At 38.4% G+C, this 72,089-nt stretch overlaps 2 protein-coding genes across 2 annotated transcripts; both read left to right on the top strand.

Annotated features, from left to right (window-relative positions):
- The first annotated feature begins 1,071 nt into the window (after positions 1-1,071).
- On the top strand, positions 1,072-9,984 carry LOC103698452 (protein argonaute 4B-like). Its single transcript, XM_008780467.4, has 23 exons — positions 1,072-1,317; positions 2,503-2,776; positions 2,877-3,082; positions 3,196-3,420; positions 3,526-3,662; positions 3,791-3,888; positions 4,033-4,130; positions 4,455-4,623; positions 4,734-4,850; positions 4,940-5,047; positions 5,173-5,235; positions 5,317-5,430; positions 5,521-5,686; positions 5,774-5,886; positions 5,981-6,118; positions 6,328-6,458; positions 6,700-6,765; positions 8,429-8,492; positions 8,601-8,715; positions 8,869-8,942; positions 9,171-9,265; positions 9,355-9,386; positions 9,649-9,984. Exons 2-23 carry the CDS (start codon positions 2,519-2,521, stop codon positions 9,822-9,824), a joined length of 2,763 nt encoding a protein of 920 aa, XP_008778689.1. The 5' UTR covers positions 1,072-1,317; positions 2,503-2,518; the 3' UTR covers positions 9,825-9,984.
- Positions 9,985-40,122: 30,138 nt separating this feature from the next.
- On the top strand, positions 40,123-69,658 carry LOC108510708 (putative disease resistance protein RGA3). The gene is made up of 2 exons (XM_039117429.1): positions 40,123-43,062; positions 68,898-69,658. The coding sequence occupies exons 1-2, from the start codon at positions 40,294-40,296 to the stop codon at positions 69,477-69,479; spliced, it is 3,351 nt and encodes a 1,116-aa protein (XP_038973357.1). The 5' UTR covers positions 40,123-40,293; the 3' UTR covers positions 69,480-69,658.
- The last annotated feature ends 2,431 nt before the right edge of the window (positions 69,659-72,089 follow it).

Raw genomic sequence — 72,089 nt, 5'->3', positions numbered from 1 at the left:
CATTATTGATTTAAGCTCAACGCAACCTAGTTCCGCCAACGTGACTAGGTTACTCTCTTTTTTTTTTTTTTTTTTTTTTTTTTTTTTTTTTTTTTTTTTTTTTTTTTTTTTTTTTTTTTTTTTTTTTTTTTTTTTGCTAAAGCGGGCGGGCGGATCCCTGACGATTATGGATGCACCCAATAAAATCAAAAAACAAAATACTTCTGAATGCTCGGGGCAACTCTCTATCTCCAGCCCAGAGGGTACTATCGGAGTGACTAGCTATATAAACAGCCATCTAGTCCGCAGCCCTGTTAGCTTCATGGAAAACATGCTTGGCCTGGAAGGTTCCTCCATCCCTCACAATCCTAGATATCTCGGAGCAATGGGTGGACACAACCATTACCCCTAGGGGCTCCCCTCGGATCCAACTAATGGCTGTGGCCGAATCTCCTTCCAGGACAATGAAACTGGCCTGTAACATACACCGAACGTGACGAAGGCCCACTCATGCGGTCCTCAGCTCCACACTCGGAACCGATATATCGAAAAGTTGACTTCCCCTGCAGCCACAACCCTAGCAGATGGATCCCGAATAACAAAACCCGCATCATCCCTCGAACCTCCGTCCAATACAAACCATCGAAGTTGATTTTGAGGAAAGTCGGGGGTCAGAGCTCCTAGGTAAAAAACAGCCGAAGCAAGATGGGAACCCAACTAAGTTATCTTCAATTGTGATGTTCGGACTGTTATTAATGCTGGCCAAATTTCCATAAAACCTCTAATATTTAAAAGCTCCTAGGTTTAATCATCACCGCCGAACAGAAATCCAAAGGTCCCTTTTCTTCCACCCTATTGTTTTGGTTGCAAATTCTTCCATCCTATCTGAATACTTCTTCCACCGTATTTAATGACCACTTGTTATCAAAATGTAAACCAATGATTAGAAACAAATCTTATTTAATTCCTTTCCTATTATTTACCAAAAAAAAATCCCCTCTTATTTAGGAACGGCAGGGGCATTATGAGAATAAAATTTTATATGCCCATATCCGGAACGATACCCGCCCGTGTTGCTTGCGAATTAAAAGCGATTGCCTGATGGCGGAGAAAACGGGCGGAGCCCCTATTCGCATCCGAGGAGGAGACGAACTCCTCTTCCTCTCCGGTCTCCCACGGGAACTAGGAAATCTAGCCTTCGACGGCTATTTAACAACCCTACCACCCTCTTATATGGCCACATTCTGGGTTTCTCTCTTCGTTTTCTTGTGTTCTTCGGGTTTTCGCCGTCGTCCGCCCCCATCTCCTTGGCCGCCTTCCAACATCGCCGGAGACGAGGTATGAAGCACCAAAATTCTGTCGATCTTTCTTCTCCGATCTTCCCTCTTCTCTATTGAGCCATTTTTGGTCGGATTCCGTCGAGAAATCGCCGAAAATTGAGCGAAGAACACCGCCCCTGTTTTCTTCCTCTTTTTCTTTCCGACCATTCTTGCCACCGGTGCTCGTCACCGAAGCTTCTTTCTGGGCCCCTGCCCGAGCCAAAGGACGTCCGTGTTCGGCCTGTTTTCTTATATCTTCCTTTTCTCGGCCAACCACTTGTCGTCGGTGCTTGCTGCCGGACATCCAACTGCGCCTGCGCCGCCTATCCCCCTTCTGAGACCTCCTTCTCTTCCCTTGTTCTGATAAGTGAGGGGGCACGGCATGCTCCCTCCCCTGTTTTCCCAAAGGCAAAAAAAAAAAAAAAATCAAGAAGAAGAAATGGAAAAAAGGGGAAAGAGAGAGTCCCGTTTCTCTCTCTTCTCTTGTTCTCTCTTTTTCTCTCTTCTACTCTCACCATTGATGAAGGGTGGACCCCATAGAGTCTCTTCCCTGTAACCTGTGATGACCTCTGTGACCCCTGAGATTCATCTCTTCTTTGAATCTACTGCATATATTTCATCTGTTACTATCTTTATAGTTTGTACTCTGCATAATTTCTGTTTTTCCCTGTTTTAAAAAAATAGTTCACATCAGTTATAGAGGAGTTTGCTGTGTGTCAGAACAGAGTTTTGGCACTGCTTTTGGTTATTTCCCCGTATCATAAATTTCATGTTGTCAAGCTTCAGTAGTTCTGATGTTGATGGTGGTGGAGCCAAGAAGTTTGGACAATGCTATCCAGTCCATGTTCAACAACTGCCCAATTCTTACTGTAAATTTTGAGAAGATGTTGGAATGTTTTCTTGTTGCAGCATGTTTGATTAAAATCTAGCTTCATATTATTGTGGTTTGGGATGATCAATACCTTTGTCAACTGTGTGTGATTTTCAGTTAGAGATTCTCGTTGATGCAGGAGCTTGTCACTTATCATGCTCTTGGATCGTTTTTGGTCTGATCATTGCCATTTGGTCATCTTGTCAAATTTCTTATGATCCTCTAGGATTGTTGTTTAATTTTCGATTTTGTAGTTATGGATATCAGATTTCAAATACCTGAATATTTTGAAGTTCATCTTGTAGATATTAAACTTTTCTCCCACTTGGATAGGTATTTGATCTAGGAGATGGAGTCCCATGATGGGGTAGACCCTCAATCTGAGACAAATGCTGTTCTGCCTCCGCCGCCCCCCACAATACATCCAAATGTTGTTCCAGTTGAAGCAGACCATGAACAATGTTCTCCTCCAAAAAAGGCATCAAAGCCTAAGAGGGTGCCGATGGCAAGACCTGGCCTTGCAAGCAGAGGGCAGCCGATCACCCTCTTAACTAATCATTTCAGAGTTTCTGTTCAGAATTTGGATGGCTATTTCTATCATTACAGTGTACACATGCTCTTTCCCTATTTCGTCTCTTTATATCTATATTTATATTTCATATCTTGGCTGCCTAGTGATATTCTATCTTTATATATTTTGTGAATAGGTTTCCTTGAAATATGAAGATAATCATCCTGTTGATGGGAATGGTGTCGGTAGAAGGGTGATGGACAAATTACAGCAGACTTATGATACTGAGCTGGGAAATAAGGATTTTGCATATGATGGAGAAAAAAATCTGTTCACCATGGGTGCTCTTCCTCAAGTGAACAATGAATTTACTGTTGTGCTTGAGGACATATCCTCAAGCAGGTAATTATCTGTTTTTCCCTCCTTTTTTTCTGCTTGTGTTGTCTGTATGCTTGCCTTAATTGTATTCCTTTGGGCAAACCTATATGCATCTTCTGCTTTCTTCTGCACTATAGAACTGCTGGCGATGGAAGTCTGGGAGGAAATGACGGCCCTAGTGAAAGTGTCCGCAAACGATTAAGGCGTCCTTATCAGACGAAGACTTTTAAAGTTGAACTTAGTTTTGCTGCTAGGATACCTATGCAGTCCATTGCCATGGCTCTAAAGGGTCAAGAGAAAGAAAACTCACAAGAAGCTTTGCGAGTTCTTGATATCATTCTAAGGCAGCATTCAGCAAAGCAGTAAGTTGCTTGGTTTATTTGCTGACCTTTCGAAGTTGAGAATCATCTAATAAGTAAACAAGCTACTTCTCATGATTTTGTCCTGAAGCTGCTTCTGTTTTGTAGGGGTTGCCTTCTTGTGTGCCAGTCCTTTTTCCAGAACAATCCTTCAAATCTTACTGAAATTGGTGGTGGTGTCCTGGGATGTCGGGGTTTCCATTCTAGCTTTAAGACCATACAAGGCGGGCTGTCATTAAATGTTGGTATGCCTCTATTCTTTTATAAATGCAATAATTACTGGCTGTTATTGACTTTTGCATGAACATACTTGCACTGGCTGGGCTGAAGCCCTCTAGCCATATCGTCACAATCGTTCTCTCCTTTTGTGCAGATGTCTCGACTACCCTGATTCTCAAACCAGGGCCGGTTGTTGATTTTCTTGTTGCAAACCAAAATGTTAGGGATCCCTGTCACATAGACTGGGCAAAAGTAAGCTATAGCTGATGATAATAGTGATGCCTTTCTCCCTTTTATAATTAATGAACATATGTTAAGAATTTAGAAGATTAAGAGAGAGATGTGGCAAAAAAGATATTTCCTGGCGCGCAGATCTAATTTCTGGTATATTGACAGGCTAAGCGGATGCTTAAAAATTTGAGGATAAAGGCAAGTCCATCAAATACAGAATTTAAGATTGTTGGTCTGAGTGACCTACCTTGCAGCCAGCAAAAGTAATTGTTTCCTTTTTGTTGAATGTTCAAATCAATATTTTGTTCAGCAGCAATACAATTACGTGTTATCTGTCATTTTTGAACGCCTTATTGCATATGTTCTCTTACTTGGTTAAGAATAATTCTGAGCCGCTGGTTTAAATTTCTGGCACAGTTGTTGTCTCATATGACTGTGCTCTGGTGCACTTTGCTGTTAAAATCAACTTATCTTTTTCTTGTTTTTCTGTAGCCCGTAGGTTTTTCAATTTGGTGATCAGTAAATTGCTATTTTATCATGTTTGATTCTATATAGTTTCCATCAATTTTTATGATTTGCCTGTACAGGTTTGCACTGAAGCAGAAAAGTAGTGGGAATGGAGATGATATTCATACAACAGAAATAACAGTCTATGAGTATTTTGTCAAGTATCGTAACATAGAGCCAAGGTATTCTGCTGATCTGCCGTGCATCAATGTTGGTAAGCCAAAGCGCCCCACATATTTTCCGATGGAGGTTTGTGGAACTAGCCATCATAATTACTGTTCAATGGTTATTCTTGAACGATTTATCTTTTTATCTCCACGATTCTTATGGAATTTTTGCTTGCTTATTTAAATTCCTAGCTCTGCACTTTAGTATCATTGCAACGATATACAAAAGCATTGACGAATCTTCAAAGAGCTTCACTAGTGGAAAAATCAAGGCAAAAACCTAAAGAGAGAATGGATGTTTTAGCAAGGGTAGTTTTTCTATCCCTTGCGACAATTTGTTTTTCAAAGCTACGTAAACAACTTGCAGGTGACTCATGTTTAATTCTTTCTTCATGTAGGCTTTAAACTACAACAATTATAATGCTGATCCAATGTTGCGGGCATGTGGTATTTCTATAAATACACATTTCACTCAAGTGAATGGCCGTGTTTTACCTGCACCTAAGGTTCATGTGCCTTGCAGTATTCAGAGATGAATGTTTCAGTTTTTTCTTTCTTTTTTTGTCTTGTTTAGCTTGGCTGCTAGTTCTGGATTGTCATGGCTAAAGTTTCCCCAAAATTGTTGATGCAGTTGAAAGTTGGAAATGGTGAATACTTTACTCCAATGAAAGGGAGATGGAATTTCAACAACAAGGTGTTGTTTGCCACAATCATGTGCTTACTTTTCTTCTGTCTTGGTTTGGTAAATCTAATCATGACTCCACATCTTGTGCAGAAACTGATTGAGCCCACCACATTGAATGAATGGGCTGTTGTGAATTTTTCAGCTCGCTGCGACATACGGAATCTCATAAGGGGCCTGACCAAATGTGGAAGCATAAAGGGAATTGTAGGTCAATTTTTTCATTGTCATATGCTGTATTTAAATTGGATATGCTTTTGTGACTCAATTGATGTTGCAAATAACTTGCTTTTGTAGAACATAGATCGACCCTCTGATGTCTTTGAAGAAAATCCTTCCATGAGGAGGGCTCCTCCTGCTACTAGAGTGGAGGATATGTTCGAAAGGATGAAAAGAAAGTTTCGTGATGCCCCTCAGTTTCTTCTATGCCTCTTGCCAGAGAGGAAAAACTCTGATGTTTATGGTTGGTTTCATGCTTTCTGTTTCTGCCGTACTTTTTAAATTTATTTTTGTCCTTGCATTTATGTGGATGAACTAATAAACATGTTAGGTCCTTGGAAGCGAAGGTGTCTTTCAGAATATGGAATTGTCACGCAATGCATTGCTCCAACTAGAGTGAATGATCAGTACCTGACCAATGTTCTGCTGAAGATCAATGCCAAGGTGGATTTGTGGCTGCTCTCTAACATGTTTAGACTTGTTCTTCTCATTTTACTAATGTTTCATCTTTTCTGATTGTTGTATCTTGCTGTGACAGCTTGGTGGAGTAAACTCTTTACTGCAAGTTGAAGATTCTCAAATTATTCCCCTTGTTTCAACCATTCCTACAATTATCTTTGGTATGGATGTTTCGCATGGCTCACCTGGCCGATCTGATGTGCCATCAGTTGCTGCGGTATGATGCATGTACACTGAACTTTGTTTACTATTTTTTTTTTCAGGTTTTGTGAGCGGTAGCCTGTTATTTGAATTGTGCAATACACAAAATCTTTGACTGGTTTTTCTGCCTGTTTTAGCAGTCTTATCTGAATGCCTGGTTCTTGATCTTTCTAGTCCTTGTTTTTTTACTAATTGGTAATTTATTTTTGTTGTTGTTCTTGTTAGGTGGTAAGTTCCAGACAATGGCCATGCATTTCTAGATATAGAGCTTCTGTGCGAACTCAGTTGCCAAAAGTTGAAATGATAGACAACTTGTTTAAGCCGACCCAAAGTGGTGCTGATGACGGCATTATTCGGTAGTTATAGTGATTGCTTACGTGCTTTCTATTAAGTCATTGAGTTCCAATTCTCTTTGATTTCTAAATTATGCTATCTAGCTTGCTGTCCTGACATTAAATATTATCCAATTCGAGGCATGATGTCCATTATTTGTCATATGATTTTTTCCCTTATTTCCTAAATTAGTGTTTGAAATTTTGAATAGTCTGTTGACATAATTTGTTCGGTTGCTCACTTGCTTCCATGTGATAACTCAAGGGAACTGCTGATTGAGTTTTACATCAGTTCTGCACAAAGAAAGCCTGATCATATTATTATTTTCAGGTATGCTGGATTCCATCCCAAAGTTCTGCATTTGTTTGGTAGAACGCAATTAAGTTTCTGATTATTGAATTTTACAGTTGGTATATGGATTTTATTTGTTTGTCTCTGTCCATTGATGCCTTTTATGAACCGTTCTTGGCTTGTTATACTTGATCTATCATGTCTGAGACTTGCCACTCTTATCTTTTCACTGATATGCAAGAGCTTGTAGTTTAATTTTAACTCGTAAAATCTTGGCCTGGTGACATTTAGTGTAAAATGACAGCATTGTGTTTAGGTTTTCTTGCATAATTACATTGGCAGATTTTTGCCAGAATATTTTGACTGATATTTCCAAGTCTTGTTGTTTTTTATTGGTTGTGTTTGTTATATTGATATATACAATTGTATCTCTCTACATACATATTGTCACGCCCCAGATCCAGAGCATGACATGGTTGTGCTACTGTAAGATATTGCCCACAATAACACAAAGCCCACAATAAAAAAAAATCATATAGGATGATAAAATTAGTCCAATTTCATTTGCTAAACAAAGAGAAGCGGGTATAGGGCATCTAAATCCAATATTTGAGTATTCTGAACCACATAACCCAAATTTTATAGACATAACTGCACTTATTAATAGCTTGCAATTATACTTCAAGCTTTATTCTTTCATCATTCATTCATTTATTCTTCCCCGCTCCTAGCAATCTTAATTATCTGGAAAAAAAAACATAAAGAGACAAATGATCTTTGTGGCTCAGTAAGTAACTATGCACCACCTTACCGGATGAAGAATAAAATTTTTATATAATTCAATGCATCATTTGGAAAGTAAAAGTATATGCTAAAATAAAATATTTCATAAACATAATAACAAACTGTGTCGTAGCCAACTAATCATGTATGCACAAATCATGCAAATTTGTAAAACTAAAAGTGCAATTTAAAATATTCATGATTGTCAAATGTTTGCCATTTATCCATACTTTTATTTAAAACTGTGCTCAGATTTTTCACACTACGGTCACTCTAACCCGTGACAGGGCTATCTTCGTAATCAACAAGATATTATAGTTCATATTTATTACCAACTTTAATCCGTTGGCAGAGGGCCGTTTTCATTGGATGCTAGCTCTAGAATGTCGATTGGTCTCCATTTTTAGATGGAGGAGGAAGAAGGGCTCAGTGATCTTGGCAAATGGGGAGGGGAAGACATAGAGGGAGGAAACCGCGGATTCCGCAATATCCTTGCACTATCCTTCCAAAATTGAAGCTCGCCAGTGAGGAGATTTGCCGGAAAGGAAAGAAGAGGGGCAGGGCTCTGGCGATGTCGCACGGCCCTGCCCTCCCTTGCTGCGAGGATCATGGCCAGCTGGGTTGATTTCCACCCAGCTGGCCATGCCAAAACAGGGTGTCACACATATGCTTGTTTTCCTTATTGTAACCTGTTCCATTTGATACTGCCTAAAATGGTAGCACTTGTTTCTCTTGCATAATTATAATGCCCAATTTGCAGAAAAATGTTGCTGATATTTCCATTTATTTTCGTTTCTTGTTTACATGTGATCATGATTGTGATCTATGCAATTATATCTTTGTTGTCATAAATGTACTTGTTTTCCTTGTTGTAGTCTGTATCTCTTCATACTGCCTAATGTGAGTTGTTGGATTTTAGGGATGGAGTTAGTGAGCCGCAGTTTAATCAGGTCTTAAACATTGAGCTGGATCAAATTATTAAGGTACCTAGCTGTAGAACTTCTTGTTTTCTGACGGAATGCACAATATGTCAGATGTACCTTGATTTTCCAAAGGTCCTTGGGTTGCCATTTTTTTTCTTATTGTTGCAGGCTTGCAAATTTCTTGATGAGCAGTGGTCTCCTAAATTCACTGTGATAATTGCCCAGAAAAATCATCATACAAGGTTCTTCCGAGCTAATAACACGCAAGAGAATGTTCCACCTGGTAGGCCTTTTTAAACTCGAATTGTCATTTAAATTTCACAATCCTCTTCCCAGCTTTCAGTGGCTGAAATCTCCGAGTCAAAGTCAGCATATATTTCTGTTAAAATACTCGAAAATGGGATGGTTCTATATTATTTTCTTTTCCAATGTACAGGCACAGTAGTCGACAACAAAGTATGTCATCCACGAAACTATGACTTTTACATGTGTTCGCATGCTGGGATGATTGTAAGATTTTTTTCACACTGCATAATGTTTGGTTTTTCTGTTATTTTTATGTTTGTATGGGAAAGCTTAATTTTGGTGATTTGCGCTTTGTTGGCCTTTTGTAATTCAAATAATATGTTGGGGATATATGACTATTTGCTCTTATCAGGTATATTTGTCCTTTCATATTGTTTTATCTGTGTCGGTAATGTATCTTTTCTTTTCTTTTTTTTAAAAATTGCCATACAGGGCACCACTAGGCCAACTCATTACCATGTTCTGCATGATGAGATTGGGTTCTCAGCTGATGATCTGCAGGAACTTGTTCACTCGCTTTCCTATGTGTATGTGATTGTTAGAAAATTTGCTTATTGAGTGATCTACTGTACCAAATTGATGTTTGTCACTGATACAAATTTTGGCAACTTTTCAGTTACCAGAGGAGCGCATCTGCCATTTCTGGAGGTAAGCCTTCACTCTAGTAGTAGTTCTTGGTGAACTTTGAGTTTGAAACCTAATTTTCCATATATTCAAGACTTGTAAATTTTTTCCATGATATTGATCTTCACGATATCCTCTGATTTGTGGGTTTTCCATATTCTTTCTGTTGGATCTGTGTGGCTTACACGGTTTGTTGTACATTGTGCTATTTTTATGACTGTCTTAATAATATGGATATTTAATTGGTTCCAAAATTTTCTCACCTGATGGGTTGCATTTCTCCCAGTTGCACCCATTAGCTATGCCCACCTGGCGGCGGCACAGATGGGTCAGTTTATCAAGTTTGATGATATGTCCAACTCTTCTTCAAACCATGGAGCATGCACATCAGCTGGGAGTTCCTCGGTTCCAGAGTTGCCAAGACTGCATAAAAAAGTGTGCAGTTCCATGTTTTTTTGTTAAGTGCCGCGTATCAGAGCTATTTTTTGTTTATCAGGATATAGAAAACAAGATGCAAGTTTTGCAGATTTTTTTTCTTGAGTAGTAGTTGATGTCTACAGAATATTATGTATGAACATAAGTCACTATTTGAATAGAAGTTTGTCAAATTCTCTTTTGCATCTATTATGTTAAATTCTTAGATGCAGCATTGGCTCGCTATTTTTCAAGGCAAGTTATGGTTTTAGATGGTACACTGGTGAGACCATCTGTGAAACGTTTAAAGCTGGAAGATTGTTAAGCTCTAGCTTTGTTGACCCCATGTTTCTGTTGGGAATATACTGTCCCAGAAAATTTTAAATCTATAATACTCTACTTCAATAAATAATAGGCAGAAATAGGCTTAGAGAAAATAAATAGAGAAAGTGGAAAAATGGAACCCGAGATGCTGAGGCGTGGTATGTTGGTCACTTTCCTTGAAGTAGATTTCGCCGCCTTACAGTGCACTAGGCTTAGATGGCGTTCTACTTCTGAGATACAACAGCCTCTCGCACTGTTCCTTCTGCCTCAATGATTTGCACGGATCAAAGAAGCCTTCGAACCCAGAATCAGTATGCAGCAAGCCCGTTGATTGAAAGAAAAACAGCAAAAACGGGAGAATAGAAGTTCTCAGTTTTCAATTTTATATATATTCTGTCTAATCCGAAGAGGTCTATTTATAGACTTCTTCGGGACAGACGCGACCCAAAACCGATCCAACGGTCAAAACCGGTAAGAAAGTTTGAAAAAACACTGGGAGTATGGCCAGCGGATGCGAGGTTGGTTGCGAAGAGGTGCTAACGAGGAAGCGACGTGGCTCCTCGTGCTATGAGTGCGAGGCACGGCCCACGCACCTCTTGGCTCATCGTACCCGTTGTCCGACCTCGGCTCCTCTGGGCTCATCACACCTGTGGTCCGACCTCGGTCTCGGCTCTTCGCGCTTCAGTTGAGGTGGGTCGGACGAGCACAGGCACACAGAACCTCGGACGAGCAGGGGCAGGGCCCAGCGAGCACAAGCACATGCGCAAAGAACCTTCGCTCGGACAAGCACAGGCACAGCTCGGCTGCAGAGAACCTCGGCTCGGACAAGCTCGGCTGCAGAGAACCTCGGCTCGGACAAGCACAGGCCCAACGAGCACAAGAGAACCGAGCTCGGCTCGGACAAGGAGGGAACATCCCAACGAGCACAAGAAAACCAAGCTTTACGTAATAGAAATAAAAAGGAGGGAATGGGAATCGAACCTGTTATCTCATCCCCACCCAAACAACACACCAACCACCAAGCCAAACTCCCTTATTAACATATATATATAATATATATATTTTAAGTATGAAAACTTTTAATCATTATTTAATAAAAATCTAACATTCCCCCACCTGATTAAAATGTTTTCAAAAATAAAAAATAGTCAAATCGGGCTTGTTTATGTCACGACTTCAATAAAGGTAGCTTGCGGCTTTGAACCTTTACCTAGTGAAAGTATATTTTCATCTGAAAGGTATAGTGGTAGCTAAAAAGCTTTGAACCAAATCCTTTGGTTCAGATTTCTATATACTTCACCCATGACAAATGCAAATACTGGGTTCATTATAGGTGGTGCTTTTTCTGGCCTTATGCACCAATATCTCAGTTTCATGAGTGCTCTAGGGGTTAAACCCTTATCCCCATAGACTGCGGCCACACAGTCACACTCACATAGGTGAGTCCTCCAAGGGTGCTCGCAGCACAGCACCTTGCCATAAACTCGGACTCATTCAGAGTTTTAAACTCTTCCGTATACCTCTGCTGTATTTAGCACTCACATCACAGGGAGAGACCAAATGACATAAAGTCATTTTATTATAGTGCTAACTAATCATTAAACAACTTGTTTTTCCCGTTGAACCTTTCATCTTGGGATCTCCAGTCAGAATAGGTTGGGTTGCTATTGTCAATTATTCCTTATGGGTTTCAGTCCCATCCCCTTTGATGTTTCTATGACTTTGCTTCTAGCCAGTCCTTTAGTTAAAGGATCTGCTAGGTTATCTTTAGATCCAACAAATTCCAAAGTTATGATACCATTTTTAATTAGGTATCTAATAGTCTTATGTCTCACACTAATGTGTCTTCTGTTTCTCTTGTTATACTCAGTATTTCTACAAGTATTAATTGCAGCTTCATTATCACATAACAAAGAGATAGCAGGTATAGGCTTTTCCATAATAGGTATTTCAGACATAAGATTCTTAAACCATTCTGCTTCTTGACTTGCAGAATCTAAGGCTACAATCTCAGCCTCCATAGTGGATCTTGTGATCACAGTTTGTTTGGATGATCTCCAAGCAACAGCTGCACCACCCAACATGAATATGTATCCACTAGTTCCTTTTCGGTTCACTGAATCAGTGATCCAACTAGCATCACTGTATCCTTCAAGTACAGTGGGAAATCTTGAGTAATGTAAACCATAATACATGGTACCTCTCAAGTATTTAAGTACTCTATCCAGTGCTTCCCAGTGACTAAGACTAGGGCAACTATTAAACCTACTGAGCTTTCCTATAGCATAAGAAATGTCAGGTCTACTTGTATTTGCAACATACATCAGTGTCCCAATAATTTGAGCAAATTTCTCTTGGGCCACTGGATCACCTTTATTACACTTCAAGTTCAAACCATGCTCATAAGGTGTACTCACTGGTTTACAGTTGTACTTATCAAATTTCTTCAATATTTTCTCAATATATTGTGATTGATCAAAGATTATACCATCAGGTATTCTGGTAATCCTGTTACCAAGAATTACCTCTGCCTGACCTAAATCTTTCATATCAAAATTATTAGATAAGAAAGTTTTGATATTAGTCACCATATTCATATCAGTACCAAAAATTAAAATATCATCAACATATAAACACAAGATAATACATGAATCATTTTCTAACTTTGAATATAAGCACTTATCTGATTCATTTGCTTTAAAGCCATAAGAAACAATTATTTTATCAAATTTCCTATGCCATTGCTTAGGAGCTTGTTTTAAACCATAGAGGGATTTGACTAACCTACAAACTTTTCTTTCCTGTCCTTGAGCCACATATCCCTCTGGCTGATCCATATAGATCTCTTCCTCTAAATCACTATGAAGGAAGGCAGTCTTGACATCCATTTGATGAATTATCAAATTATGGGTTGAAGCCAGTGCAATTAAAGTACGAATTGTGGTTATCCTAGTCACAGGAGAATATGTATCAAAGTAGTCAATACCCTCTTTCTGAGAAAAGCCCTTAGCAACTAATCCTCTTTATATTTTTCAATAGAACCATCAGGTCTTAATTTCTTCTTAAATATCCATTTACAACCTATAGCCTTACTACCAGGTGGTAAGTCAGTTAAAAACCATGTTTTATTAGTCATAAGTGAATTCATTTCACTATTAATAGCTTCCTTCCAAAACATAGAATCTAATGAGTTCATAGCATCTTTATAAGTTTTAGGATCATCTTCAACCATAAAAGTATAGAAATCAGATCCAAAATCTTTCTTTTTCCTAATTCTTTTTCCTTTACCAAGTTCATTAATATCATTAAGTTCATTTTCATTTTCATTATTAGGAATAATTAGAGAATTAGATGGCGAACTACAAGATGCATCATTAGATCTATCTATTACATGCTTTTCTATTTTATCCTTAAATTGAAAAATGTCTTCAAAGAAAGAAGCATCTTTAGATTCAATTATAGTATTCTTTTCTATGCCATTAATATCAGAACTAATGACTAAGAACCTATAAGTAACACTATTAAGAGAATAACCAAGAAACACAGCATCAAAAGTATTAGGTCCTAATTTTCTTTTCTTGATTAAAGGAATATTAACCTTAGCCAAACAACCCCAAACTTTTACAAAATTTAGGTTAGGTTTTCTTCCTTTCCAAAGTTCATAAGGAGATTTATTAGAACCTTTAAATAGAACCCTATTAAGCAGAAAACATGCAGTAAGCATTGCTTCCCCCCACCAAACCTCAGGTAAACCTGAGTTGGCAAGCAAAGATCTTACCATATCTTGCAGAGTCCTATTTTTCCTTTCAGCCACTCCATTAGACTGAGGTGAATAGGGAGGTGTAACTTCATGTAGAATTCCATTAACTCTACAGAATTCATTCAAGTCATTAGAGGTGTATTCTCCTCCTCTATCTGACCTGAGAATCTTTATTCTCTTGTCAAGTTGATTTTCTACTAAATATTTGTAAGTCTTGAACATCTCAAATGCTTCATCTTTAGATTTCATTAAATAAACTTGACAATACTTAGAATAATCATCTATGAAGGTAATGAAATATCTTCTACCCCCTTTAGTCAAAGTTCCATTTAGATCACATACATCTGAATGTATTAATTCTAATAAAGTTGAATTTCTATTTACTATTTTAAATGGTTTTCTAGGTTGTTTAGATTGAACACAAATTTGGCACCTTTCCTTTTCATTTAATGAAACATTAGGTAATAAACCAGAGCTAATCATTCTTTTAATAGTATTATTATTCACATGTCCTAATCTAGCATGCCAAAGAGATGAAGAACATATTGAAAGCACAATTTTATTATTGTTATCAGAAGAAAAATCCAAAGATACATTATTTATTACATACAAGCCATCACACTCATAGCCTTTGCCTACAAATGTTCCATTCTTTGTTATAATCACTTTCTTAGATTGAAATAACAAAGAATAACCACTCCTATTTAGAAGAGATCCACTGATCAGATTCCTCCTTCCATCGGGCACATGGTACACATTAAATAGTGTAAGCACATTTCCAGACGTAAGCCTTAGAAGTACTTTTCCAGTTCCAAGCACTCGTGCCGAGGTGGAGTTCCCCATAGTTACTGTTAGGCCACTCCGGACCTGATAAGTAGTAAAAAGGATATGATCAGTACACATATGAACATTCGCACCTGTATCCACTAACCAATCGGTAGAGCAAATTGCCAAATTTAATTCTGGACTTAAAGTTACATACCGATCATCAGTACTAGTAGGACCAATACTGGATAGCACCATGTTGGTTTGTGGATTTGCAGGTTGAGAAGGCGCATGTTCATAGTTCTGATACTTCTTCTTCTTCATCCGGCATACTCGAGCCATATGACCGAGTTTCCCACAATTGTAGCAAATCGGCTTCCGATCATTCTTATTGATATGATGTTTTGGCTTCATAGGTTTTCTTTTGTTTCTAGGTCCACCCTTTTCAAATTTGGAGTTCTTGAACTTATGGGTCTTATTCTAGCCTTCTACAAAGTTCACCTTGGTTAGAAGCTCAGGATTCATGAGTTGCTCATTATCTTTCTTAAGGTGTTGCTCTTGGATCCTAATGGCAGACAATAGAGTTTTCATTGTCATATCCTCGGTTTTATGTTTCAGGGATAACCCAAAGTCTTTCCAAGAAGGTGGGAGCTTGTCAATGGTACAAGCAACTTGAAGGCTCTCAGTTATTCCCATTCCCCTTAAGCCTAATTCATGATAAATCACTGTTAACTCATGGGCTTGATCAACTACGGGCTTGGTGTCAACCATCTTATAAGACAGGAATTGACTAGCAGCATATTTGTCCATTCCGGCATCTTGGATACCATATTTCTTATTAAGATCATTCCAAATCTCCTTGGAGGTTTTAAAAGTGCAGTAGACATCAAAAAGGGGATCAGTAAGATAGGACAGAATCCTTCCCCTACACAGGTAGTCTTTCTTCTTAAATTCCTCCAAATTACAAGTTCTAGCTGGTTCATTCTCTTCCTCATTTGGAGGAGAGTCAAAGATTATGGAAAATAACCCAAGTGTGGTTAAGAAGATTTCCATCTTCTGTCTCCAACGCTTAAAGTTATTTCCATTAAATTTTTCAGGAGGAACCGGGTCACTTGCATTGGCCATTGGGGTAACTCTAAGTACTAGCCTATTATATGTAGGAGAATATCTACTTCAAGAATGTTGGGAATATACTGTCCCAGAAAATTTTAAATCTATAATACTCTACTTCAATAAATAATAGGCAGAAATAGGCTTAGAGAAAATAAATAGAGAAAGTGGAAAAATGGAACCCGAGATGCTGAGGCGTGGTATGTTGGTCACTTTCCTTGAAGTAGATTTCGCCGCCTTACAGTGCACTAGGCTTAGATGGCGTTCTACTCCTGAGATACAACAGCCTCTCGCACTGTTCCTTCTGCCTCAATGATTTGCACGGATCAAAGAAGCCTTCGAACCCAGAATCAGTATGCAGCAAGCCCGTTGATTGAAAGAAAAACAGCAAAAACGGGAGAATAGAAGTTCTCTGTTTTCAATTTTATATATATCCTGTCTAATCCGAAGAGGTCTATTTATAGACTTCTTCGGGACAGACGCGACCCAAAACCGATCCAACGGTCAAAATCGGTAAGAAAGTTTGAAAAAACACTGGGAGTATGGCCAGCGGATGCGAGGTTGGTTGCGAAGAGGTGCTAACGAGGAAGCGACGTGGCTCCTCGTGCTATGGGTGCGAGGCACGGCCCACGCACCTCTTGGCTCATCGTACCCGTTGTCCGACCTCGGCTCCTCTGGGCTCATCACACCTGTGGTCCGACCTCGGCCTCGGCTCTTCGCGCTTTAGTTGAGGTGGATCGGACGAGCACAGGCACACAGAACCTCGGACGAGCAGGGGCAGGGCCCAGCGAGCACAAGCACATGCGCAAAGAACCTTCGCTCGGACAAGCACAGGCACAGCTCGGCTGCAGAGAACCTCGGCTCGGACAAGCTCGGCTGCAGAGAACCTCGGCTCGGACAAGCACAGGCCCAACGAGCACAAGAGAACCGAGCTCGGCTCGGACAAGGAGGGAACATCCCAACGAGCACAAGAAAACCAAGCTTTACGTAATAGAAATAAAAAGGAGGGAATGGGAATCGAAATAAAAAGGAGGGAATGGGAATCGAACCTGTTATCTCATCCCCACCCAAACAACACACCAACCACCAAGCCAAACTCCCTTATTAACATATATATATATAATATATATATTTTAAGTATGAAAACTTTTAATCATTATTTAATAAAAATCTAACAGTTTCCATAGTTTTATGGTGTCATATCTCCAGTATGTGAAGTGAGATTTGTACAGGTAAAGCCTTCAAATTTGTTTTGAAGATATTGGTGTTATAGTTTTTGTGGCAGTGTGTTCATGTTGGGCCAAAATAAAAGGAAGAATCTTACAAGCTAAGTGCAGCGAGCTTCAATATTTGCCCCCCCATTTCCCATAATTTTATGGTGTCATATCATTAGTATGTGAAAATGAGATGGTCCCAGTCCTATATTGTTGCGAAATTATTCTGTTTGAGATATCTGGTTTTGATTGAGGGCAATGGCTGGCCGTCTGAGGGCCATGGGCTCAGCTTTCTATCATCTATTGTGATAGAATGCTAGAGCTATGTTTGGTTTGTATTAGCATGGAGCTGGACCAATCTTGAACGAGTTTTAAACATCAACATAGTCGTATCTCGTATACTGATATATTGATATTTCTATCTATATTTTTCAACAAATACAGACATAAATATGGATACTAAATAAATACCAAAGTTAGTATCCATATTTGTTCTAAAGCAATACAAATCGGATATTAAGCATATTGATCTGATTGGGGAGGGAAGAATTCTTTCAACCTGCTCAAACCGAATCTCTCAAAAAAAATTTAAAAGATAGAAGAGTTGCAAAAATATTGCTTAAGTCCTTTTTTCTTTCTTTGATCATCCACATCATAAATTGAGGTACTTAGCTCCTATTTATAATAGTAGTGAGGATCTTTCTTACATAATTCAGATCAAATTTATCTCCTAGTTCAAATAGGACTAGATCTCGAAAAATAAATGTGACGAATAGAAATAATTAAAAAAATAAAATTTTATAGGAGGTAGATCTTGGCTTCTACATCAACTTTACCTTTTATCACTTGCCTAATTCTTCTCAAATTGGAAGAAACATCTGATCAAAATTTTTCTCAAAAGAGACATTTGGTTTGACTAGCCAATTTTGGGGTTTGAACAATGGAATTTACATCCATTTTAACCCCTTAGAAGGTTGATTCGAAGTTATAGATCTTGAAAAGTTATCCAACATCAAAAAAATAGATTATTTTAATCGGGTGCCGTATGACCAAGTTATGACTTCCAAAAATTTGGTACATGATTCGACCCTATCCAACCCTGCCCATAGCAGCCAAATAAGCCTACAACAAATTTGGTGATCTTTTTGAATACTCATAATGACCAAAATGATCTATATGGAATCCTACTCATAATGGCCAAAGTGGTCCATATCGAGTCGAGCGATCCACCTGGATCAGGGTTTTGCTTGTTTAGGAGATTTAATTTCTACAAAATCAGAACTGAAGGCGAGGAAATTATTGTTTCTCCACCTCATAACTGAACCGCTTGGCTTTGCTTAAAGATGGTTTCCAGCCTTGGTCTTCTTTGCTAGATAGTAGTTCTTCATCTCTAGATATGTAAGATAGTTTTGTTACAGGAGTTGTTGGTGCTTATGATGAAGGCATCGCCAATTAAGACATGGCCTCAGTGAGTTCGGCAATCTTTTTCTCTAATTGTGTGACATGTTCTTCATCTCACCATCCATCTCGATAAAATTAGTAGGCATACCCATCTTTGTACTTCAATGTACTTTAAGCATGGATAACCCTTCTCCTGTTTGCTTGTATTGCTCGCACGTCTATTCATAAACTAAGGCTCTTATAAATATAGAGGATCGAAGCTCTGATAACAAGTTACTTTCATAAATATAGAGAATAAAAGATCTGATACCAACTTAATCTGACCAAATCAAGTCGGAATTGCATTAAGTAAGAGCATGGCTCTGATACTAATTTAGCTCTGACACGAATTTCATCCGATCTAAGAGAGGGAAGAATTTTCTCAACCCGTTCAACTTAAACTCGCAAAAAAATTAGAAGAAGATGGAAGAGTTGCGAAAGTAGGGTTTAAGTTCTCTTTTCTTTCATTGACGATTCACACCATACACTCAGGCACCCCCATTTATAATAATGGTGAGGTCCTCCCTTTCACAATTTAGGTCAGATTTCTCTCTTACTTTTATTGATGATTCACACCATAAACTAAGATACATAGCCCTTATTTATAATAATAGTGAGGCCCTACCTTTCACAATTTAGGTAAGATTCCTCTCCTACTTCGAATATGACTAGACCTCTAAAAATAAATATGACTAATAGATATAATTAAAAAAAATAATATTCTATTGGGAAGCTTCTACATCAACTTTGCCATCTGTTGCTCTGTTTAATTCTTCTCGAATTCAAAAATAACATCTGACCAAAGTCTTTTCTAAAAAAGAAACTTTTGATTTGACCGGTCAATTTGGGATCCAAATGATGGAATATAGGTTCGTTCTAACCCCTAGAGGGTTGGCTCCAAGTTGTATATATCGAAAAGTTATCCAAATTCAGAAAAAGATCGTCTTAATCGAGTATCACATGACCAAGTTATGGTCTACAGAAGTTTGGCATATAATTCGGCTTTCTAATATGGTGAATCTCACTCTTGGATCCTGTCCAGCCCTAGCCGTAGTAGACAAAGTGGTCTACACCAAGTTTGATGATCCTCTGAGATATTTGCAGTAGACAAAGTAATCCATATCGAGCCTGATAATCTTTCTGAATACTCGTAGTATCTAAAATGGTCTATATCTAGTATGGTGATCTTCCTAAATACTTGTAGTCGCCAAAGTCATCAACATCAAATTCTACTTGTAGTAGCTAAAATGGTCCACATTTTATATTTATTCCAAAAGGATACTAATGTAAGTTGGATATTATTTATATCACATTTTTCGATCCTAATATAGATATAAGTCGGATATTATAATCGTAAAGGATGTGAATAGAATTCACTATGCAGTTCACATACAGCTGTTGTCAACCTTTCGGGCGAGCCAGAGAACTCAGGATCCTTCGAGAAATCAATTGGTTAGGGTAGAGAGCATGCTTCCAAGCTTGTTTGCATGAGGCTTCGCGCATGCGTGGGCATCCTACTATCATTGGACTAGCAGAAAAGATGTGAGTCGAAGAAAGGATAGAATATAGAATTCGAGTACCAGTTCCCTGCTGCTGAAGTAGACCTAAAAGCTCACCACAAAAGAATATACAACATCCAACAGTCTTAACCAACCTATTTAATGATGAGAGCACAAAAGTACAATCTTCATACCATTTTAATTAGTATTATAGCTAATCTTTATTAACAAAATTAATTAATGTTTTATTTGTGTTTGAGTACAAGTAATCCAAGAGATTCAATAATGCTGGTTTCAGCCCAATGCCCAGCAGCCGAGCTCAACAAATTCCCCAGTATCCGTGATGAGGCGACCCAACAGTTTCTAACCTAAAATTCCCATGCATCCATGTCAACAGGCTGAAGCAAGTGATTTCCCAACATCTTCAAGCGTCCCCGAGCCGTCTCGAGAGTCCCAAAGCAATTCAATTGCTTCTCAAACCAAGTATCCATTTCCAAGCAACTTCCCAACATCAATGTCTTCCCATCTCCTCTGTTTTGGAACAAACCCAAGAGTCCGTGAAGTCTCCCAAGCGTCGTGGCATCTCATCCGCGTCTAGGTCTTTCGAAGCTCCCTCGTTCTTCTTCTTCAACGGTTTCGGCTGTGTTTCAACATCCAAACGGCAGTGTTTCGTTTATCCAAAGTTCCCAGCTGATCGTTTGCCCAAATCTTCAACTTTCCAACATCCAGCAATGTTCCCAGCGAATAAATCCCAGCCGAGAAGTCTTCTCAACATCCCAACGGTTCACATTTTCTTCCCATTCAGCCGATTCAACTCCCTCCAATCTCATCAACGTCTCATACGCTCCCAGCAGGCATTGCTTCCGGATCTCCCAGCCTCACCGCTGAAGGTGTCTATAAAAGGAACCGGGGAGAGACGAGAGAGGGGCATCCGGTGGAGGCAGGAGGAGGACACGGAACGAAGAGGGGAGGAGACCAAGGGAAGCAGCGAAGCATCTGCATCTCCTCTTCCAATCTTCCCATCCAGGCAAGAAAAAGGAGGGAGGAGGAGGACACGGAGCCGGGGACGGAACAAGGAGGCATCCAGGGAGGCCATTTGGGAAGAGGAAGGAAGCCAACCGGGCGAGGGAGGGGAAAAGGGAAGGATGGAGACCAACCATCTGCATCTCCTCTTCCGATCTTCCCATCCGGTGGAGGAAAAGGAGGAGGGAGGCCATTCGGAAAGGAGAGGAAGCCAGGGAACTTAAGAGAAGAAAGAAAAAAAAAGGATTTATGCTTTATTTTATTTATTCTATGCTAATCCTTTTTATAAAAATGCTTGTATCTCATATGGATAGCTAAATCTCTTTTAGCTAAGGCTAGGAAAAAGCCTAGCATTTTCTTCATGTATTTCATTTAATCATCAATGAGATTTTAATCTTTTTGATTTGATGTAGTAGATTTATAGAAATTATTTCAAACTTATATATTTTTTTTGATTTGTTATTTAACTAATTCACACTTTAACTTGGATAGTTCAAATTTGAACCCACACGGTGAATCAACTTAGTGCTAACCCTCAAAGTTGGAAACTTAAGATTGCCCAAGATTCAAATGGGTCGAGTCGAATCAGATCGGGTCTGAATTCAATAAACCCAGACCCAACCCAAAAAATAGATTGTGTCCAATTTTAGAACCCGACCCGGCCCTACAGGTCCTCCAAAATGGGTCGGGTTATGGGTACACATAACCCATTTGCAGCCTTAACTAAAAGAAGATGGAGAAATCTCAAAAGTAGGGCTTTAAGTCCTTTTTCTTATTAATTCTTCAAAAAATGAGCTATATAGCCTCTATTTATAATGTGAGGTCCACCCTAATACAATTTGGGTCAGATTTCGCTTACTAATCCTAGTAGAACTCTTTTTTCTAAAATAGACATCTCTAGGTAAAAAAAAAGCTAAAAATCTTAAGGAGGTAGATCTCAACTTTTATATCAAATTTGTCTTCTGTCGTTCTGCCGAATTCTTATCAAATAGAGAGAAACACCCGGTTAAAGTCTTATCCAAGAAGCAAATTTTCGGTTTGACCAGCCTGTTTTGGGTAGTAATGGTAGAATTTTATCCCAATTCAACCTCCCAATTGTAGATCTTGAAAAGATACCCAATAAAAAAATAGATCATCTCAATCGAGCATCATATGACTAAATTAGGGTGTCCGAAAGTTTGACATGCGACTCAGCTTCCTAATGTGATGAATCTTGCTCTTGGACCCCTGTCCAGCCCTGCTCATAGTGGCCAAAGTGATTGTGGTACGTGTAGTTCATTTTGAATGATCAAGTTGTTTTGGAAATTTTGCTTTAGCCTGAAAACACATGTTGGCATGTTTCTTCCCATGGGTGGCAGAATTTTGCAAAATTTTAACAAGCCCCTGAAACAACATTTGAATCGATACAATTTGGAGGTGTATATACACCTACCATTAACTACTTTATTCATGATAGTTAGACCAACAAAATCTATCACCCAAGTCCATAAGATGTTGAGACTTGATATAGTTTTTATTAGTCCGGCAAGGCGGCCAAACTTGGGTCTTGCGGCTTAATCAAACTTGACCCAAGATTGACTCATGATGATTTTTCTTTTTTCTTTTTTATTTTTTTTGCATGTGTACCCTCCTAAATATGCAAAATTACATGAAGACCATCGTAAAGTTGCTATTTGAATATATATTCTCATAAAATACATATTTTGTATATATATCCTTCTTTTTTATTTTTTATATAGGTACTCATACCATCTAACATTATTAAAAAATAAATGGTTTAAATTTATAATAACTAAAATACCCTTGTAGGTAGACATGCAAAAAAAAAACTTTATAAGGATATATACACAAGAAACATCTTTGTGAGGATATTCATACAATTTCACATATTTAGGAATCATACACTTAAAAAATTTAATAAAAATTGATCAAAATCCAATAAAGATAATTTAGTTGTTCTTAATAAAAAAAGATAATAAAAAAATTAATATTATTATGTCACATGATCTTATGTTAGTATTCTCTTAGAATAAATCATGTTGCTTTTACAAAATTTTTGTCTCAACAAACAAACTAACACTCAACATTTACAAATCACTAAAAATATTTACTAATCTAAGCATTTATAATTAATTTAAATTCAATATTCTTAAATCTTTTAAAAATAATAAAGAATCTATAGATGTCATAGATTCAATAATGATAACTATATCAAATCAAATGGAGAATAGCATTACCAAAATGATCACCTAATATTCCAACCTGATCGAGTTAAGATCTTAAATAAAGAAAATTGACAATGTGACTTCGCCTTTTTCTGATTTGTCTATCTAACTGAAACATGAAAGACTTGGCAAGTTTCAGGTGACTTTTGATCAATTTTTTAATAGATCTTTTTAATGTATACCCTTCTAAATATGAAAAATTATATGAATATCCTCACAAAGTTATTATTTACATATATACCCTTATAATTCTTTTGCATGTCCAACCATAAAGATATTTCAGTTATTTTAATTTTAAGTCATTTATTTTTTAACGGTGTTATATAGTATAGGTACATATATATAAAAAAAGAAAAAGAAAGGTATACATGCAAAATAAGCATTTAATGATGGTATATATGCAAATAGCAATTTTATGAGGGTATTTATATAATTTTATATATTTAGAAGGGTATACATGCAAAAAAACCTCTTCTTTTTTTTCCATTGAAGGGGGGGGGGGGGTAGGAGAGGTCAAATCTTTGCAAAAAATTAATAGATTTACTACTGATAATTAAAGGACCAACTAGGAAAAGATTATGAGGCTTTTCTGGTATTTCTAGGGGTGACAATTTACTCTACCCCATTGGGACCTAGTTTGACAAGATTCTAGTGGGGAAGATTTTGTCCAACTACAAGAGCTCCGCAATAGTTGCGGATAATGATAAAACCTGTCCAGTACTCGACTTGCATATGTGTGTGTGTGTGTTCACAAACCTTCTCGTCGAGGAGAAAAATGATTTATATGAAGAAAAAAAATTGTAGCTTTATTCGACCCAATCCATCCAACCCAACCGGTCTAACTCTACCTACCCTACTCTGCCTCGCTTTGAGGCAGGTATGGAGTGGGTACAGATAATGGCCTATTTGACCCATTGCCATCCCTATTCTCTTCCATTTGTACTTTTTTCTTATATTTGAGATGTTGGGAATTGTATCCTAAATGTCAATCGTCAGCATATTGATGATTGAATTTTGTAAATAAATTGACAAATTAATAAAGTATTATTTGGCATTATTCATCATTTCATCTTCAAATGAACTCTTATATGATGAAGTCCTTAGGACTTATGTTATGATAAAGGGGGATTTATCTTTGAGTTCTTAAACTTGTTCGCGACCAAATGATATGTTGTTACTAGGACGACAACATTATCGAGATTAGGTCGTTGTGTGACATATACGTTAGTTGTCCTCTTAACCAAGGACTGTGGAGACACTGGTATGCCATATAGGTGAAGTGTAGGAGTACATTTCACTGAACGTGACCAATTCCGGAACGCTCTACTGTCAAGAGATGTTCCGAGTGGATATGGTATAAGTTTGGCCCTCTGACCTGAGATCGCAACCTGTGACTAGCAAGCAACTCACTGTACTTTGGTACCGGACTACCTGAATTTCTAATTCAGTGACGGAAGGTCACTGGGTGCAGTCAAGTACTTGCGTAGTCAGTTGTGAGTCGAGATGGAATTGACGCCTTCTGAAAACAGAAGATAATGTCTTGTGATTAATTTAGCAAAACCTTGGCCAGGGTAATCCCAGTGAGGAGTCACGGGATATCTAAAGTTAATTACATAATGGATGTACTAATTATAAGGTTGACAGTGAGCTCTAAGTCATCCTGGCATTAGGAGTCAAAGGGATTGAATTATACAGTAACCATAGTCCAGGGTTCCAGAATATTTGCTTCGCATATATTCGGCCTATCCGGACGTCGGGTACCATTGCTAGATGGTCACATCGATTAGTATAGGAAGACGTTCCTATACTACCGGCTTAGGTTCGAACCTATGAGGTCACAGCATAGAAGTTTCTAGGTTGATCAAATGGCTGATTGATGATTAAGAATCATTCAGGAATAATTTGGTCAATTCGATTGACAAATTATCCTAAGCAAAAGTTGCATTAAAATAATTATTAAATTATTTGAGGATTAATTAGCAATTAGATTGCTAATGAACTCAATTTGATTGAGTAAATTGGGCTTAGGTTGAGCCAAATTGAATAGGATTCAATTTGGGCTGCATCAGGGTTTGACCTAATTGGATTGGGTTCAACCCAAGTAGATTGAGCTTGACCCATTGATGGGACTTGACCCAATTGGATTGGTCTTGATCCAAATCAATTAGAAGACCTTATTTGATGAGGATTATGAGTCCAAATAATCAGAATTGGATAAGGAGAAGAATCCCTAAATTTTAGGAACCCATCCTTATCTTATTGGAGAAGAATGACACCTTAATTTTTCTCAATATTTTCTATGCCTATCCTCTTTATTTTTGGCCAAAAATTGGCGTGAAAGAGAGGAGGCGTGGGGCTATAATTTCTATAAAAATGGCGCCTTAAATCTTTCTAGAAAGATTTAGATGAATTTCCTAATTTGTAGGGATTGCATGGTGCATGAAATAGGGTGGTCTGCGGCTAAACTTTGGACGCATGAATTTTTATCTTTTAGGGATCCAAAATGCACAAAATTTGGATATGTTTATCTCCTCTTAGCTGCCAAACCACCAAAATTTTTTGGAAATTTTATCAGCCAAATTAGTTGGCTAAATTAGGTGTGATACGTGGGGGGATCTTTTGGCTATACAAGACCCCCATGCCTTGGGTTCAATATATACCATATTTAGAGGTTTCAAAAAATTCTGAAAAAATTCTCTGAGGGCCTCCATCCCTTCTTCTCCTTCTTCCTCACGTCCATCCTCCATCTCCTTGAAGAACAATCAAAGGTTGAGTGTTTAGAAGGAGAAAGCTTCAGCCATTGCTGCGTTCCTGCGCGAGCTAGCACTCCCGCGGAAGACGATCTACCTAGGGCTTCACGTGTACTTCTCATAGAGGCCATTCGTGTGCGTGGCTGCGAAGTCAAGGATCAGATCCATAAGTTTCTTCCATCATAAAAGGTATTAATCCCACATCAATATTTTATTTTGGAGTCAGGGTCTAGGTCTGATTCCCCGAGGTTTTACCCTCCTTTGGGGCTCCTCACGGAGTTATCTCCAGAATCCATTCGATGAATATTCGGAGATTAATCGGAATAGAGTTCTTAAGTTTCAGATCTGATAGTTAATCATGTATGAAAGTTTTAGCATAATTGTTTAAACGATTCCGGCATAATCCTACGTGTTCTTAAGGTGCTGAATTCTAGATTTGATCTTGTAAGCATGCATGAATTAAATTGTTTGATTCGTTTTTTTTGCTGCGTTTTAAAACTTAAAAAGAACTACGTATGGCTTGATCCCCCTTATTAAGGGGTACGTAGGCAATCCGATCAGGTTCAGCCATGGTTTAAAAAAAAAAATCAGCCTGCTTAACACCGAAGAACCTAGGATTCACTTTCAGTGGTATCAGAGCAAAGGTCCAAGAGTTATGACCGATCTTCGGAAACTCTCACGCGTGATCGTATGACGAAGCGTGGCTCTCCGTCCGAAGGCGTATAGAGATGCGTGCTCTGATAGGTATACATGGGTGTCACCCTATTTTTAATAGGACCGAACCCATGTAGGAGTGGAGACTCCCACTTTCAGTGGTATCAGAGCCAGGTTGATGTTTAAACTTTTATGTTTTAATTTTTGCAATTAAATCTGAAATCATGAGCATGCTTAGATTAGATCTAAAGTATTTTTTATGATTGATTTAATTGCTGATTATGCATGATTAACTAGATCTGAAATTTTGAATGCATATGATGCATGTTTGTGTTAAGATTTGTAACATAAATAAATCTGAAATCATAATATTATTTAGATTAGATCTAAATAAAATTTATGATTCATATGATCTCTGATTTTAATGAACAAATCAGATCTGAAAATAAAAGTGAAAAAATAAATACATAAGATGTATGTTGTTTGTATTAATTCATGTTATTATGTATATGTGATGCATGAACATTAAATATAATGACTTAAACATGAATTAAATCTGATTACATGTGATTAATTACAAAAACTCAGATCTGAAAATATATTTTAAGAACTGAAAGATTGTAATTAATATGTAATTAAAAAGAAATATGCAATGATCAAAACTTTCATAAGTCTAAACTTAATTGAGAATTAAGTGTTATGAAATAGAATTGTAACTCAATTAATTGACATTGCATAATTCTTTGGGCATATGGATTAGCTTGAATCAAGTTCCTAGAATTGGGTTAGACCTAAGGTTAGAATCATACATGGACAAATAGAATTAATTGATCAAATCTAATTAAGTAGTAACTAGATTAGGTCAAGAAAATTCTAGATCAATTTACAATAGTTGTAGATGTATCAAGTCCATATCTTTGATTAGACCAAGATGGAACTTGATTTAGGCTCAGAGGTGTAGCCCGAGTCATTTGAGTAATCAAATCGAAATTGATTAACCAGTCGGTGTCTAAGGTAAGTTTGGCAGTTTTGACCGGTGGTTTTTAATTGAGAGCTACTCGCACTGATTCGTCTTTGTCGAGTTAATGGCATATCTCTTCCACCGATCTCACTTACCTGGCTGACATGGTCAATCACATTTTGATTGGATCACTTAATGATTCGAGTTAGCCCATGCCTATAAGGAAAATCAGTTTGACTGATTTAGGTGCCTCCTTAACCGGTTTGAGTCTAATCTGATTTGGTGAAGTCAGTGGGAGAAATTAGACTAACCGGATCTTCTTATCTATCCTAATTAAGAAATCCTCTAAAATTATTAGGTTCTTAAAATGAAATGGTTATGGGGATAACTAGGTCATAGCCTCCCATTAAGTTGGGTGATAATGGGTCCAATATTTTGATAATTATTGGAGGCGCGACACGCCTGGTACTTATCAAGCATTGGAATTGTCATTTAATATCTGATGAGTTAAGTGTACCTTCAATAGGCGGTCAGGTAAGCCGAGCCATACTCGGGCTTGGTCGTCTATTAGTTGATTAGACTTAACCCTATCATTTAATGGTTGGACCTGACTAGGGTATTCGGTGGAGGCGCCACACGCCTGCCGAAGAACCTAGGGCAAAATTATCACTAGAAGTTGCTTGGTGAAGCAACTGGTTTAGAACCTACCAATAGGTGCATATGGGTTAGCCGAGCCACACTCGGGCCTATATGCGATCTATTGGGTTCTAGTGCCCACTAAAGAATTAGGAGTAATTTTTCGAATTGGAGGTAGAGGCTACCAATTTGTATAAAATAGTGGGAGTATCTTTAGACTAAAGTCCAAGTCTACTGTGTTTAGTCAATTCATATACTAATAGCCAAATTTTCTTTTATACAGAAATGGCCACTAATTTGTCACTTCGCTCATTATTGGATAATGACAAGTTGACAGGTCCCAACTTCAATAATTGGTATAGAAAACTGAAAATTGTGCTAGAGCATGAATGGATCCTTTATGTGATAACAGATCCGGCACCTGAGCAGCCCGCTGCTAATGCACGGGGTACAGTCAGAGACACTTATCAGAAGTGGCTCAGTGATCATATCACTGTCCGTTGCATTATGCTTGCTGCAATGAATGATGAGTTTAGTAGGCATTTTGAGAATGCGCAGCCGGAAGACATCATTCAAGTGTTGAATGAATCTTTCGGTATTCCTGATGATGTTGAAAGGCACAAGACTAGTTGTGCTATTTTCAGCGCACGTATGAAGGATGGGGCTTCGGTGACCGATTATGTATTGTACATGATTGAGTTAATCGAGGGCCTAGGCACTTTCGGATCTCCCCTACATGATCAATTGGGGAAGGATGCTATACTGAATTCTCTTCCTGGTTCGTACTGCCCATTTCTCACCAACTTTCATATGACGAAACTGGTAGTAAATTATCACCAATTGTTGGGTTTACTATAAACTTTTGAGAAGGATCACCAACTCCTAAAAGAGTCGGTGAATTTAGTGGGAGGTTCGTCCAGAGGTCGTGGTACCTTTAAAGAAAAGAAGAAAAATAAGAATCAAAAGAAAAAGGTGCAACGTGCTAAGCAAAGTCAGACCAAAAAGATTAAGGCTGACCACAATCTGGCAGAATGCTTCTATTGTAAGAAGCAGGGGCATTGGAAGAGAAATTGTCCTCAGTATCTTACCTCACTTGACCCGAACAGGCCAAGCAAGAGAAAAGGGCAATCAGTTGCTGATCAAGGTATTGATATGATAACACCTTGTAATTTCTCTATATGTGATAATTCGACCTGGGCATTAGATATTGGAAGTCCGTTTAATATATGCAATTCGTTGCAAGGACTTCTGGTCAATGAGAGATTTGAAAACAGCGAGAGATTCCTGAATGTTTGAGATGGAAGATCTGTTCCAGTTCTAGCTTTAGGAAATCTCAAACTTGTTTTCAATTCTCATGTAGTTGTCTTGAGTGATTGTCACTATTGTCCTACATTCTTATTGAATGTAATTTCCGTAGGCCTTTTGGCCATGAACGGTTATGAAATTTCAATAAAGAAATGTTCTTGTGATATCATTATGAATGGTGTTACTGTAATGGCATCTACTTATTTTCACAACCTGTTAATGTAATGTACACGTCAAGTAAGCGTCCTAGAATAGATAATGTCACGGATGTCTACCTTTGGCATCATAGGCTAAGTCATATTAACAAGAACAGGATGAACAGGTTAAGTAAAGAGGGAATCCTCAATGTTAATGATTGTGAATCATTGACAACCTGTGAGTCATGTCTTCTTGGTAAGATGACCAAATCACCTTTTACCAGAAAAGGTGAACGAGCCAGTGATTTATTGACCCTTGTACATTCTGATGTATGTGGGCCAATGAGCACAAATGCTAGAGGTGGGTATTCATATTTCATTACGTTTACAGACAACCTTTCTAGGTATGGTTATGTCTATTTAATGAGACATAAATCTGAATCATTTGAAATGTTCAAATTATATCGTAATGAAGTAAAAAACAAACTGGAAAGAGTATTAAAACTCTTCGATCAGATCGAGGAGGTGAATACCTCACCAGTGAGTTTTTGACATATCTAGGAGAAAATGAAATTCTCTCTCAATGGACTCCTCCTGGTACACCACAGTATAACGGTGTATTAGAAAGAAGAAATCGAACTCTGTTAGACATGGTTCGATCCATGATGGGGTTTGCGAGTCTGCCCATATTCTTTTGGGGATATGCACTTGAGTCAGCCTGCTACATTCTAAATAAGGTTCCAAGTAAGTCTGTAAATAAAACACCACATGAGATGTGGACTGTACGTAAGCCGATGCTCTCTCACTTTAGGGTTTGGGGGTGTCCAGCATACGTCAAACATTTGAAAACAGACAAACTTGAACCCAAGTCTGACAAATGTTTCTTTGTTGGTTATCCTAAAAAAACTAAAGGATATTACTTCTACTTTGCTGAAGAACAAAAGTTGTTCATAAGCAATAGAGCTGTTTTCTTAGAGAAAGAATTCCTTAGTGAAGGAACTAAAAGCTCTAATGTTGAGCTTAAGGAAGTTCAACATATAGAAGATCCGACACCATCTACTGAACCAGATGAGTCGGATTTGATTAGATCAGATCCAGAACCCATATTAAATGCACCATTAAGGCGATCGGGTAGAGTACCACGTCAGCCGGACAGATACTAGGGTTTTTTGGTCCGGGACAGGGATCCTATCGAACTTGATGAAAACGATGAGGATCCGATCACATATATGGATGTAATGCAGAGGTATGACTCTGATAAATGGCTTGGAGCCATGCAATCCGAAATGGAATCCATGAAGGTCAATGATGTTTGGACATTAGTTGACCCACCCGAAGGAATTAAACCCATAGGGTGTAAATGGATATTCAAAAGGAAACGGGGCGCAGACGGAAAGGTAGAGACCTATCAAGCCCGTTTGGTTGCCAAGGGTTATCGTCAACGTTATGGTATTGACTATGATGAGATGTTTTCTCCTGTGGCAATGCTCAAGTCCATTCGGATTGTGCTTGCGATAGCAGCACATTTAGACTATGAAATCTAGCAAATGGATGTAAAGACCGCATTTCTAAATAGAGATTTAGAAGAGAAAGTGTATATGATACAACCTGAAGGTTTTACATCTGCAGATGAGTCTAAAGTGTGCAAGCTTCAAAAATCCATTTATGGATTAAAGCAAGCTTCACGGAGTTGGAATATACGTTTTGATAAGGTAATCAAAACATATGGCTTCATTAAGAATGAAGAGGAACCTTGCATTTATAAATGGGCAAATGGTTCAGTTATCATATTTCTTGTTTTGTATGTGGATGACATTCTTTTAATCGGGAATGACATTCCTGCATTACAAGGAATAAAGGTTTGGCTATCATCTCAATTTGCCATGAAGGATTTGGGAGAAGCATACTTAAGGATTTGGGAGAAGCATCTTACATCCTAGGGATGAAGATCTATAGAGATAGATCTAGAAGATTACTTGGATTATCCCAATCCACATACATTGATACAATACTGAAGAGGTTCAGTATTCTAAGAAAGGCTATCTTCCGATGGGCCATGGAATTAATCTCTCTAAAAGGGATTGTCCGACAACCCCTCAAGAAAGAGAGAGTATGGATAGAATTCCATATGCTTCGGCAGTGGGATCTATAATGTATGCCATGACATGTACTAGACCAGACGTGGCATACTCACTAGGAGTAGTGAGCAGATACCAGTCTGATCCAGGTAGCAACCACTGGAAGGTTGTAAAAACCATCCTTAAGTATTTGAGAAATACTAAAAATCAGTGGCTTGTCTACGGTGATTCTGACTTAAAACTTGAGGGATATACTGATTCAAGTTTTCAGTCAGATCAAGATGATAGCAAGAGCGTGTCGGGATATATCTTTACTCTTAAGGGTGGTGCTATCTGCTGGAAGAGTTCCAAGCAGCACACAGTGGCGGATTCTACAGAAAATTGAAACAAAAGAAAATATGGCTGACCCATTTACCAAAGTCCTCGGCATCAAAAAGTTCAACAAATACAAGTCGAAGATGGGTATCAGATACTGTGCCAATTGGCTTTAGGCTAAGTGGGAGTTGTTGGAAATTGTATTCTAAATATCAATCGTCAGCATATTGATGATTGAATTTTGTAAATAAATTGATAAATTAATAAAGTATTATTTGGCATTATTCATCATTTCATCTTCAAATGAACTCTTATATGATGAAGTCCTTAGGACTTATGTTATGATAAAGGAGGATTTATCTTTGAGTCCTTAAACTTGTTCGCGACCAAATGATATGTTGTTACTAGGACGACAACATTATCGAGATTAGGTCGTTGTGTGACATATACATTGGTTGTCCTCTTAACCAAGGAGTGTGGAGACACTGGTATGCCATACAGGTGAAGTGTAGGAGTACATTTCACTGAACGTGACCAATTCCGGAATGCTCTACTGTCAAGAGATGTTCCGAGTGGATATGGGTATAAGTTTGGCCCTCTGACCTGAGATCGCAACCTGTGACTAGCAAGCAACTCACTGTACTTTGGTACCGGACTACCTGAATTTCTAATTCAGTGACGGAAGGTCACTGGGTGCAGTCAAGTACTTGCGTAGTCAGTTGTGAGTCGAGATGGAATTGACGCCTCCTGGAAACAGAAGATAATGTCTTGTGATTAATTTAGCAAAACTTTGGCCAGGGTAATCCCAGTGAGGAGTCACGAGATATCTAAAGTTAATCACATAATGGATGTACTAATTATAGGGTTGACAGTGAGCTCTAAGTCATCCTGGCATTAGGAGTCAAAGGGATTGAATTATACAGTAACCATAGTCCAGGGTTCCAGAATATTTGCTTCGCATATATTCGGCCTATCCGGACGTCGGGTACCATTGCTAGATGGTCACATCGATTAGTATAGGAAGACGTTCCTATACTACCGGCTTAGGTTCGAACCTATGAGGTCACACGCATAGAAGTTTCTAGGTTGATCAAATGGCTGATTGATGATTAAGAATCATTCAGGGGTAATTTGGTCAATTCGATTGACAAATTATCCTAAGCAAAAGTTGCATTAAAATAATTATTGAATTATTTGAGGATTAATTAGCAATTAGATTGCTAATGAACTCAATTTGATTGAGTAAATTGGGCTTAGGTTGAGCCAAATTGAATAGGATTCAATTTGGGCTGCATCAGGGTTTGACCTAATTGGATTGGGTTCAACCCAAGTAGATTGAGCTTGACCCAATTGATGGGACTTGACCCAATTGGATTGGGCTTGATCCAAATCAATTAGAAGACCTTATTTGATGAGGATTATGAGTCCAAATAATCAGAATTGGATAAGGAGAAGAATCCCTAAATTTTAGGAACCCATCCTTATCTTCTTGGAGAAGAATGACACCTTAATTTATTCCCAATATTTTCTATGCCTATCCTCTTTATTTTTGGCCAAAAATTGGCGTGAGAAGAGAGGAGGCGTGGGGCTATAATTTCTATAAAAATGGCGCCTTAAATCTTTCTGGAAAGATTTAGATGAATTTCCTAATTTGTAGGGATTGCATGGTGCATGAAATAGGGTGGTCTGCGGCTGAACTTTGGATGCATGAATTCCTATCTTTTAGGGATGCAAAATGCACGAAATTTGGATATGTTTATCTACTCTTAGCTGCCAAACCACCAGAATTTTTTGGGAATTTTATCAGCCAAATTAGTTGGCTAAATTAGGTGTGATACATGGGGGGATATTTTGGCTATAAAAGACCCCCATGCCTTGGGTTCAATATATACCATATTTAGAGGTTTCAAAAAATTCTAAAAAAATTCCCTGAGGGCCTCCATCCCTTCTTCTCCTTCTTCCTCACGTCCATCCTCCGTCTCCTTGAAGAACAATCAAAGGTTGAGTGTTTAGAAGGAGAAAGCTTCAGCCATTGCTGCGTTCCTGCGCAAGCTAGCACTCCCGCGGAAGACGATCTACCTAGGGCTTCGCGTGTACTTCTTATAGAGGCCATTCGTGTGCGTGGCTGCGAAGTCAAGGATCAGATCCATAAGTTTCTTCCATCATAAAAGGTATTAATCCCACATCAATATTTTATTTTGGAGTCAGGGTCTAGGTCTGATTCTCCGAGGTTTTACCCTCCTTTGGGGCTCCTCACGGAGTTATCTCCAGAATCCATTCGATGGATATTCGGAGATTAATCGGAATAGAGTTCTTAAGTTTCAGATCTGATAGTTAATCATGCATGAAAGTTTTAGCATAATTGTTTAAACGATTCCGGCATAATCCTATGTGTTCTTAAGGTGCTGAATTCTAGATTTGATCTTGTAAGCATGTATGAATTAAATTGTTTGATTCGATTTTTCCGCTGCGTTTTAAAACTTAAAAAGAACTACGTATGGCTTGATCCCCCTTATGAAGGGGTACGTAGGCAACCCGATCAGGTTCAGCCATAGTTTAAAAAAAAAAAAAAAATCAGCCTGCTTAACACCGAAGAACCTAGGATTCACTTTCATGAGAAACTCCTCTGCTCAACTAAAATACCGAGAACCCATTTCAAGATTTCGGGTGACATTCGACAACCCCATTGTGAAGAAATAAGAGAGAATATAATAGTAGAGCAAAAAGAAGAAACAAGATTTATAGCTTGGACAACATCCAAGGGAAGAGGAGAAATCTTCCTTATTGTCATAGTTTACAATGCATACATCCATGGGTATTTATGGATCTAATAGTACACTTAATTAGGAAAGGAATAATATTCTCCAGAATTATCTGAAAAATTGAAATCAACATAAGGTAACAAAGCAAACCAGTCTGCTCTTCTCCATAGGAGGAAAGCTAGTACGGCAAATCAATCAAATCTTTCTAGTTTGTGGCAAATTGATCTTTTTAATATAGAAGGTTGAGGTAGCAAGTTATATACTAAATCTAATTTAGGATTGAGTTAGTGGCAGGATGAATTGGGTGGACTTGGCTAGGTTGAATGAAGTTCAATTGGGCTTGATGTGGTGTGATTAATTGAAGGTGGCGTGGCTAGTAGGGAAGAGTCCTAATGGAACTAGGACTCTAGGGTTGACGTAAGATGTGGAAGGGTTGTTAGTGTGAGAGATGGAAGGAGTCCTTCTTTCATGAGGACTCTTAAATAAGGAAAAGATATGGCATGAGGAAAGAAGGGAATAGCTATGATGGCATGAGAAGGATTATGGCATGAGGAAGAATAGGATAACTAAAGAGGACGGATGGAAGAGTCTCACCTCCACTCAAACTCTTCGAGGTGTTGGGTGTGAGGATGGGTGAAGAGTCCCACTTCACTCAAACTCTTTCCAAGCTCGGCGTCTCACCAAAGAAAGAGGATGGAGCGTTGCACTCCAAGAAGAAAGAGAATGACTCTCAATTTTTTTTCCTAAACTCATCCAATTCTTTATTCTGATTTTATTCTTCAAGTCTCCCTTTATATAGAGTAAGAGATTGGAAAAATTGAAAAACTTACAACCATAATTTTAGGAGAAATCAAACTCTTATTTTAACAAGGACTCAATCATTTAACAAAATCAAATGACGAAATTAACTAAATAAACTAAGACTTTCAAATAATTGGGACTTCTTGGCTTGCGCGTGCAAATGCAGGAGCTTCACGCACGCCCTTATTTCCAATCCTAAAGTTAGATTTTTGAATGAGTCAACAAGCAAACAACTAAGCAAAACACTCAAGGACTTAATATAACTTGACTCATGGACTCAATGTAACTTGACTCATGGACTCAATGTAATTGGCGTTGGAACCTTCGGACCAAATGCATTTTGAACACGCCTAATGAAAGAGACTCAATCTCCACACATGCCTCATGCTTGGGCTCATGCCCGCTGCATCAGTGGGCCAGAAAGCACTTTCTGACTCTTCAAAAGTATTTTTACATAAAATAGGGGTGTTTAGTAAAAAAATCGGAAAGTTATTTTAGCTTTGCCAGAAAACTAAAAATATTTCTTGGAAAAAGCTCTAAAATAAAGCTTCTTCGGAAAAACACTTTTAGCAAGTGTTGGAAAGTTATTTTGATTTATAAAATTTTTTTGGACCAAATTATTCATAATAAAATATTATAATTACAAAAAATATTTTTTTATATTAGAGAAATATGTAGGAGTTCCAACAAAGAAAACAATGAACCTTGATCGACTTTGGCTTTCCCTCGATCAAGGTATTCATTTTTCTCCATTTATTTATCCATTATTTTGATTTTTGTTTGAGGAAAAAAAATTTAGCTTTGTTCTCTATTTTTTCCAAAAATTAGTTCCTAAAATATTATATTAATAAAATATTAATATATAATGATAATAATTATAATATTTTATACCATTATTATTGTATTATACTATAAATATAATATTATATTACTATATTATAATAATATTATGTTACATTACAGTAATATTATACTATATTATATATTTATGTGTTAATATATATTATATTTTATTATGCTCTGTTGTATAATACTATGCAATATCCTTTATAGTCATTTTGTCATACCAAAATTATTTTCTCAGTTTGTTTATCAAACATATATTAAAGTTCACAGCACTTTAGAAATGTAGTTAGCAAACAGCAAAAAACCTTTTATAAAAGCTCTACTTCCAAAAGCTCTACTTTTAAAAGTTCTACTTTCGAAAACTCTACTTTCTAACTCTACCCATCCTACTCTACCTTGCTTTGAGGCAAGTACAGAGCGGGTATAGATAATGGCCTATCCGACCTATTGCCATCCCTATTCTCTTCAATTTAGACTTTCTTCTTATACTTGAGAAACTCTTCTGCTCAACTAAAATACCGAGAACTCATTTCAAGATTCCAAGCTACATTCAACAACCTCATTGTGAAGAAATGCGAGGGAATATAATAGTAGAGAAGAAAAGAAGAAACAAGATATATAGCTTGGACAACATCCAAGGGAAGAGGAGAAATCTTCCTTATTGTCATAATTTACAATGCATACATCCATGGGTATTTATGGATCTAATAGTACACTTGATTAGAAAAGGAATAATATTCTCCAGAATTATATGAAAAATAGAAATCAACATAAGGTAATAAAGCAAATCAGTATGCTCTTCTCCATAGGAGGAAAGCTAGTACGGCGAATCAATCAAATCTTCCTGGCTTGTGGCAAATTGATCTTTTTAATATAAAAGGTTGAGGTAGCAAGTTATTTGCTAAATCCATCCAACATTGGTAAACAATGTCCAAAATCTATTAAAGATTTCCATCACAATCTCCAAATATTCTTAACACTCACCCCATAAAGTTGGTGCGTAGATACTGATCACACCCAACTTAGATGCGATTTGGTGAAAGCGAGCCGTATCCGCAGCCTCTGGAAAGATATTTGCTAGTTGATCTTCTCACAGAATATACTTTTTTTTGTGAAATAAACGAGCCCATTTTTAATAAACTACTTCAATACCAAAAGAATATTTCAATTTATGAAGATATGTGATATCAAAACTTTGCTGAAGATGATGTTCTATTTTTTCAATCCCTTCCTGATCATCACCTGATTGCACTAATAAGAAAGAAAAATTTTATGGGTTTGCATAAGCAAAGCACCTATATATATGATGCAATGCAGAATCTATCGATCATCAAATTTTGCTAGTCCCCCCTTTTCCCCACCATTACATCATTATCAATATGCCATTATCTAGCCTGAATCCCAAGTCTTTTCTCCCCGTCTTTGGTATCTTTGTAACAAGTGCAACGAACCTTCCCTATTCCAATTTTCATCTACATAACAAATGATTAAAATCTTCGTAGTCAAGTTTCGATGGCTTACGCATGCTAGAAATAAAGCATATGACCACACAGTCAAGTCAACCGAGTCATTGACGGAGCGCTCCCTCCTTCACGTGGGACCCATATCATATAAAATTTTTAAAAAAGAGAGAAAAAAATAGTGGTGCAACGTAGCCATTGTGAGCCAAATCCTTCGAAAGCGATTTCGGGCTTGGTTGGGGCAGAGCGCTGCAAAACAAACAATGCTAGAGGTTAGCGTGGACCGGATAACATCCATTTGAATTTATTTTTATATTTAAATTTATTTAGATATAGACAAAAATTTAAGACTAATATTTGTAGTTATATTTATATTTATAAAAAAATAAATATGAATAGATAACTATTCCATCGATATTTGAATATTAAATTTTATTTGTAATCCTATTTAATTTTATATAGAAATTATCAACTTTTAAGAAGAATATATAACCACATTAACAAGTTATTTATTTGATTTACCATCCACTTTGTAATATTTTTAATTCTATAGTCATAAAGTTTAATTATTCAACTTATATCCGTATATATTCATACTTCCAATAACTAATTTGTATCCGTATCCATTTAAAACAAATATGCATATAAATTTTTTCAGTCCATATTTATATTTGTATTCATAAGAGTAAATAAATATGGATATGGATATACTGATATCCGAATCGTATTCAATCCAGTTTCAGTCCTAGATAACGGAAAACAAAAGAAGAAGGGGAAAGCCGATGATAAAAGGTGGGAAAAAATATCTAGAGTCATGACTTGTTTGATACTTTTTTTTCTATTTTTATAACTAAGTAAATAAAACCTTCCCATTCTAATTTTCATCTTTATAACAAGTGCATTGAAAATTCGTATTTCCAATTTGGCTTCTTCAATCTGCTAATGATGCCCAAGTCCGGAAAAGATAAAGCACACATGTTCTGTCTTCTCTAGATTTGCCTAAGGATGCCTAAATTCAACAAACTATTAAGGTGTCGGGAAAGGGAATAAAGGCAACAAAAAACTTTAATTGCCGTGGGAACAAGATAGCATATAGATGGTTTGTGCATGCTTAAATCAAGCATACGACCACACAGTCAAGTCAGCCCAATCCATTAGACCTAGTATCACGATTTACAGCACAGGCTAATGTGCAGTGCTCTAGGTTGCCATCAAAAAAAGGACGTCTATTAATATCAATACGCCATGTATGGTATGTAAAGCTATCTTATTTGATAGTCGTCTTTTTCTGGTAGCAACCATTAAATGCTGTATAGCACTTTGCGATACAAACTGCGCACTATCAAGAATTCATGCTGTGTACATTAATAGTGACAAGCTCTCTACCTTCATACTAGCATTGTCCCCCCCAAGTCCTTTAAAGAAACTCATTATTCAAAATCTTCCTTGGGGAAATTTCATTTATTCTCTTCTTTAATCTCCCAAAAAGATCTCAATTGTATTTCAGGTGGTTGGAAGGATGAGTGCATAGACCCATTGTGCGATTGTATAGCTTCTCAATAATACTAGAAGCAGGTGGATCAATTTAACAGAAAGTTCAAGGAATTGATGAAAGTGCTCAAATTCTACTTCGCCGGGCGAACGGATAGTTAATTTTATCCTAATTTTGATAAAATTTTAATATATTGTTTTGACAGACCTATAAATTAATGGGTTTCTATCTTTAAAAAATTTTATTCAGATATTTCAAATATCCATATTTGATGTGATCTAATTTTTATTTTGTTATTTTTAAAGTCAGCTTTATTGGTGATGAATTTATCATTATGACAGTCAAAATTCAATATTGATAACATTTGTGTAGCCTCTAATTAAACTAAAAAGGATTCATTGTAATCTTAATATTTCAAATGGTGGAAGCTTTCCGCTCGACTAGGTCCCGTAATTTTTTCAAGAATTTCCCATATAAAAATTGTGTATTTTCTTTATGGATTACTTAATTATTTTACTTATTAAGTATTTATATAAATTATAGAAATTATTGTTGCTCGATAAATTATAGCAATATTTTATTTAATTATATAAAGAAGGAAAAACAATTTATGAGTAATTTTATGATATTGTTATTATTTTAGTTTATTTTTTCTAGCAAAGTGCAAGTTTAGTACCTTCCTGTAGTTTATTCTCTTCTTTACTCTGGCGAAAGTCGCCATTCCATTTAAAGTAGTTGGAAGGACAAGCTCATGGACCCCACTGATTGACTGGAAAAGGCTCTCAATAATACTAAGTCGGTGGACCTATTGCACAGGAAGTTCACTGCAACTTCCTCCCCTTTCCATGGATGTGCTGATGGTGCTCAGAATCTAGAGTTTGATCAGGCAATCAGAACGACAGAAGCACGTAGAAGAGCATCGAGGAAGATCACTACCTTGTTGGTGTGGACGAAGGAGCAATGGCAGAGGTGGTCGCTTCCAGTCTCCTGAGGTTGGTGTTTGACAAGCTGGGCAACAAAATCCTCAAGGAGTTTGGGCTGTCGATGGGTGTCGACAAGGAATTGAAAAAGCTGGAGAGTACCCTATCGACAATCCATGATGTGCTAGAGGATGCCGAGGCAAGGCAGGTGAAGGAGAAAGCTCTCAGAGGATGGCTGAGAAAGCTCAAAGATGTGGCTTACGACGTCGACGATGTGTTGGATGAGGCTGCGGCCAAAGCTGCGAAACGAAGACCAGAGAACAAAGGCCCCATGACTGAAAAGGTGCGTCAATTGTCTTCAATCCCAAACTCATTTCTGTTTCAGTCTAAGATAGCTCGCAAGATAAAGAAGATTAGGGAGAGATTAGAAGAAATAGCAGGGGAGAGGACCAAGTTTCATCTACAAGAGCGAGTTGCTGAAAACATTAGGACCGAGACTGCAGTCAGAGAAGAGACTGGTTCTTTGATTGATGAATCACAAGTTTATGGCAGAGAGGAAGATAAAGAAAAGATAACAGATTTCTTGATTGACATGTCTGATGGAAGTGATCTTGGCGTGATAGCTATTGTTGGGTTGGGAGGGCTCGGTAAGACGACCGTTGCCCAATTAGTCTATAATGATCAGAGGGTGCGCGAGCATTTTGAACAAATGATATGGGTTTGTGTGTCCGATGATTTTGATATTAAAAGGCTTACCAGATCCATCATAGAAACTGTAAGCGGGAGCGAATTTAGTCTCACAGAAATGGATTTGATGCAGCATAAGCTCAGAAAGTTGATTGAGGACAAGAGATTTTTACTCGTGTTGGATGATGTTTGGAGTGAGAATTATGAAAAATGGGACAGGGTGAGAACTCTGTTGATTGGTAGTGCTAGGGGAAGTAAAGTTATAGTGACTACACGTAGTGAACGAGTTGCTTCTATCATGGGAACAGTCGCGCCGCACTTTTTATCAGGTCTATCAGAGGGTGATTGCTGTCTATTATTTGAAAAGAGGGCATTTGGATTGGGGGGCTCTGAGAAGACCCCAAATTTGGTGGCCATTGGGAAGGAGATTGTGAAAAAATGTGGAGGTGTTCCATTAGCAGCAAAGGCTTTAGGAAGTTTGATGCGGTTTAGGAGAGGAGAGAGTCAGTGGTTGGCCATCAAGGAGAGTGAAATTTGGAACTTACCAAATGATGAAAATGAAATCTTACCTGCTTTGATGCTGAGCTACAATCACCTGCCATCACATCTGAAACAATGCTTTGCATATTGTTCAATATTTCCTAGAGGTGAGGAAATAAGAAGCAGGGAATTGGTCCAGTTATGGATAGCAGAAGGCTTTGTGCAATCATCTAATGGAAGTACATACTTGGAAGATGTGGGTTTGCAGTGTGTTGATGAGTTGCTATCGAGATCGCTCTTCCAGAGTGGTCAGAAAGATACAGATGGTGTGGTAAGGCAGGTTAAGATGCACGACCTCCTTCACGATCTTGCTCGATCCGTTGCAGGTGATGAATGTTCCGTTGCAGATGCTGGTAATAAGTCAGTAATTTCCCAAAGTTGTCGGTATTCATCACTCGTATGTAGAGGCCCGATAAATTCCGCATGGGAACCTCTCAAAGATGCAGAAAGGCTGCGCACTTTGTATTTTGTTGCATCCAGAGGCATGACGAAGGAAGAGGATAAGGAAGATGATGTTCTTCAAGCTATATTCTCCAAAATGAAGTTGCTACGAGCATTACATCTAAGCCAGTGTCCCATGAAAGCCATGCCAGTTTCAGTAACTAAGCTTGAACATCTAAGATACCTGAACCTCTCACAAACTGACATCGAAACACTACCACCATGTATCGGCGCTCTCCAGAATCTGCAGATATTGGACCTGTCATGTTGTAAACAACTTCGAGCACTGCCTGAAACTGTTGGTGACCTCCAGAATCTCTTATGTTTGAATCTCCATTATTGCTTAAGCTTTCTTTCCCTACCCAACTCCATCGGTTATGTTAGGAATTTGCAGAACTTGGACCTCTCGTTTTCCCAGATCCGAACATTGCCTGAATCCCTGAGCTCCCTTTTAAATCTGCAGTCACTGAGCCTCAGATATTGTTACTTCCTGCATAGGCTTCCAGGGAACATGAAGAACATGAGAAGCCTCATACATCTAGACATATATCATTGTTTTGAACTGGCCTGCATGCCTCCAGGGATAGGACAGTTGAGTCAACTGAGGACATTGCCCATGTTTGTGCTTGATGGGAAGAACAGTTGCAGACTTAGTGAGCTTGGTCGCCTGAAACTTGTAGGTGAATTGGATATTAGAGGACTTGAGAATGCAAGTGAAGCTATAGAGGCCAGAAAAGCCAACTTGAACGAGAAACAAAGCCTTCATTCACTAAGCTTTTCATGGGATTTGAATGCTTATGTGAAACCAGGGCAACCATCTGATGAGACTGAGAACGAGGGGGAAAGTATGAAGTTATTTGTCTGGGATGCTGATGCTGACTTGGCAGAGGATATGCTCGGAGATCTCCAGCCACACGAAAATCTGAAGGTATTGGAGATCGAAGGATATGTAGGCAAGACACTTCCATGGTGGCTGATGGAGTCTTCACTTCCATATTTGGCCGAGCTGTCTCTGACATCCTGTGTTATATGTGAGCATCTTTCGGCATTGGAGCAGCTACACAGCCTTAGGGTCCTCAAATTGATCAGGCTTCCTGCTGTGAAGTGCCTTCCAGCACTCGGACAGCTACCAGATCTTAAGGTCCTCCAACTGATGCTTCCTGCTGTCAGGTGTTTAGGCTCAGAGTTCTATGGTGGTGAAGCAGCATTCCCCGCATTGGAGGAGTTGGCACTGGAGATCATGTCAGACTTGGAGGAATGGCCTGCAGTAGGAGGTGGAGAATTCCTTCCCCGTCTTTCTAAACTGTGCATAGTTGAATGCCCAAAGCTGAGAGCACTGCCATCGGCTTTTCCTTCTGTTAGAGAACTGGAGATGGATGTAGATGATGAGCTTCTTCTATCTTCCTTCCAGAGTGGTGCATTTCCAAATCTGAAGCATTTGGAACTTCAAAACTGCGTTGATGATGATGAGAACCATGGCGACGTTGACAATAATGATGGTGGTGATGATCACAACAGTGATGATGATCACAACAATGATGACAACAACTACCCACCATTCATTCCGAAAGTGCTCGCTGACCGAATGAGCTCCCTCAAAAGTTGGTCAATGCGTACAAAGTCCAAGCCTGTAGCTCCTGGTTCCTCTACAATGTCTATGTCGGGCATGGCCATGGTGAAAGTAACTGCTGGCGAGGGAACAGGATTTATTCCCCTTTTCTGAGTTTAACCAAAGCATTGGGCTGCTGTCTGCACGGCTCCTCCAAACTGCTGCATCTCGAGGTCATTTCACTACATCAAACTTAGAACTTAGTTCCGACAGATGAGAAAAGGTGCTGATGTTTCTGTTGGTTATTAAACTTGTTTTTTAATATTAGTAACTTATAGTTTAATTTTCTGTAATTGCATATTAGTATGGTGAGGAGTTACATGTCTTTTGGGTTTTTAGTCATGTAGAAGTTACATGTCTTTTGGGTTTTTAGTCATGTGAGAGTTACATGGAGTTATAAGGGATTTATTTAGAGGGAGTTATTTGAGATTTATTTGGGGTTATGAATGGTGTAATGACCAATTCAATTAGGAAGGCTAAAAGACTATCTAATGATGCTTATAAATATCCATGTACTCTAGTTGTTTTTTGAAATAAGTAGAATACAAGTTATTCATGTGTGCCTAAAATCCTCTCCACTTTTCTTCCATAGAATAATTTGTGAGTGTGAATCCTCTTGATTTCCAACAAAGTGGTATCAGAGCCCAGACTTCTCTTGTGAGAAAGAGCGATGGCAAATGGAATGCTTCCGTTTCTAATGCCGCGATTCACCAAGGATAACTATGAAAATTGATCTATCCGTATGAAGGCAATCTTAGGATCTCAAGATTTGTGGCAGATCGTTGACAAAGGCTACACAAAATCGGAGAATGAAGATTCCTTGGCTCCAACTCAAAATGAATCCTTACAAGCCACAAGAAAGAAGGATCGGAAGGCCATCATGATCATCCATCAATGTTTGGATGATGGCATGTTACAACGAGTTGCTAATGCAACTTCTTCAAAGCAAACTTGGGAGATTCTCCAAAACTCCTATCAAGGACTTGACAAGGTCAAGAAGATTCGTCTTCAATCTTTGCGTGGTGAATTTGAAGTCTTACATATGAAAGAATCCGAATCAATCTCGGATTACTCTTCAAAGGTGTTGACCGTTGTAAATCAACTAAGAAGGTATGGCAAAAATGTGAGTGATACGAGGGTTATTGAAAAAATCCTTCGTTCGTTGGATCCTAAGTTCAATTTTATTGTTGTAGCCATTGAAGAGTCCAAAGATCTAGACTCCATGACAATCGATCAACTCATGGGGTCACTACAAGCTCATGAAGAGAAGGTTTTCAAGAAGCAAGAGACTTTAGAGCAAATGTTACAAACAAAAGTCTCTTTGAAAGAAAAAGAAGATCGTAGTTGGAAAGGCGAAAGAGGTCGTGGACGTGGTAGAGGAAGAGGTGGTCGTGGATCATCCAACAAAGAAGAAAATAAGCAAGAATGGTATCAATCAAGAGAACGTGGAAGAGGAAACAATTCGAGAACAAATGGAGGGAGGTATGAATAATCTCGAATTCGTTGCTATAATTGTCAAAAATATGGTCATTTTGCTTCGGGGTGTAGAAGTCCTTCTCAAAATTCCGAAGAAGAAGCTAACTATGTTGAAAATGAAGAGACCGAGCAAACTTTGTTGTTGGCATGCAAAGGAGAAGAAAATGGAGATCATGATATATGGTATCTTGACAATGCGGCTAGCAACCACATGTGCGGTGACAAAAGCTAATTTGTGAAGTTGGATGAAATTGCAAGCGGTAATGTGGTTTTTGGAGATTCTTTCAAAGTATCGATCAAGAAAAAAGGTACAATTTTGATTCGCTTGAAAAATGATGATCATCAATTTATTGCTAATATTTTCTATGTCCCAAGCATGCAAAATAATATTTTGAGCTTAGGACAACTCTTAGAGAAAGGCTATGATATTCAAATGAAAAATCTTAGTCTTTCGATAAGAGATCAAAAGGGAAGTTTGGTGGCCAAAGTTAAAATGACAAAAAACCACATATTTTTGCTCGACCTTCAAACCGATGTTGCTAAATGCTTGAAGGCTTGTGTTGAAGATCTAAATTGGCTTTGGCACTTGAGGCTTGGGCACTTGAATTTTGATGGGCTAGAATTATTAGCCAAGAAGGATATGGTGAATGGGTTGCCCTTTATTGACCCCCCAAATCAACTTTGTGAAGGATGTCCCTTTGGCAAGCAATCAAGAAAAAGCTTTCCAAAAGAAGCTAGCACAAGAGTAATGAAACCACTACAACTTGTTCATTCGGATGTTTGTGGTCCATTCAATCCACCATCTTTTGGTAAGAACAAGTACTTTCTCTTATTTATTGATGACTTTAGCCGGAAAACTTGGGTGTATTTTCTTAAAGAAAATTCGGAGGTGTTTGAAGCATTTAAAAGATTCAAGGCACTTGTTGAGAAACAAAGTAATTTTGATATAAAGGTTATACGATCCAATAGAGGAGGTGAGTTCACATCAAATGCTTTCAAAAAATTTTGTGAAGAAAATGAAATTCACCATCCTTTAACGGTTCCAAAATCCCTGCAACAAAATAGGATTGCGGAGAGAAAAAATAGAACCATCCTTAATATGGTTCAGAGTATGTTAAAAAGCAAGAATATGCCCAAAGATTTTTGGGCTGAAGCTGTTAATTGTGCAGTGTACTTAGTTGTACAATCTAAGAAGTCACAAGATCATCACTAGTTGAGATGTTGAATTTGACGAAGCAAGTTCATGGGATTGGAATTCTCCAAAAAAAGAGTATTGACTTTTTTCCTTTCTTTGAATAGGAGGAGCCCCCTTCTCCATCTCCAACACCTCCATCATCCGCTCAAGTGCAATCATCTCCATCATCAAGTGAGGCAAGTTCAAGTGAAGGACCAAGAGGCACAAGGATTCTTCAAGACATATATGATGCCACGGATGAGGTAACGGAAAGATAAGTGATTAAACACTTTTTTGTCTTTTTGCTGGTAGTGAACCTCTAGGCTTTGAAGAAGCAACTCAACACAAGAAGTGGAGAGATGCTATGAATGAAGAAATCAAAGCCATAGAGAAGAATGAAACTTGAGAGCTCACCACTCTTCCGGAAGGGCAAAAGGCAATCGAAGTCAAATGGGTGTACAAGGCAAAGAAGAATTCAACAGGAGAAGTCGAGAGGCACAAGGCAAGACTTGTTGTCAAGGGATACAACCAAAAGCATGGGATCGACTATGATGAGGTATTTGCACCCGTTGCTCGTTTGGAAACTGTTAGATTAATTATTTCTTTGGTGGCACAAAACAATTGGAGAATCTATCAAATGGATGTGAAGTCCGCTATTTTGAATGGTTTTCTTGAAGAAGAGGTTTATGTAAAACAACCTTTGGGATATACTGTGAAAGGGCAAGAAGACAAAGTTTTGAAATTAAAGAAAGCCTTATATGGCTTGAAGCAAGCACCAAGAGCCTGGAATACCAAAATTGACAAGTATTTCAAAGACAACAAGTTCACCAAATGTCCTTATGAGCATGCCCTTTACACAAAGGTCAATGATAATGGAGATATATTTGTGGTTTGCTTGTATGTACATAACTTAATTTTTACCGGCAACAATTTTATTATGTTTGAAGAATTCAAGCAAGCTATGTCTCAGAGTTTGAAATGACGGACATTAGCCTTATGGCTTATTACCTTGGCATTGAAGTGAAGCAAATGGAAGATGGAATTTTCATCTCTAAAGAAGGTTATGCTAAAGAAGTTCTTGAAAAGTTCAAGATGGATGATAGCAACCCGATGAGCACTCCCGTGGAATGTGGAGTCAAATTATCAAGATATGAAGATGGAGAAAAGGTAAATCCTACATTCTTCAAAAGTCTTGTTGGAAGTTTAAGATATTTAACTTGCACAAGGCCGGATATTCTATTTGGGGTTGGACTTGTTAGTCGGTATATGGAAGCTCCTACTTCATCCCATTTGAAGGTGGCCAAGAGAATTCTCCGCTACATCAAAGGTATCCTTAATTATGGCCTATTCTATTCATTTGTTGATAATTTCACACTTGTTGGATATAGTGATAGTGATTGGGCCGGAGATGTCAATGAAAGAAAAAGTACGATGGAATATGTTTTCTTTATGGAAAGTGCAGCTTTTACATGGTCTTCAAAAAAGCAACCTATTGTTACACTTTCTACTTGTGAAGCGGAGTATGTTGCTATCTCAAGTTGTGTTTGTCAAGCCATTTGGCTAAGGTATTTGTTGAAGGAGCTTCATATGTTACAAGAAGAACCAACGGAGATTTTTGTGGACAACAAATCAGTAATAGCATTAGCCAAGAATCCGGTGTTTCATGAGCGAAGTAAGCATATCGATACAAAGTATCATTTCATTAGAAAATGTATGGCTAGGAAGGAAGTGAAGCTCAAGTACATGAAGTCTCAAGATCAAATTGCCGATATTTTCACTAAGCCCCTCAAGAGTGAAACTTTTTGCAAGTTAAGGAGTTTGCTTGGAGTTGCAAAACCAAATTTAAGGAGGGGTGTTGGTTATTAAACTTGTTTTTTAATATTAGTAACTTATGGTTTGATTTTCTGTAATTGCATATTAGTATGGTGAGAAGTTACATATCTTTTGGGTTTTTAGTCATGTGGGAGTTACATGGACTTATAAGGGATTTATTTAGCAGGAGTTATTTGATATTTATTTGGGGTTATGAATGGTGTAATGACCAATTCAATTAGGAAGGTTAAAAGACCATCTAATGATGCCTATAAATATCCATGTACTCTAGTTATTTTTTGAAATAAGTGGAATACAAGTTATCCATGTGTGCCTAAAATCCTCTCCACTTTTCTTCCATAGAATAATTTGTGAGTGTGAATCCTCTTGATTTCCAACAGTTTCTGCTTGTCTTCTTATATGTCTGGGCATTGACAACTTGGTGAATTCATAGATATAGAATAGGTTCTCCTCTTAAGAGTTCTTTTTTTTTGGCATGTGTTTGTGGTCAATTTTAAGCTTATATGGCCCTGTTTTATGTTTTCATAAGAGTAGGTGTCTTGTGAAGTTTCTGGAATAAAACCAGTTAACTGGTGTAGCATGCGAGTTTTGAATAAAGCCATGGAGACAAACCCCAGACCATAGAATCATGTAATCCACTGTAATTGCTCCTTTCCATTACATTTTTATCTTTCATTTTTATTTATTCATCTTTTTGCTGGTAGGGGCGGGTGGTGGGGGAATTAGGGTGGATTGTGGAGGTAACCTCGTACTGCAAATAAATGAGGTTCTACGAGCCAGTTATAATAAAAGCTCTAGATGGGAAAATCTTCAAGGAGCTCTGCCCCTCTATAAATAAAGATCATTGTGATACTTGGAAAAGAGCCATAAAAACAAATTTAATTGATAAAATAAACTCTAGTTTGTCGATACCAACACATAGAAGCCAGAATTTTCCACTTCACTTAATCAAATCTATTGAAGGTGCAATTACATGGCCTTCTCTTGGTCATCAAAAGGCATGATAAAGGATATAGCCATCAGTATCATGTATACTTAATATAGCTCTGGCAGCGTCTTGTGCTAACCTTGAGGAAAGTTCTTAAGGCAATAAGCTAAGAATTAACGAGATCAAACATGCTATTTCAAGCCTCAGAACAAGAATGTTTACTTGTACCATGCTTTTTCAAAATGAGAACATATTGGAATGAACACAGGTCATAGTCCTGGGTTCCTAATTTTTTTTTTTATAGAGGAGTTCAGGGGAATACAACATTTTTAGCAAACTGCAAGAGCTCTCCAACTTTTGATTGGTCTGAATGAAGCTTTTGTCATTGTGAGAACTCAAGTTCTTTCTATTCATCCCTGTCAAGCTTGGGCCAAAAGTTATTGCTCTATAGGAAAGGAACTCCAATCTTTGCAGCAAATAGAGTGTTAGAATAGGCCTAAATGAGCTAAAGCTGGCAGGCCCAGCCGACTTCAGCTCAAGCTCAAAACCAGAACAGTGGGGGAGTCCTGCTCCGTCTTCGTCAGAGCAAGTCTGCCGTGGAGTCGTGGCCACTCCGCGGCAGTTGAACTCCCCGACCATGCCAGGGAGTTAAAACGGTCGCCGGCTGTTTCGTGGCGCCGTTGCCACGATCCTCGCGGGCGGCGCAACCGTCCACGAGCTTATCCCTTTTCGGAGGCTCTGTACAAGCCTCCCTTCAGCCCTCTGAGGGCACCAAGCTCTCCACTGCTCCCTCTCTTCCCTTTCCTCCTCCTCCTTCCTCACCTCCGGCCACCGCCTTGAGCTCCGCCGAGCTCTCTTTCCCCTTCTCCCTCTCTGTTTCTTCCGAATACCCTGTTCCGAGATCCATCCTCTCGATTTAGAGCGTCGCCACCACCAGTCGTCGCTAGTTGCGCAGTCACGACCGAGCTCCTCCTCCTTCCTCTTCTACAGTGACTAGGGTGTTAAAATAGCTGAAGCTCTTTCTCTCTCTCGCACAAACAGCAGTCATTCTTTCTCTCACTGGCATGCACAGGAACTCTGATACAGACAGTGGCTGACAAACAAAACCAAGAAAATTCTGTTATTTCTGTTAATGTGAATAAGAGAATTAGTTAAAGATTAACAATTGGATTAGTTGTTATAACAGTTTTCAGTTAGTTAAACTATAATTAGTTATTACAGTTAATCAGTTACTTCCGTTCTATTTAAACAGAGCAATGTACATGGAAGAGAATTGTTGGGATCACTAGGCACAAGAATGAGTCTTCCCGGCTTACCAATTAATAGTTATTCTCATTCAGGCATTTCACCAAACACATCACAGGCATAAATAGACAAGCACAGAGAGACAAGATTTACGTGGTTCGGCAGCAAGTGCCTACATCCACGGGGAGAAGGAGTAATCCACTATATCAATCATCCCAATAGGGTACAAACAAAGCTACATAAAAGCCCAGAACATGGGCCGCCGAATGATCACAGGAGGAGGCAACAGTAAACCAAATATATGGCAAAATAACCGATCAAACCAACTTTTCTGCAGCCACAATGGTAGATCAAAAGAGTAGTATGCAAGGCAACCTTTCTACAGCTTCAATGGCAGATCAAGAGAATATCAAAATATTTTACCTTCCCTTCTTTCTTAGACTGTGAACAGCAAGAACAAGAACTCACGAAAATGAGAAGCCACAGAGAGGAGTCACGGTAGAAGGAAGGTCTCCTGCAAGCGGAAGATCAAAAACAGATGCTTGCTGTTGCCGGAAGACCGAGAGCACAAGAGAGAACGAGAGGGGATAGAGGGCGGTGATCGGGATCCCCTTCTCACAAAAATCCTTACCGAAATAAGAGAATTGGCTGGCTTATATAATGGGGTGTTAATCTTCCAAAAAAGTCCCTCTCAAAATAGTGATTTGGAGCAAAGTCCAAAATAATCAACAATCCTCCTCCTTGTGACAAATCATGTACCTAGTATCAAATATGGATTGATAAAAAATAACCTCCTCCTCACCACAAGCCCGGAAGGGCATTAACAAGTGCTCACACCAATCAAGTTCAGGAAAGTCCTGAACTTAACTGATGTGATTGGTTTAGTGAGCATATCAGCCGGATTATGAGCAGTGTAAATTTTCTGAAGCCGAACATCACCATTCTCCACTAAGTCTCTGATGAAGTGATACCTGACATCCACATGCTTAGTGCATTCGTGATACATCTGATCTCTGGCAAGATACAAAGCACTCTGATTGTCGTAATGAATATCCAAACGGTCCTGCTCAAGATCCAAATTCTGTACCAACCCTCTTAGCCAAATAGCTTCCTTTATTTCCTCTGTCAATGCCATACACTCTGTTTCTGTAGTAGATAAAGCAACTGTAGGCTGTAAAGTAGCCTTCCAATTGACTGCACAACAAGAGAGAGTAAATACATATCCGATTAATGACCTTCTTCTATCCAAGTCACTAGCATAATCTGAATCAGAAAATCCTGTAACAGTGCAATTATACGAAGAATACCAATCCCAAATTAGAAGTGCCTTTCAGATATCTAAGTATCCATTTTACAGCTAACCAGTGAGCCTTTCCAGGCTTATCCATGTATCTGCTTACTATGCTTACTGCCTGTGAAATATCAAATCGAGTGCAGACCATCGCATACATGATGCTGCCTACTGCACTTGCATATGGCACTCTGGACATATATCTCTCCTCATCCTCAATCTGAGGACAGAGTCTGGCAGATAATTTGAAATGACTGGCAAAGGAAGTAGTGACTAGCTTGACTATAGACATACCAAATCTATCCAAGACTTTCTTAATATATCCATGCTGAGTAAGAAAAAGTCTACCCAACTGCCTGTCATGACTGATCTCCATCCCAAGTATCTTCTTTCCCGGTCCAAGATCCTTCATCTCAAATGCAGTACTGAGCTCAGCTTTCATATTTTGAATGATTGATATATCCTTGGCTGCTATCGTCATATCATCCACATACAGCAATAAATAACAAAAGGATCTATCTAAAAACTGTTGGTAATATACGCAACTATCATATGGAGATCTGTTGTATCCATGGTCGACCATAAACCTATCAAATTTGCGATACCACCATCTTGGAGACTCCTTGAGACCATATAATGATCTCTTGACCAAACATACATGATTTTCTTTGTCTGGAACTTCAAAACCAGGTGGTTGTTGCATATAAATCTGTTCCTCTAAATCACCATGAAGAAAAGCTGTTTTAACATCTAGCTGTTTCAGCTCTAAATTCTGCAAAACAACTAAAACAAACAATACACGGATAGAAGAGTGTTTGACTACAGGAGAAAATATCTCCTTGTAGTCAATTCCCTCCCGTTGACTATAGCCCTTAGCTACCAACCTGGCCTTATATCTAAAATCCTAAGGATTGGCTCCCTCTTTCTTCTTGAAGATCCATTTGTAGCCAATTACCTTCTTGCCCTCTGGTAATCTGATTAATTCCCAAGTCTGATTCTTCTCTAAAGATTGGAGTTCTTCAACCATAGCCATGGTCCATTGTTCAGCCTGTGAACTACTAATAGCCTTCCGATATGTGGTCGGCTCATCACCAATAGTGTCTACAATGCTCAGGGCATAATAAACAAATCCAGCACAAGCTGAATCCTCAAAGCCATACCTTTATGGTGTTCTGATCTGACGCCTGAGTCTACGAGTGGCAATGCTATCAATCTGATCCTGACCTTGCATGGTAACCTCCTTCTGAGTCTGTATCTCTGCATCTGTCTGCTATTGCTGCTCATTCAGAATAAAAGTATCTTCATTTGCATGCTATGCTGTGATCTGATAATCTGATAAATATTTCTAACAGTCTTATCCATCTGATCCTGATCCTAATCTCTTTGAGAAGAACTAGGCTGTAGCTGACTTAAAGGAGTGGCTATCTCATGAAATGTCACATCCCTACTGACTAGAGATCCTTGGGATCCAGGCTCTATCACCATAGTCTGTAGCCCTTTACCCTATATGCGTATCCAAGAATACGCACTTCTTAGCCCTGGGGTCCAACTTTCCATCTCTTACATGTGCACAAGCTGGACACCCAAAGACTTTGAGTACTAAATAGTCTGCAGGTCTTCCTGTCCACATCTCTTCCAGAGTTTTCATGCCCAATGTTGATGCTGGAGATCGGTTTATAATGTAGCAGGCTGTGTGTATGTCCTCTGCCCAAAAATCTCTACTTAATCCAAAATTAGATAGCATAGATCTGACTCTCTCTATTAGTGTGCAGTTCATGCGTTCTACCACACCATTTTGTTGAGGTGCACCCCCTATGGTTCTATGTCTGACAATGTCCTCTGATTTGCAAAAGTCATCAAACTTAGTAGAACAGAATTCTAATCCATTGTCAGTTCGGAAGGTTTTCACCTTCCTATCATTTTGCCTCTCGACCATAGCCTTCCACTTCTTGAACGTGTCAAACACATCACTCTTATTTCTGATAGTGTATATCCAGACTTTGCGGGAGTAGTCATCAATAAAAGTGAGTAAATACCTAGATCCACCCTTGAATATAATTGGGGCAGGCCTCCATAGGTCAGAATGAATATAATCTAATATAGCAGTTGTCTTGTGCACGCCTGTAGAAAAGCTGACCCTATGTTGTTTTCCGAACACCCAATGCTCACAGAATCCAAGTGCACCAACCTTCTGACCACTTAGCAAACCATGTTTGCTCAGCTCTTGTAAACCTTTATCTGAGATGTGGCCCAATCTCTGATGCTACAGGTGTGTCAACTGCTTAATACAAGCCTATCCAACTATTGTACTACCATTCAAATGGTAAAGGGTCCCACACAGTTTCCCTTTCAATAAAGTCAATACTCCTTTATTGATAGTTATTGATCCTCTATCCCATCTGCCCTCGAAACATGCACTATCAAAAGCATGTACTGAAAGAAGGTTTCTCTTTAGTTGAGGAACATATCTCACATTGTCTAAAGTCACCACAATGTTTGCATCAGATTTAATTTGAACTGTACCAACACCTTCCACTTTGCAAATGACATCATCTCCAAGAAGAACGGTGCCCCCCCTCACATGATCTAAAAGAAGAGAACCATTCCCTATGGGGTGTCATGTGGAAAGATGCTCCAGAGTCCACAATCCAAGTATCAGGATGACTAACACTGCAAGCAGCTGTAAATATTGCATCATTTTCATTATTGTTGTGACCTGCTGATGAAACTGCAACTGTTGCCAAATCTGAGATGGTTCCTTTATCCTTTTGTTCCCTCTCTTTCTTAGACTGTAGAAGTCTACATTCTGATTTCCAGTGGCCTGGCTTCTTGCAATAGTGACAAACACCTGGTCTTTTAGACTTAGACTTTGATCTGATTTTGGATTTGCTTCTACCTTGTCCACCTTTCTTCTGTTCATCTCTACTTCTAACCATAAGTTCTTGAGCTGGAGTCTGAACCTGATGTTGTAGCTGTACTTTCAATCTAAGCTCATTCGAAAACAAAGTAGCTTCTACCTCTTCAAGACTTATTGTCTCTTTTTCATAGAGCATAGTAGTAGTAATATGCTCAAAGGACTTAGGCAGTGAGTAGATCAGGATTTAAGCCTTGTCTTCTTCATCTACTTCAACACTAATATTTGCTAAATCAAGCAGGAGCTTATTATACTCATCCAAATGATCTTTGAGTGAAGTCCCTTCTGCCATACGAAATGTGTGCAACTTTTCCCTCAAATACAGTCTATTAGTAAGAGATTTTGCCATATATAGACTCTCCAATTTTTTTCATACTCCCTTAGCTGTATCAAGATCTACAACATTGTGTAGGACTTTATCACTCAAGCCTGAAAATAGAGTTCCTGGTGCTCTCTCATTAATCTCTTCTTTGACAGCCTCATTATCTCCTGGGATTGCATCCATACCCTTGAGGGCCTTTGCTACACCCTCTTTAACCAACAAATATTTCATCCTTATCTTCCATAGTGAGAAATCCCCTGTGCCATCAAATACAGCCACTTCATGCCTTATGGTAGTGGAATGAGAAACAGAAGCCGAATCGTTAGCCCTAGAGGAACTTTGTTGCCCGTCAATAGCTATAGCTCTTATACCAATTGTTGGGATCACTGGGCACAAGAATGAGTCTTCCCGGCTCACCAATTAATAGTTATTCTCATTCAAGCATTTCACCAAACACATCACAGGCATAAATAGACAAGCACAGAAAGATAAGATTTACGTGGTTCAGCAGCAAGTGCCTACATCCACGGGGAGGAGGAGCAATCCACTATGTCAATCGTCCCAATAGGGTACAAACAAAGCTACATAAAAGTCCAAAATATGGGCTGCCAAATGATCACAAGAAGAGGCAACAGTAAACCAAATATAAGGCAAAATAACCGATCGGACTAACCTTTCTACAGCCACAATGGTAAATCAAAAGAGTAGTATGCAAAGCAACCTTTCTACGGCTTCAATGGCAGATCAAGAGAATATCAAAATATCTTACCTTCCCTTCTTTTTTAGACTGTGAACAGCAAAAACAAGGACTCACGGAAATGAGAAGCCACAGAGAGGAGTCACAGCAGAAGAAGGAAGGTCTCCTGCAAGCGGAAGATCAAAAATAAATGCCTGCTATTGCCGAGAGATCGAGAGCACAAGAGAGAACGAGAGGGGATAGAGGGCGGCGATCGGGATCCCCTTCTCACAAAAACCCTTACCGAAATAAGAGAATTGGCTGCCTTATATAATGGGGTGTTAATCTTGCAAAAAAGTCCCTCTCAAAACAGTGATTTGGAGCAAAGTCCAAACTAATCAACAAGAATTGAATAGAATACCACTCTGTTTCTTCCCAAGCTCTTCCCCTTTCTTCTCCTGAACTTTCTCCTCTTCTCAATCTTCATTTCTTTCATCTTTAACATGGTATTAGAGCAATCTTCCGATGCTACTCATGGTTCGAATGCCAATCCTCTATTCAATTCGGAAGAAGATAATGTGGAAAACCCATATTATCTTCATCATGGTGACAGTCCTGGAGCTATGCTGGTATCCCACGTGCTAACTGGTGATAACTATTCATCTTGGAGCCGATCCATGGAGATGGCACTCAGTGCCAAGAACAAGATATGTTTCATCGATGGATCCGCAACCATTCCAAGCCCAGGAAATCCTCTCTACTTAACCTACAAGAGATGTAATCACACGGTAAACTCATAGATTTTGAATTCTGTTTCCAAGGAGATAGGAGCAAGCGTACTTTACATTGACAGTGCGCATGGAATATGGCTCGATCTTAAAGAGAGATTTTTTCAAACCAATGGCCCCCGAATTTTCTAGCTAAAGAAAGCAATTTCATCCTTGAATCAGAGCAATACTTTGGTTAGTTCCTATTTCACTAAACTCAAATCATTGTGGGATGAATTAGAAAGTTACAGATCACTTCCTATCTGTTCATGTGGAGCCACAAATAACCTTGCACATTATCAGCAAGAAGAATATGTGATTCAATTTCTTATGGGACTGAATAAATCGTTCTCTCATATTAGAGGACAAATACTCCTGATTGATCTGCTCCCATCAATTAATAAAGTGTTTTCATTGATTTTACAAGAAGAAAAGCAGAGAAAAGTTTTTGCTACCATTGCACAGAATTCAGATTCTGTTGCTATGCTTGGGAGAAATTTGAATGCTTCCATACATTCAAACAATGTTTCTACAAGAAACTTTAATAGATCTAGTAATTACAATAGAAGGGAAAGAACTCTTTGCAGTCATTGTGGCATTTTGGGACACAAAATTGATATATGCTATAAAGTTTATGGATATCCACCTGGATACAAAGCAAAGTCAAAGAACTCTGCTTCAAGTGCAGCTAATCAAGTGCAGCTTCAGCAGAACCAGCAAATCCATGGTTCTGATGTTTCATAGTACCCACGGACGGCTTTAAAGGGAGTTTTTGATGTCTCACAACATCCACGGATGGTTCCCACCTCAGCTAAAGGGTCTTTTGATGCATCACAGTCTTCAGAATTTCCTTTTACTTGAGAACAATATCAGCAATTGCTTGCTCTGGTTCAAGCACAAGATGATAAGGTAGGTAGCACCTCAAATTCTCAGGATCAATCTCTAGCGAATTTGGTAGGTAAAATCTCTATGATCTGAAACATTTCTCTCAACCATGATGCATCTGTTTGGGTGTTAGATGCTAGAGCCATAGATCATATGGTCTGTTCCATCTCCCATCTTAGCAAAATTACTGCCACTGTTTCTAGATTTGTGAAGCTTCCAAATGGAAGTTCAGTTGTTGTTACTCATATAGGGGATGTTGAATTGTCTTAACATATCACCCTACACAATGTTCTTTGCGTGCTATCCTTCTCCTTCAACCTCATTTCAGTTAGTTCTCTACTGAAACATATGAGCTGCTGCTTAATTTTTTCCCTTGGACTCTGTTTTATTTAGGACCTGTGCTCATGGAGAACGATTGGACTTGCCAAAGAAAGAGGTGGACTATTTTACTTGATGGTTGATTCAAATAGTTGCTCTAAACATATAGTGAATAATGTCTTCAATACAATCTCAGACATTTGGCATTATAGATTAGGACATCCTTTATCTACCAAATTGCATTTTCTGCAGAATGATATACCTAAAATAAATGTGCATCATATACATCAATGTGATGCTTCTCCTCTTGCAAAACAACATAGATTACCTTTCAATTTCAGTACAATAAAGTCTACATCTCCATTTGATTTGATATATTGTGACTTTTGGGGATCTTTTAATGTTCAACACTTGATGGTTCTAAATACTTTTTAACTATAGTTGATGACTATAGTAGATCTACATGGGTTTATTTGCTGAGGTCCAAAGCACAAACGCAGTCCACTATTATGTCATTTTTCACTCTAGTTGAAACTCAATTTAACCGCAAAATTAAGAGTGTTAGATCTGACAATGGTTCAGAGTTTAACCTCAGAGAATTCTTTCTTTTGAAAGGGATAATTCATCAGAAAACTTGTGTTGAAACTCTACAACAGAATGCAATTGTGGAAAGGAAACATCAACATTTGTTAAATATTGCTTGAGCTCTTAGATTTCAAGTAGGGTTACCTCTCATATTTTGGAGAGAATGCATTCTTACTACTACCTATCGTATAAATAGACTTCCGAGTCAATTACTTAAAGGTAAAACACCTTTTAAACTTCTATTTGTACAAAATCCAGACTACAACCATATTAGAACTTTTGGTTGTTTGTGCTTTGCCTCTTCATTAAACCGAGCTAAATCTAAATTTGATTCAAGAGCTCACAAGTGCATCTTTATTGGTTATCCTTATGCAATTAAGGGATGTAAGGTTTTTGATCTTGAAAACCATTCTGTGGTCATTAGTCATGACATTGTTTTTTTTAAGATGTGTTTTCTTTTAAATCTATTCATTTTGATGATACCGATACTTTTGTTTTCCCACATCTTATTCCTGAAGTAGTTTCTTCTTTTATCAATTATTCTTCTGTTGATTCCCATCCTAATGTTAACCATACAAAAAAGCTACAGAACAATCCATTTTTTCTTCTCCTATTCCTCCTCCTAGAAGGTCAACTAGGATACGAAAGAAACCTTCTTATCTTCAAAATTATCATTGTCAATTAGCCACCTCATCTTACAAGCCAGTCAATTCCAGTAGTATAGTTCCCTATAATTCAGGTAATCGTCATGATATTTCTCAATATCTTGGACATGACAAACTTTTCCCTTCTCATTTTGCCTACACACTCAGTCTTTCCAATATTGAGGAACCTACTTCTTTTGAACAAGCTGCTAAGAATCCTGATTGGTGTGAGGCTATGGCTAAAGAAATTCAAGCTTTAGAGGAGAACAACACATCGACTCTTACTTCTTTACCACCAGGGAAATATCTCATAGACTACAAATGGGTTTACAAAATAAAACTTAAATCGGATGGTACTGTGAAAAGATTGAATGCTCGTTTGTTTGCTAAAGGTTACACTCAAAAGGAAGGCTTTGATTACTTTGACACTTTCTCTTCAGTAGCTAAACTTACCTCTGTTAGAACTTTATTGGAAGTAGCTGCAGCTCAAAATTAGCATTTACAACAACTTGATGTTAATAATGCATTTTTACATGGTGACTTAAATGAAGAGATTTATATGAAAATGCCTCCTGGATTTGGCAGCAAAGAAGAGTCTTCATCATCACAAGTAGTTTGTAAGCTGAATAAATCATTTTATGGTTTGAAGCAAGCATCACGGCAATGGTTTGCTAAGTTCTCTGATTTCTTAATTCAGCAAGGTTTCAAGCAGTCTAAAGCAGATTACACATTGTTTACCAAATCAAAGGCTAATTCATTTATTGCTCTTTTAGTATATGTTGATGATATTATACTTGCTGGAAATGATTTAGAAGAAATCAATGCTCTCAAATCTACACTTGATCATCAATTTAAAATTAAAGATTTAGGGGTTTTGAAATATTTCTGGGCTTAGAAGTAGCTAGGTCTACAAAATAAATATCAATCTGTCAAAGAAAATTTACATTGCAAATACTTGAGGATGTTGGTTTCATTGGTGCAACACAAGCCAAAACCCTAATGGAACAAAACATGAAGCTTGATAGATCTTCTGGAGAATTGTTAAAAGATCCAATAGCATATAGACGATTAGTTGGCAGGTTACTTTATCTCACTATCACTAGACCTGACTTGTCATTGCTGTTCAAGCATTAAGTCAGTTTTTGGATCAACCAAGGCAGCCTCACTTGGATGCAGCGCACATTACTCTTAGATATATTAAAGGCACGCCAGTACAAGGGATTTTCTTTCCAGCCTTCAATGATCTTCATCTAAAAGTATTCTCAGATTCAGATTGGGCTAGTTGTCCAGATACAAGGAGGTCAATAACAGGGTTTTGTGCATTTTTGGAAATTCATTGGTGTCCTGAAAATCTAAGAAACAAAACACAGTATGAAGGTCATCAGCCGAAGCAGAATATATAGCAATGGCCTCAGTTACTTGTAAAATTCAATGGTTGTTATACTTACTTACAGATTTGGAAGTAAACATAATAGGCTAGCAATTTTATTTTGTAATAATCAGGCCGCTCTATATATTGCTGCCAGCCCAATTTTTCATGAAAGAACAAAGCACATAGAGTCGGACTGCCATCTTGTCAGAGACAAAATTCGAGAAGGAGTTATACATACTTTACATGTATCTTCTCAAAATCAGCTAGCTGACATTTTTACTAAAGCAGTTAGTGGTCCTTTGTTTCATTCATTACTATCCAAGATGAGTGTGCATAATATACACACTCCATCTTGAGGGGGAGCGTAAAAATAGCTGAAGCTCTTTCTCTCTCTAGCACAAATAGCAGTCATCCTTTCTCTCACTAGCATGCATAGAAACTCTGATACAAACAGTGGCTGACAAATGAAACCAAGAAATTTCTGTTATTTCTGTTAATGTGAGTAAGAGAATTAGTTAAAGATTAACAGTTGGATTAGTTGTTATAACAGTTTTCAGTTAGTTAAACTGTAATTAGTTATTACAGTTAATTAGTTACTGCTGCTCTATTTAAACAGAGCAAAGTACATGGAAGAGAATTGAATTGAATACCACTATGTTTCTTTACAAGCTCTTCTCCTTTCTTCTCCTGAACTTTCTCCCCTTCTCAATCTTCATTCCTTTCATCTTTAACATAGGATGCCACCCCCAACGAGCGCCACCCCTTGAAAACCGTCTTATTCCACTACTCTGTTTTTCTGGGCCAAGCGTTGCTGCTCATTCTCCGTCGGAAGCATCGCCGCTGCCGCCAACCCTTCGAACCGGCTACCCTCGGCTGAGATCCATCCTCTCCACCACTCGCCGGTAAGCCCCTTCCCTCTGCTCTTTGATTTCTAGCCGAACTAAACTATCTTTTCCTTGTTTTGAGCCAACCAAGAAGGCTCTCGGTCTTTCCCTTCTCACCAGCTACCACTGCTCCATAAGTCGCGCCACCGCGAGCTGCTGGCCGGGCCAGCGTCAGGCCATCGACCTTTCACCCTTCTTCCTTTCCTCCCTCTCTTCTTTCCTTTCCCTTCCTCCTTGTTTCTTAGCCATCAGGATGAAGAAAACTCTGTGAGCCGTGATAAGGGCCCTATTTATTGGGCTGTGTTCCTTGTGGGTTGAATCCATCCATCATGGGCCGAGTTGGGCCCTATTCATCTATTGGGGGCCACATTCATCTTGGGCCCTGTCCAATCAGATTGGGCCATCTATCCATTTGGGTCGTGTTGGGTCGTTTATCCATTTGGGCCGTGTTGGGTCGTTTATCCATTTGGGTCGTGTTGGGCCTTTTACACCTTTGAGCCTTGTTGGGCTATTTACTCATTTGGGCCATATTGAGTCGTTTATCCATTTGGGCCGTATTGGGTCGTTTACCCATTTGGGCCGTGTTGGGCCGTTTATCCATTTGGGCCAAGTTGGGCCATATGCATTTTGGGCCCTGTTCACCCATTGTGGGTCATATTCGTTTTGGGCCCTATCCAATTATTGCAGGTCATGATTATTTTGGGCCCTGTTCATCCACGTGGGTTGTGTTTATATTGGGTCGTGTTGGGCTCTGTTCAACTATTGTGGGTCATGATCATCTCGGGCCCTAATCATTCATTGTGGATACTAGTCCTTGACTTTTCTTTAATCGAGTGAATCTAGACCTCCCCTGATGGTTGACCTAGACCACATGGATTGAGCCCAAGACTAAGGATCAGACTCAGTCCAGACCTGAGCTAAGATTCTCTAGAATTATATGAAAAATAGAAATCAACATAAGGTAACAAAGCAAATCAGTCTGCTCTTCTCCATAGGAGAAAAGATTATGAGGCTTTTCTAGGTCTCTTCTAGGGGTGACAATTTACTCTACCCCATTGGGACCTAGTCTGACAAAATTCTAGTTGGGAAGATTTTGTCTAACTGCAACAGCTCCACAATAGTTGCAGATAATGATAAAACCCATCCAGTACTCGACTTGCATATGTGTGTGTGTTCACAAACCTTCTCCTCGAGGAAAAAAATGATTTATATGGAAAAAAAAATTGTAGCTTTCTTCAACCTAATCCATCCAACCCAATCGGTCTAACTCTACCTACCCTACTCTACCTCGCTTTGAGAAAGGTACGGAGTGGGTACGGATAATGGCCTATTCGATCCATTGCCATCCCTATTCTCTTCCATTTGTACTTTCTTCTTATACTTGAGAAACTCTTCTACTCAACTAAAATACCGAGAACCCATTTCAAGATTCCGAGCTACATTCAACAACCTCATTGTGAAGAAATGCGAGGGAATATAATAGTAGAGAAAAAAAGAAGAAACAAGATTTATAGCTTGGACAACATCCAAGGGAAGAGGAGAAATCTTCCTTATTGTCATAATTTACACTGCATCATCCATGGGTATTTATGGATCTAATAGTACACTTGATTAGGAAAGGAATAATATTCTCCAGAATTATATGAAAAATAGAAATCAACATAAAGTAACAAAACAAATCAGTCTGCTCTTCTCCATAGGAGGAAAGCTAGTACCGCAAATCAATCAAATCTTCTTGGTTTGTGGCAAATTGATCTTTTGAATATAGAAGGTTGAGGTAGCAAGTTATTTGCTAAATCCATCCAAGATTGGTAACCAATGTCCAAAATCTATTAAAGATTTCCATCACAATCTCCAAATATTCTTAACACTCACCCCATAAAGTTGGTGCGTAGTCACGCCCAACTTAGATGGGATTTGGTGAAAGCGAGCCGTATCCGCAGCCTCTGTGAAGATATTTGCTAGTTGATGTTCTCTCGAAATATACTTCTTTTGAGAAATAAACGAGCCCATTTTTGAATAAACTACTTCAATGCCAAAAGAATATTTCAACTTATCAAAATATTTGATATCAAACCTTTGCTGAAGATGACGTTCTATTTTTTCAATCCCTTCCTGATCATCACCTGGTTGCACTAATAATAAGGAAAAAATTTATGGGTTTCCGTAAGCAAAGCACCTATATATGATGCAATGCAGAATCTATCATCTAATTTTGCTAGTCCCCCCTTTCCCCACCATTACATCATTATCAATATGCCATTATCTAGCTTGAATCGCAGGTCTTTTCTCCCCGTCTTTGGTATCTTTGTAACGAGTGCAACGAACCTTCCCTATCCCAATTTTCATCTATGTAACAAATGATTAAAATCTTAATGGCTTACGCGTGCTAGAAATAAAGCATATGACCACACGGTCAAGTGAACCGAGTCATTGACGGAGCGTTCCATCCTTTACGTGGGACCCATATCATATAAAATTTTTTAAAAAAAAGAGAAAATTAGTGGTGCAACGTGGCCATTGTGAGCCTAATCCTTCAAAAGCCATTTCGGGCTTGGCGGGGACAGAGCGCTGCAAGACAAACGGCGGTAGAGGTCATATTTAAATTTATTTAGATATAAATAAAAATTTAAGACTAATATCTATTTTTATAAAAAAATAAATATGAATGGACAACTATTTGATCCATATTTAAATTTCAGATTTTATTTATAATCCTATTTAATTTTACATAAAAATTATTAACTTTTAAGAAGAATATATAACCACATTAACAAGCTATTTATTTGATTTATTATCCACTTAGTAATATCTTTGATTCTGTAGTCATAAGGTTTAATTATTCAACTTATATCTGTATATTTTCATACTTTCAATAACTAATTTGTATCCGTATCCGTTTAAAACAAATATAGATATAAATTTTTTCATCTGACTAGTGTCCATATTTATATTTGTATTTATCAGACTAAATAAATATAAATATGGATATGGATATACTGGTATCCGAATCGTATCCAATCCTGTTTCAGCCCTAGATAGCGAAAAACATAAGGGAAAAGGGAAAAGCCAATGATAAAAAGTGGGAAAAAAATATCTAGAGTCACGACACGTTTGATACTTTTTTTTTCTATTTTTATAACTAAGTAAATAGAACCTTCCTCTAATTTTCATCTTTATAACAAGTGCATTGAAAATTCCTATTTCCAATTTGGCTTCTTCAATCTGCTAATGATGCCCAAGTCCGGAAAAGATAAAGCACACATGTTCTGTCTTCTCTAGATTTGCCTAACAATGCCTAAATTCAACAAACTAAGATAGCATAAGATGGTTTGTGCATGCTTAAATCAAGCATATGACCACACAGTCAAGTCAGCCCAATCCATTAGACCTAGGATCACGATTTACAGCACAGGTTAATGTGCAGTGCTCTAGGTCGCCATCAAAAAAAGGACAGCTATTAAAAACAATACACCATGTATGGTATGTATGGTATGTAAAGCTATCTTGTTTGATAGTCGTTCTTTTTCTGGTGGCAACCATCAAGGAAGATCATTTCTTGCTTTAAGTTGCCGACATTACTTGCTTTCCACTATGCGAATAAATGTTTTGGGCTTTGAAGTAGTGAAGGAGTTACACGAGGAAGATCATTTCTTTGCAAAGGTACGGGAAGAATGCCCGAAGGGTCCTTACCAAAGCTTTTTCTTACAAAATAGCTCTCTCTTCAAGGGAAACTATTTATGTGTTCCGAACTGTTCGTTGACGAATTTTATTATCAGTGAAGCTCATGGTCCTGGACTTGCTGATCACTTTGAAAAAGATACAAAGCTTGCTCTTATCAAGGAAAAATTTTATTGGCCAAACATGGAGCAAGATGTTATACAGCACTTGGAGGGATGTCGAACTTGTCACATTGCCAAAAGTCATGGCCAGAATATGGGGTTGTACACACCACTTCTAGTTCCTGATTCACCATGGAAAGATGTTAGCATTGATTTTGTTGTGGGTTTGCCAAAGACTCAAAGGAACAAAGACTGGTTGTTGACTGCTACTCCAAAATGGCGCATGTCGTTCCTTGTAGTAAAACTCTTGATGCTTCTCATGTGGCTGATCTTTACTTTCAAGAGGTTGTCAAGCTTCATAGCATTCCAAAGACAATCACTTCCGATCGAGACACCAAGCTCATGAGTCATTTTTGGCGCACCCTTTGGCGGAAGCTTGGATCTAATCTTCAATTTAATTCAACTTGCCATCCCCAAACGGATGGCCAAACAGAAGTTTTGTGGGGAATATTCGACAATGGGATCTCTTGCTAGCACAGGCCGAGTTTGCTTACAATTGGTCTACTAATCAAACTACTGGTTGTAGTCTATTTGAGGTTGTTTATGGACAAAATCCCATCAGTCCTTTGGATTTGGCGCCACTCCCTACTACTCAACAGTTTAGTGGAGATGAAGAAGAGAGGGTGAAGTTTATTACCAAGTTGCATGAATAGGTTCGAGATCGTATTTTCAAGCAAACTGAGAAATATAAAAAATGCCAGTAGCTTTTAAAGAAGGTGATTTGATTTGGATTCATCTACAAAAGGAACGATTTTCTAGTGGGCGCCATGCTAAGCTCGTGCCTAGAGACAATGGTCCTTTCAAAGTGATTCAACGCATTGGAAAAAATGCATACAAGATCGAGCTCCCAAGTAACTATGGTATATCCACAACTTTCAATGTTTCTGATCTTTCGCCCTACTCTGATGAAGAAGGATAGAAAGACTCGAGGTCGAGTCTTTTCCAACCAGGGAAACATGACACAGCAGTGTTCGAGAATCTGTCCATTGAGCCCAATGAATCCCAAGACCAGCCCACTATCTAGTCTAATGACCAGATCATTTTTGAATTGAATTTTAGGAAGATTCTAGATGAATTAGCTAGCAAGCAATGTCTCATTGGAAATCTCTATCTCTAGTTTCCAACGCATTAAACGGTGTGCAATTTGGAGTTTCCTAGAGAAACTTATGGTGATTTTACTGATATGGAAATTCATGTTTTCATTTACTCTATCTTTTCAAAAATTAGGTGCATTAATCATATTTAATAGTTGTTGGGAAGTAGAAAACTTTAATTACCCATGAATAACTAGGCGCATTAATCTTATTTAATAGTTGTTAGAAAGTAGTGAGCTTTAATTACTCATGCTTGGAGGGTTGTTCCAAGTTTTCCTATTTAAACCCTTTCATTTTAATGGAATGGGTAGATTTGAGTTAATTATCAAATTAAGCCTTTGGCTTGTGAAGAAGAGCTTATTCTTAAAACTCTTATCTTTCGGTAGTTTCCGATAGGTGGCGAGTTCTTGCTTTGCATCCGTTGTGAGTTTTTTTTTGGGTGGCGATTTCTATATTCCATCGGCATTCATGTTCGGATGGTGAGCTCATTTTTTCTTTGGGTGGTGAATGTATCCCATAAGAGTCCTTTTTCTTTATCCTTTTATTTACTATTCCTGTCTGGTATTATTCCAGTATCATAGTTGCTCGGTGTTATTCCTACCTAATCACTTTGTTGTCCGGTATCACAAAGTCTTCCTTAGGGAAATTTTATTTATTCTCTTCATTAATCTGCCAAAAGGTTCCCAATTCCATTTCAAGTGGTTAGAACGATAAGTGCATGGACCCCATTGTGTGATTGTGGTAGATTGTTAGATTATCAGATAGTTGATTTTATCCTAATTTGATAAAATTTTAGTATGTTGCTTTTGCGGCCTATAAATTAATGGGTTTGGATCTTTCAAAAATCTTATTCATTGGGTATTTCAAATATCCATAATTGGTGAGATCTACCTTTTATTTTGATATTTTTTTTAAATCAGCTTTATTGGTGATCAATTTATTATTATGAAAGCCAAGATTCAATATTGATAATATTTGTATAGCCTCTAATTGAACTAAAGAAGATTCATTATAATCATTATAATCACAATATTTCAAATGGTGAACATTTTTTATTGGACTAGGTCCTATAATTTTTCTTTCGCATTGAAGAATTTTTCATGTAAAAATTATGTCTTTTGTTTGTGGATTATTTGATTATTTTATTTAATAAATATTTATAAATTGAAGAAATTATTGTTGTTTATTATAATAATATTTTATTTAATTACATAAAGAAGGGAAAAGAATTTATGAGTAATTTTATGACGACGTTGTTTCTCTGGTTCGTTTTTTTTCAGCAAAGTGCAAGTTGTGTGACTTCCGACCAAACCTATAATTCAAAGTCTTGCGGGGAACTCTAGTTTATTCTCTTCTTTAATCCGCCGAAAGTCGTCATTCCATGTAAAGCGGTCAGAAGGACACGCTCATGGACCCCTGACTCATTGGGAAAGGCTATCAATAATACTGGAAGTAGGTGGATCTATTTCGCAGAAGGTTCACTGCAACTTCCCTTTCCATAGATGTGCTGATGGTGCTCAGAATCTAGAGTTTGATCAGGCAATCAGAACGACAGAAGCACGTAGAAGAGCATTGAGGAAGATCACTACCTTGTTGTTGTGGACGAAGGAGCAATGGCAGAGGTGGTCGCTTCCAGTCTCCTGAGGTTGGTGTTTGACAAGCTGGGCAACAAAATCCTCAAGGAGTTTGGGCTGTCGATGGGTGTCGACAAGGAATTGAAAAAGCTGGAGAGTACTCTATCGACAATCCATGACGTGCTTGAGGATGCCGAGGCAAGGCAGGTGAAGGAGAAAGCTCTCAGAGGATGGCTGAGAAAGCTCAAAGATGTGGCTTACGACGTCGACGATGTGTTGGATGAGGCTGCGGCCAAAGCTGCGAAACGAAGATCAGAGAACAAAGGCCCCATGACTGAAAAGGTGCGTCAATTGTCTTCAATCCCAAACTCATTTCTGTTTCAGTCTAAGATAGCTCGTAAGATAAAGAAGATTACAGAGAGATTAGAAGAAATAGCAGGGGAGAGGACCAAGTTTCATCTACAAGAGCGAGTTGCTGAAAACATTAGGACCGAGACTGCAGTCAGAGAAGAGAGACTGGTTCTTTGATTGATGAATCACAAGTTTATGGCAGAGAGGAAGATAAGGAAAAGATAACAGATTTCTTGATTGACATGTCTGATGGAAGTGACCTTGGCGTGATAACTATTGTTGGGTTGGGAGGGCTCGGTAAGACGACCGTTGCCCAATTAGTCTATAATGATCAGAGGGTGCGCGAGCATTTTGAACAAATGATATGGGTTTGTGTGTCCGATGATTTTGATATTAAAAGGCTTACTAGATCCATCATAGAAACTGTAAGCGGGAGCGAATTTAGTCTCACAGAAATGGATTTGGTGCAGCATAAGCTCAGAAAGTTGATCGAGGACAAGAGATTTTTACTCGTGTTGGATGATGTTTGGAGTGAGAATTATGAAAAATGGGACAGGCTGAGAACTCTGTTGATTGGTAGTGGTAGGGGAAGTAAAGTTATAGTGACTACACGTAGTGAACGAGTTGCTTCTATCATGGGAACAGTCGCGCCGCACTTTTTATCAGTTCTATCCGAGGATGATTGCTGGCTATTATTTGAAAAGAGGGCATTTGGATTGGGGGCTCTGAGAAGACCCCAAATTTGGTGGCCATTGGAAAGGAGATTGTGAAAAAATGTGGAGGTGTTCCATTAGCAGCAAAGGCTTTAGGAAGTTTGGTGCGTTTTAGGAGAGGAGAAAGTCAGTGGTTGGCCATCAAGGAGAGTGAAATTTGGAACTTACCAAATGATGAAAATGAAATCTTACCTGCTTTGATGCTGAGCTACAATCACCTGCCATCACATCTGAAACAATGCTTTGCATATTGTTCAATATTTCCTAGAGGTGAAGAAATAAGAAGCAGGGAATTGGCCCAGTTATGGACAGCAGAAGGCTTTGTGCAATCATCTAATGGAAGTACATACTTGGAAGATGTGGGTTTGCAGTGCGTTGATGAGTTGCTATCGAGATTGCTCTTCCAGAGTGGTCAGAAAGATACAGATGGTGTGGTAAGGCAGGTTAAGATCACAACAGTGATGACAACAGATCTTAAGGTCCTCCAACTGATGCTTCCTGCTGTCAGGTGTTTAGGCTCAGAGTTCTATGGTGGTGAAGCAGCATTCCCCGCATTGGAGGAGTTGGCACTGGAGATCATGTCAGACTTGGAGGAATGGCCTGCAGTAGGAGGTGGAGAATTCCTTCCCCGTCTCTCTAAACTGTGCATAGTTGAATGCCCAAAGCTGAGAGCACTGCCATCGGCTTTTCCTTCTGTTAGAGAACTGGAGATGGATGTAGATGATGAGCTTCTTCTATCTTCCTTCCAGAGTGGTGCATTTCCAAATCTGAAGCATTTGGAACTTCAAAACTGCGTTGATGATGATGAGAACCATGGCGACGTTGACAATAATGATGGTGGTGATGATCACAACAGTGATGATGATCACAACAATGATGACAACAACTACCCACCATTCATTCCGAAAGTGCTCGCTGACCGAATGAGCTCCCTCAAAAGTTGGTCAATGCGTACAAAGTCCAAGCCTGTTGCTCCTGGTTCCTCTACAATGTCTATGTCGGGCATGGCCATGGTGAAAGTAACTGCTGGCGAGGGAACAGGATTTATTCCCCTTTTCTGAGTTTAACCAAAGCATTGGGCTGCTGTCTGCACGGCTCCTCCAAACTGCTGCATTTCGAGGTCATTTCACTACATCAAACTTAGAACTTAGTTCCCACAGATGAGAAAAGGTGCTGATGTTTCTGTTGGTTATTAAACTTGTTTTTTAATATTAGTAACTTATAGTTTGATTTTCTATAATTGCATATTAGTATGGTGAGGAGTTATATGTCTTTTGGATTTTTAGTCATGTGGGAGTTACATATCTTTTGGGTTTTTAGTCATGTGAGAGTTACATGGAGTTATAAGGGATTTATTTAGAGGGAGTTATTTGAGATTTATTTGGGGTTATGAATAGTGTAATGACCAATTCAATTAGGAAGGCTACAAGAGCATCTAATGATGCCTATAAATATCCATGTACTCTATTTGTTTTTTTGAAATAAGTGGAATACAAGTTATTCATGTGTGCCTAAAATCCTCTCCACTTTTCTTCCATAGAATAATTTGTGAGTTTGAATCCTCTTGATTTCCAACAAAGTGGTATCAAAGCCCAGACTTTTCTTGTGAGAAAGAGTGATGGCAAATGGAATGCTTCCGTTTCTAATGCCGCGATTCACCAAGGATAATTATGAAAATTGATCTATCCGTATGAAGGCAATCTTGGGATCTCAAGATTTGTGGAAGATCGTTGACAAAGGCTACACAAAATCGGAGAATGAAGATTCCTTGGCTCCAACTCAAAAGGAGTCCTTACAAGCCACAAGAAGAAGGATCGGAAGGCCATCATGATCATGCATCAATGTTTGGATGATGGCATGCTACAACGAGTTGCTAATGCAACTTCTTCGAAGCAAACTTGGGAGATTCTCCAAAACTCCTATCAAGGACTTGACAAAGTCAAGAAGATTTGTCTTCAATCTTTGCGTGGTGAATTTGAAGTCTTATATATGAAAGAATCCGAACAATCTTGGATTACTCTTCAAAGGTGTTGACCGTCGTAAATCAACTAAGAAGGTACGGCAAAAATATGAGCGATACGAGGCTTATTGAAAAAAATCCTTCGTTCGTTGGATCCCAAGTTCAATTTTATTGTTGTAGCCATTGAAGAGTCCAAAGATCTAGACTCCATGACACCCGATCAACTCATGGGGTCACTACAAGCTCATGAAGAGAAGGTTGTCAAGAAGCAAGAGACTTTAGAGCAAATGTTACAAACAAAAGTCTCTTTGAAAGAAAAAGAAGATCGTAGTTGGAAAGGCGAAAGATGTCGTGGACATGGTAGAGGAAGAGGTGGTCGTGGATCATCCAACAAAGAAGAAAATAAGCAAGAATGGTATCAATCAAGAGGACGTGGAAGAGGAAACAATTCGAGATCAAATGGAGGGGAGGTATGAATAATCTCGAATTCGCTGCTATAATTGTCAAAAATATGGTCATTTTGCTTCGGGGTGTAGAAGTCCTTCTCAAAATTCCGAAGAAGAAGCTAACTATGTTGAAAATGAAGAGACCGAGCAAACTTTGTTGTTGGCATGCAAAGGAGAAGAAAATGGAGATCATGATATATGGTATCTTGACAATGCGGCTAGCAACCACATGTGCGGTGACAAAAGCTAATTTGTGAAGTTGGATGAAATTGCAAGCGGTAATGTAGTTTTTGGAGATTCTTTCAACGTATCGATCAAGAAAAAAGGTACAATTTTGATTCGCTTGAAAAATGATGATCATCAATTTATTGCTAATGTTTTCTATGTCCCAAGCATGCAAAATAATATTTTGAGCTTAGGACAACTCTTAGAGAAAGGCTATGATATTCAAATGAAAAATCTTAGTCTTTCGATAAGAGATCAAAAGGAAAGTTTGGTGGCCAAAGTTAAAATGACAAAAAATCGCATGTTTTTGTTCAACCTTCAAACCGATGTTGCTAAATGCTTGAAGGCTTGTGTTGAAGATCTAAATTGGCTTTGGCACTTGAGGCTTGGGCACTTGAATTTTGATGGGCTAGAATTATTGGCCAAGAAGGATATGGTGAATGGGTTGCCCTTTATTGACCACCCAAATCAACTTTGTGAAGGATGTCTCTTTGGCAAGCAATCAAGAAAAAGCTTTCCAAAAGAAGCTAGCACAAGAGTAATGAAACCACTACAACTTGTTCATTTGGATGTTTGTGGTCCATTCAATCCACCATCTTTTGGTAAGAACAATACTTTCTCTTATTTATTGATGACTTTAGCCGAAAAACTTGGGTGTATTTTCTTAAAGAAAAATCAGAGATGTTTGAAGCATTTAAAAGATTCAAGCACTTGTTGAGAAACAAATTGTTTTTGATATAAAGGTTATACGATCCAATAGAGGAGATGAGTTCACATCAAATGCTTTCAAAAAAAATTTGTGAAGAAAATGAAATTCACCATCCTTTAATGCTTCCAAGATCCCTGCAACAAAATGGGGTTGCGGAGAGAAAAAATAGAACCATCCTTAATATGGTTCGGAGTATATTAAAAAGCAAGAATATGCCCAGAGATTTTTGGGCTGAAGCTGTTAATTGTGCAGTGTACTTAGTTGTACAATCCAAGAAGTCACAAGATCATCACTAGTTGAGATGTTGAATTTGACGAAGCAAGTTCATGGG

The sequence above is a fragment of the Phoenix dactylifera genome, unplaced genomic scaffold (assembly GCF_009389715.1).
Source record: "Phoenix dactylifera cultivar Barhee BC4 unplaced genomic scaffold, palm_55x_up_171113_PBpolish2nd_filt_p 000222F, whole genome shotgun sequence".
Taxonomy (NCBI): Eukaryota; Viridiplantae; Streptophyta; class Magnoliopsida; order Arecales; family Arecaceae; genus Phoenix; species Phoenix dactylifera.
Note: the sequence above shows the minus strand (reverse complement) of the source record. Positions and strands in the feature narration are given on the sequence as shown.

Bases quoted from the DNA above. Each gene is read 5' to 3' on its own strand.
- LOC108510708 (XM_039117429.1), top strand. From the start codon at position 40,294: ATGGCAGAGGTGGTCGCTTCCAGTCTCCTGAGGTTGGTGTTTGACAAG. The intron at 43,063-68,897 runs GTCCTCCAACTG...ACAGATCTTAAG, and splicing joins GACAGCTACCAGATCTTAAG to GTCCTCCAACTGATGCTTCC.
- LOC103698452 (XM_008780467.4), top strand. From the start codon at position 2,519: ATGGAGTCCCATGATGGGGTAGACCCTCAATCTGAGACAAATGCTGTT. The intron at 6,119-6,327 runs GTATGATGCATG...TGTTCTTGTTAG, and splicing joins ATGTGCCATCAGTTGCTGCG to GTGGTAAGTTCCAGACAATG. The intron at 9,387-9,648 runs GTAAGCCTTCAC...CATTTCTCCCAG, and splicing joins CGCATCTGCCATTTCTGGAG to TTGCACCCATTAGCTATGCC.